This window comes from Oncorhynchus kisutch, linkage group LG3 (assembly GCF_002021735.2).
Source record: "Oncorhynchus kisutch isolate 150728-3 linkage group LG3, Okis_V2, whole genome shotgun sequence".
Lineage (NCBI taxonomy): Eukaryota > Metazoa > Chordata > Actinopteri > Salmoniformes > Salmonidae > Oncorhynchus > Oncorhynchus kisutch.
Genome location: NC_034176.2, coordinates 22,294,615 through 22,366,703, shown reverse-complemented (window position 1 = coordinate 22,366,703; position 72,089 = coordinate 22,294,615). Strand labels below are relative to the sequence as shown.

At 42.9% G+C, this 72,089-nt stretch overlaps 1 protein-coding gene across 1 annotated transcript; it reads left to right on the top strand.

Annotated features, from left to right (window-relative positions):
• The first annotated feature begins 19,633 nt into the window (after positions 1–19,633).
• Positions 19,634–66,907, top strand: nr6a1a (nuclear receptor subfamily 6, group A, member 1a). The gene is made up of 9 exons (XM_031819043.1): positions 19,634–19,653; positions 55,837–56,067; positions 56,494–56,549; positions 57,724–57,893; positions 58,354–58,587; positions 58,845–59,099; positions 60,387–60,508; positions 60,668–60,820; positions 60,954–66,907. The coding sequence occupies exons 1-9, from the start codon at positions 19,635–19,637 to the stop codon at positions 61,091–61,093; spliced, it is 1,380 nt and encodes a 459-aa protein (XP_031674903.1). The 5' UTR covers position 19,634; the 3' UTR covers positions 61,094–66,907.
• The last annotated feature ends 5,182 nt before the right edge of the window (positions 66,908–72,089 follow it).

Below are 72,089 nucleotides of genomic sequence, written 5' to 3'. Positions count from 1 at the left end.
GAATGTTTTCTATATTCAGAGCCATGCAGAAATCATGCAGAGGAGAGAGACTGGCACAGTTGGCCAGAGGTGAACTGTTACAAAACACAGATTGTAAATGAATAGACACTGGGGGGAGAGGAAGGGTTAGAGACATAAAGGATACTCACCTAAATAATAGTGGAAAGTTATTCAGTTCTCTTCTCATCTTGTCAATGTTATTGCAGAATGTTGAAGAGTGTTTAGGTGGGGGAAAAGAAAGAAAGAAAAGCTTCCATAACTTCCCTCAAGTGCACACATTGAAGTGTTAGTGTGGAACTAACCTCGTCCCCAGGCTATTGCTAGGAATGAGATTAGTGTGGAACTAAGGGGAACGGGTTCTCCTCCCTCCCTCTCTTCATCCCTCCCTCCCTCCCTCTCTCTCTCTCTCTCTCTCTCTCTCTCTCTCTCTCTCTCTCTCTCTCTCTCTCTCTGTCTCTGTCCCACACACACAAACACATATGCTAAAACACATTCACACAAGCTAACAAATGCTGTCTATCTGATCTTCTACCTGTTCCAGCCAGTAGTTAGCAAATATAAATGCCTTACAAATCCGCCAATCTCTCTCTCTCTCTCTCTCTCTCTCTCTCTCTCTCTCTCTCTCTTCCACACACACACTATAACTCTGTCTCTCCTCCCTCTTTCTCCCTCCATTCTCTCTCACTCTGTTTCTCTCCCTCTCACACACACACAGACGCACACAGACACATAAAAACACACACATACACACTGGAGCTTGACTACGCAAGTTATTGAACTGCTCCACATTTTCTTGCATGAACTATATATATGAACCAGTTGATGGACAGGAGCAAATTTGTCATGTGTGGAAGAGGAAGATCAGTTATTGGCTGAGCCTTTGAGAGCCAGAGGCTAGGGCTCAGTGATTGGTCAGTGTTCAGACCATTGAAAGTAGAGCCCCTCTCTATTGAATGGCTGCTGGTGTGGGCGGGGCCTGTGTTTGGGTAACAGACTGGCTGTGAAAATACCTCCTGAGACTTCTGCTCCTCTGCCAGCCAGTGCAGCCTATACAGTACAGCCTATACAGAGAAGGTGTAATGTTTAGTATTTGTGAATCGAAGGAATCTTCTCACCAGTATGGAGTTTTATCATTGGAAGTGTGTCTTATTTTTTGTTATGACACACTTAGAAGTATACAATGATGCCATAATGTCATAATGTCTTACCCAACTGTTAGAATTTAAAAAAAATTATACAATATCTTTTGCATCATTGATGGTACATACAAATGCCAAATTCTGATCTGATATGGATGGCGGTTTCTATCCCTGCCATCCACCACCCAGTCACACAGAGTAGAGGCTGGCTAAACCCCCAGTGTCCCACAGAGCCTGACATCTATATATCTCCCTGTGATGCATCCCCACACTCCACCCCCTCTCTCCTCTCTCTCTACCTCTCTCCTCTCTCTCCCTCTCTCCTCTCTTTCCCCATCTCTCCTCTCTTTCCCCATCTCTCCTCTCTCTCCCCCTCTTCCTTCCCAGTGATGACGACAGGCTGGGCCTGGGGGCGCTGCCAAGAGCTTTCATTCACACCTGATTAGATCAGAGTGACCTCGATAACATCACTCTGCTCCACGCACTGCGCCACACTGGGACACAAGCTTTTTGTTTTGGTTTGAGAAAATACTGTCTGCACGAATCCACGCCAAATTAGATGAAAGTGATATTAAAGTAGAGATGTCTAAATGAGAATGTGCGCATAAGAGAAGATTGGATAGAATACCTGACAGTAGGGATTGTACAGTATTTCATGTCATTTGAAGTGGAATATGTATACTGTGTAGGTAGCTAAGCTAAAGGATTTATGGATATGGTAATGGCAGAAAATGGCTTCTAATTTTTCACAGATAGACAGATCAGAGGAGAGTTTGGGAACCAATGGCTGTGTGTGTGTGTGTGTGTGTGTGTTTGTGGGCGCAAGTGTGTGTGTTTGTCTGTAAGGCACCTGCCTGACTTCTGAGACAGCGGTACATCCCAATGGAAATGAAAGCTAGTTCAGCACATTGGTGAGCGTCAGTGTTCTTTATGAGCATCAGTGTTCTTTGTGTTATCCACATCAACATGTTCTCTACATTGATATGACTACACCTCTGTTGTTTGCTTCCTACACTGTTCATCTGTTTTTATGTTCCTTTAATGAGATAGTGTATTTGTAACAGTATAACTTTAAACCGTCCCCTCGCCCCTACCCGGGCGCGAACCAGGGACCCTCTGGACACAGACAACAGTCACCCTGACATCACCGATTGAAATGCCACTAGTGCGCACCGCTAACTAACTAGCCATTTCACATCCGTTACATATGACCTCCACATGTTCAGATAACCCTTTTGACCACCTCCTCCTTTTCCGCAGCAACCAGTGATCCGGGTCACGGCACCAATGTAACAGTATAACTTTAAACCGTCCCCTCGCCCCTACCCGGGCGCGAACCAGGGACCCTCTGCACACAGACAACAGTCACCCTCAAAGCATCGTTACCCATCACTCCACAGAGCAAGGGGAACCAGTACTTCAAGGTCTCAGAGCAAGTGACGTCACCGATTGAAACGCCACTAGCGCGCACCGCTAACTAGCTAGCCATTTCACATCCGTTACATATGACCTCCACATGTTCAGATAACCTCTGGTACAGAGCTGAGGTGTGGGGGCCAATGGGGAGGAGGGGGAGCACATCCTGCAGCTCTGCCTCTGATGACAGGCCTGTCCTCAACCTGCCCTTTGTCAGACTAAACACAGACCTTAACCTGGAGGGGCTCTCTGTGCTGCTTGGCCCTAGCTGCTTACTGTCCCACGCCATCCTACAGCTCACATGGAACCTATAGTATGCACACGCATGCACACGTGCACGCAAGCACACACACACACACACACAGTCTCATGTTTTATGGCGATGCTCAGTTCTCTTTAACTTCTTGGCGCACCCATCCCGTTAGCAGGATCATGTTCGTCAACATCCGCTGAATTGCAGAGCGCCAAATTCAAATTATATTCCTAAAAATATTTTATTTTCATGAAATCACAAGTGCATTATAGCAAAACACAGCTTAGCTTGTTGTTAATCCACCTGGCATGTCAGATTTCAAAAAAGCTTTACAGCTAAAGCAAACCAAGCGTTTAGGTAAGGACATCTCTCTCAGCAGACAAAACATTACAAATAGCTAGCAGCAAAGTAGATTGCTCACGAAAGTCAGAAAAGCAATACAATTAATCGCTTACCTTTGATGATCTTCGGATGTTTGCACTCACGAGACTCCCAGTTACACAATAAATGTACCTTTTGTTCCATAAAGATTGTTTTTATATCCAAAATACCTCTATTTGGTTGGCGCATTATGTTAATATGTCAGTAATCCACAGGCTCGAGTGGTCACGACGGGGCAGACAAAAATTCCAAATAGTATCCGTAAAGTTCATAGAAACATGTGAAACGTTTTTAATAATCAATCATCAGGTTGTTTTTACAATAAATGATCAACAATATTTCAACCGGACGGTAGCCTTTTCAATAGGAGAGAGAGAGAAAATGTCTGCTCCAAGCTGTTTGCGCATGCAAAAACTCTGCTGGCACCCAGCCATCCACTGACGCGATGTTATCGTTCTCGCAAATTTATCCGAATAAAAGGCTGAAACTATGTTTAAAGACTGTTCACACCATGTGGAAGCCATAGGGAAAGGAATCTGGTTGATATCCCTTTAAATGGAGGGAAGGCATGCAATGGAACAGGGAGCTTTCAAAATAAGAGGCACTTCCTAGTTGGATTTTCCTCAGGTTTTCGCCTGCAATATCAGTTCTGTTATACTCACAGACAATATTTTGATATTTTGGAAACTTTAGAGTGTTTTCTATCCTAATCTGACAATTACATGCATATTCTAGCTTCTGGGCCTGAGAAATAGGCAGTTTAATTTGGGTACATTTTTCATCCAAACATCAAAATACTGCCCCCTACACTCATCAGGTTAATGCATCAAAGCCTTTGTGCGTGGGTGTGGCTATGAGGATATGGGTTAGTGTTGCGTCACATTGAGTTGTGTGTTTCATGGAAAGGTGCAGTACATCTCTGTTGATTCAGATATTGGACTGGGCCTCTGTGTATTCATTGGCCATCTGAATGGATGGTCCCAGCAGGATTTTGTGACCACAGCAGATCTCAGAGTGTCATCCTTGCTCTTTCTGGGCCACGGGGAAACTAGGTCACTGGGATGTCAGTAATAGGGCTTTTACATAAGAGTGGGATGGGTTCCACAGATATGCAGTAGGGCTGTTGCAGAGATTCTCTCACAATGCAGTACAACAACCTAATGAGAGAGAGAGAGAGAGAGAGAGAGAGAGAGATGAAATTCTCATCCTTGGTTGAGATCCCTAAGAATGTCAGAAAGGCAGAATCTTATTATCCTAGGGAATGTGCAGAGTCGCAAGAGAGTGGAGGAGATTAGATGCTTCTGGCCTTTGAAGTACATTTTCCATTCAAATTCCATCAAGTGTTTGAGGGGGCACTGATAAGGGGCATCTCTTATCATTGCAGTGGCATTAAAAACCTTCATGTGAGAAATAATATGAACCTCTCCACCTCTTTTAGATGAAAACTTTCCCTCATTTCCAGGAAGTGTCATTCATTTGTGTGTCATTGTACATCTGAAGAGACCAACATAACAATGAGCACAGAGTTATAGGAATCCATGTCCAAATATAACATAGAAAAGCCACAGTCCATAATCTGTACTTTTTCATAAATCCCTTTTACACTCTTCTCTCTCACACAGTAATCAGCAATGTACTATTTTGCCACAGTGGTGAAATAATTGTTGGTGTTTTCAGTGTTGGATTGAAACTGTTTCAGTCAATTTAGTAATAGTCACTAGCCCTCTCTTGGAATGAGAATTGAAGGAGAAGACTTGTCTCTGGGATGTTGATGTTAGGGCAGTGACGGACCTTCAGAGTGTTGAGTCCCACAATCACGTCAGTATAATTTAGTGCCCTCTTAAACATTGTGTGTTTGAGCCACAGACTCTAGTTCGTCTATTTCTTCTGCATTCGCTGATACCAACCATTAGCCTGTGTGATTAACAGGGTCTGAGCTAGAGCAGTGTTTGTGACAAGGACGCATCCCAAAAACGTTTATTCTCACAAAAACGTCTGTAATGTCCAAAGCTACTAACTATTATGACCCCACTATGAAATTCGGAGACTCACGTACACTCACATGTAATCTGTTTTGTTATATGACACTGACAAGCCACACAACAGTCGTTAGAAGGTAAGGGGATCTTCTACATAGAAGATCATAGGAAATCCCTGGACATAGTGTCTATAATACTGTAATAAGCTCAATAAGCTCAAACCATTTCTGTACTTGCAGCCTTCTTCTAAATGCATTTTGCTTGGCGGACCCTATTCTTGTATTGACATTTGTCAATAAAACTCATGAATGCCTCTGTTTATGTCAAATTGCTTTGTGTTTTAGTTTAGCTCTGGATGTCCTGGAAAGAAAATGGTAAAACATTTAATTGTGATGCAGATAAATGAAAGTAGTGAAAAAACACCGATTTTTGATGGGGTCCTTGGGACTGATGAGGTTAAAAACGACTCCGTGCTCAAATTGTGGGGCTGGATGTCGTGGTGGTGCGACCATTTGATCTGCTGTGTTGGGGTGTGTCCTCTTTGAACTTCACTTTGTGCTCTTGGCTTCTTATGAGTGGCTGGGGTTGGGTGTCAGGATAGGGTTGCTCCATGAGTCCTGGCCTGGTGGGTTCACTTAAAGTGGGGTGAACCGGGGCACAGGGAGAGGACCTCCCCCCACCCTCCAGGACACTTCGAGAGGGGTCAGGGTGACTTGACGTCCCCAGGGCCCGAGGGGAGCACCGTGACAGGATGTCCCCGAGGAGCTGGCCGAGGAGTGACAGGCCAGGCCTGGCATTTAGCCCTCAGATCCTGTTGCAGGGTGATTCGTATGTGCATCAGAGCAGCGCCAGACCAAACACTGCAGACCTCACAGAGGTGTCTGAACACGCTTGGCCTGCCCAAGAACATGTACTCACTCACTCCCTCACCCAGCCCCTGCCTTACTCTGGTACCAATAGCTACCTTACTCTGGCACCATACCTGCCTTAAAATCTAAAATGTACAGCTGCCTTACTCTGGCCCCATACCTGCCTTAAAATTGCCTTATACCTGCCTTAAAATCAAAAATCAAAATACTTTGGCCCTGTATCTGCCTTACTCTGGCCTAGGGCTATGGTGATTCAATTTTGTCAAGCAAATAACTGCTGGTCTCACAATAATTGACTGTTAATTCAAATCAAATCAAATCAAATTGTATTTGTCACATACACATGGTTAGCAGATGTTAGTGCGAGTGTAGCGAATATGCTTGTGCTTCTAGTTCCGACAATGCAGTAATAACCAACAAGTAATCTAGCTAACAATTCCAAAACTACTACCTTATAGACACAAGTGTAAGGGGATAAATAATATGTACATAAAGATATATGAATGAGTGATGGTACAGAGCGGCATAGGCAAGATGCAGTAGATGGTATTGAGTGCAGTATATACATATGAGATGAGTATGTAAACAAAGTGGCATAGTTAAAGTGGCTAGTGATACATGTATTACATAAGGATGCAGTAGATAATATAGAGTACAGTATATACATATACATATGAGATGAATAATGTAGGGAACATTATATTAGGTAGCATTGTTTAAAGTGGCTAGTGATATATTTTACATAATTTCCCATCAATTCCCATTATTAAAGTGGCTGGAGTTTAGTCAGTGTGTTGGCAGCAGCCACTCAATGTTAGTGGTGGCTGTTTAACAGTCTGATGGCCTTGAGATAGAAGCTGTTTTTCAGTCTCTCGGTCCCAGCTTTGATGCACCTGTACTGACCTCGCCTTCTGGATGATAGCGGGGTGAACAGGCAGTGGCTCGGGTGGTTGCTGTCCTTGATGATCTTTATGGCCTTTCTGTGACATCGGGTGGTGTAGTTGTCCTGGAGGGCAGGTAGTTTGCCCCCGGTGATGCGTTGTGCAGACCTCACTACCCTCTGGAGAGCCTTACGGTTGTGGGCGGAGCAGTTGCCGTACCAGGCGGTGATACAGCCCAACAGGATGCTCTCGATTGTGCATCTGTAGATGTTTGTGAGTGCTTTTGGTGATAAGCCGAATTTCTTCAGCCTCCTGAGGTTGAAGATGCGCTGCTGCGCCTTCTTCACGATGCTGTCTGTGTGGGTGGACCAATTCAGTTTGTCTGTGATGTGTACGCCGAGGAACTTAAAACTTACTACCCTCTCCACTACTGTTCCATCGATGTGGATAGGGGGGTGTTCCCTCTGCTGTTTCCTGAAGTCCACAATCATCTTCTTAGTTTTGTTGACGTTGAGTGTGAGGTTATTTTCCTGACACCACACTCCGAAGGCCCTCACCTCCTCCCTGTAGGCCGTCTCGTCGTTGTTGGTAATCAAGCCTACCACTGTTGTGTCATCCGCAAACTTGATGATTGAGTTGGAGGCGTGCGTGGCCACGCAGTCGTGGGTGAACAGGGAGTACAGGAGAGGGCTCAGAACGCAATTAACATCAACTGTCACACCCTGATCTGTGCTTGTCTCCACCTGATCTTTGCTTGCCTTGTGCTTGTCTCCACCCCCCACCAGGTTTCTCCTATTTGTCCCCATTATCCCCTGTGTATTTATACATTTATACATATATGTCGTCTTGTCTCGTCAAGTCTACCAGAGTGTTTTTCCATACTCCTGTTTTTGTAGTTCCTGTTTTCTAGTCCCCCCGGTTCTGACCATTGTCAGCAGCATACCACCCTGCATACAACTGCTTGCTTCTGAAGCTAAGCAGGGTTGGTCCTGGGCAGTTCCTGGGCAGTTCCTGGATGCTGCTGGAAGTGGTGTTGGAGGGCCAGTAGGAGGCACTCTTTCCTCTGGTCTAACAAAATGTCCCAGGGCAGTGATTGGGGACACTGCCCTGTGTAGGGTGCCGTCTTTCGGATGGGACGTTAAATCGGTCTCCTGACTCTCTGAGTTCATTAAAGATCCCATGACACTTATCGTAAGAGTAGGGGTGTTAACCCCAGTGTCCTGGCTAAATTCCCAATCTGGCCCTCAAACCATCACGGTCACCTAATAATCCCCAGTTTACAATTGGTTCATTCATCCCCCTCCTCTCCTCTGTAACTATTCCCCAGGGTGTTGCTGCAAATGAGAACGTGTTCTCAGTCAACTTACCTGGTAAAATAACGGATAAATAAAAATAAAATTGCTGCCTGCCCTGACCTCTTGCCTGCTTGCCGTGCTGTACCTATCTGACTGACCCTGTTTACGAACTTCTGCCTGTCCTTGTCTATTAATTAATATCAGAGACTCAAACCATCTGCCTCCTGTGACTGGAAGGACTCCATACTTTGGCAGAACGCCATGACCAGGGTTTCAAATTATTACTAGAGCAATACCGGGGACTATCTATCAGGCAAAATGTCAGAACGGAAACCTCCAGGGCTCTCAGTAATCACCCTACCAGTGGTGATCTTGTCCAGCCTACACCGGATTCCTGAGAACCCCGCTTACCACCTCCGGAGCTCTATGCTGGGGATCCTGGAACCTGCCGGGTGTTTCACTCCTAGTGCCCCCTCATTTTTGAGCTGCAGTCCTCTTCGTTTTGAAGATAGCGTATCTCATAATACTGATGTCTGGAAGGGTGCTCACCTGGGTTACGGCCGTAATCTGCCATTTGCCTTCGTCTGGAGGATTTCGTGTCGGAGGTGAGGAAAGTGTTTGATTCTCCGGGACAGAGGGGTCCTGAAAGATACTTTTACTACGTCAAGACTCCTGTAGTGTGGCAGACTACGCGATAGACTTTCACACGTTGGCCCATGAGAATGCCTGGAACCTGGAGTCCCTGTTCGACACCTTCCTTCATGGATTATCAGAGGAGATTAAAGACGAGCTCGCAGCTCGGGAGTTAGCCTTGGACCTTGACTCCCTCATAGCCTTAACCATAAGGATCGATGGGTACATACGGGAACGTAGGAGTGAAAGGAGTTCTGTTCTCGGCCACACTTGCTCGTCCACGACTGCTTTCTCGCCTCCAAATAACCCCGAGAGGTTCCGAAGTCATCCGAGCCCCCTCAGGAATCATCGGGGATGGGCGACTCATTGCCTCCAGAGCCTATGCAACTGGGCAGGGCTAGATTGTGGCCTAAGGAATGATTAGGCAGGCTGAGCTCCTATAGTTGCCTGTATTGTGGTGCTACAGGGCATTACATATCCACCTGTCCAGTAAAAGACCAGGCTCATCAGTAGGTACGAGTACGCTGGTGGGCCATACTGGGAGGGTTTCTACTCATATTACTCATACCCCTTTCCATGTTATCCTGCTGTGGGGTGACCGGTCTAAATCTCTCCGGGTAATCATTGACTCTTGGGCTGATGAGAGCTTCATGGATGCTACTCTAGTATCTGAGCTGTGTATCTCCACATAACTCCTCTCCGTTCCCATGGATGCCAGGGCACTGGACAGATACTCCATTGTCAGGGTCACTCACAGTACAGTTCCCATTAACCTGCGAGTGTCAGGTAATCAGTGAGTCCATACAGTTTCTACATTTTGTATCTCCCCATGTTCCTGTTGTTTTGGGATTTTCATGGCTTCAGAGGCACAACCCCCTGATCGACTGGGCCACTGGTTCTATCCTGGGTTTGAGCCCGTTAAGCCACACACATTGCCTTAATTAATTAAAACCTGTTGGTACTAGGGGGCAGTATTTTCATTTTTGTGAAAAAAACGTTCCCATTTTAAACAGGATATTTTGTCAGGACAAGATGCTAGAATATGTATATAATCCGGAAGTGCCCCATATTTTGAAAGCGCTGCGTTCCAATGAGTCCCTATTGAGCTGTGAATGTCCTATCAACGAGCTTACGCTTTCTACGTATTCCCCAAGGTGTCTACAGCATTGTGACGTAGTTTTACGCATTTATGTTGAAGAATAGCCGTAGGTGGCTACATTGCGTATGTGGTCACATGATGTCTCCCAGGGTGACTCTCGCGTAAAATACAGAGGTAGCCATTACTCCAATCGGTCCTACTGAAAAACGAATTGTCCCGACGGATATAGTATCGAATAGATATTATAAACACACCTTGAGGATTGATTATAAACAACGTTTGCCATGTTTCTGTCGATATTATGGAGCTAATTTGGATTTCTTTTTGCTGTTTTTGTGACTGCAATTTCCGGGCGATTTCTCATTCAAACGTGAAGAACAAACGGAGCTATTTCGCCTACAAAAATAATATTTTGGGAAAAAATGAACTTTGGCTATCTATCTGGGAGTCTCGTGAGTGAAAACATCTGAAGTTCATCAAAGGTAAACGATTTAATTTGATTGCTTTTCTGATTTTCGTGACAAGGTTGCCTGCTGCTAGCAAGGCATAATGCTATGCTAGTCTATGATAAACTTACACAAATGCTTGTCTAGCTTTGGCTGTAAAGTATATTTTGAAAATCTGAGATGACAGGGTGATTAACAAAAGGCTAGGCTATGTTCCAATATATTTCACTTGTGATTTACATGAATAGGAAGATTTTCTAGGAAGATTTATGTCCGTTGCGTTATGCTAATTAGTGTCAGGCGATGATTACGCTCCCGGACCCGGGTTTGAGAGTCACAATAAGTTTTAAGGTGGCGCAGCCTGCCCAAGGACGTCCTCCTGCGGTCTTTAGAAAAGCCTTGGATTTCTCAGCTGTTCCCACGGAGTACCAGGACCTCCTGGAGATTTTCAGCAGGGATTGCGCTACCTCGTCCCTACCACATCGTCCCTACGATTATGCTATTGACCTCCTTCCGGGCACCACACCGCCTCATGGGTAGCTATATTCCCTGACTGGCCCTGGGACCAAGGCCATGGAGGAGTACATTGAGGACTTTCTGGCTGCTGGGAGCATTCGTCCTTCTGCCTCCCCTGCCGGTGCAGGTTTCTTCTTTGTGGAAAAGGACAAGACCCTGCATCGATGTATTGACTACCGGGGCCTCAATGACATTAGTGAAAAGAACCGTCGACCCTCTACCACTCCTCTCTTCGGCTTTCAAGCCTCTCCAGAGGGCAACTATCTTTTCTAAGTTGGACCTTCAGAACGCCTACCACCTAGTTTTGATACGGGTAGGAGATGGGTTGACACGGTTAATGGACACTACGAGTACCTGGTTATGCTGATTGGACTCCCACAATATTCCAGGCCCTGGTCAACAATGGACTCCATGACATGTTGAATCGGTTTGTGTTTGTCTACCTCAACAACATCCTTATTTTCTCCCGTTCTGCTCAAGAGCATGTCCTACATGTCCAACAAGTCCTCCAGCGCCTCCTGGAGAATCAGTTGTTTGTGAAAACGGAGAAGTGTGAATTCTATTGCTCCACTCTTTCGTCTGGGATACGTCATCGCTGCAGGGAACGTTCAGATGGATCCTGACATGGTGAGATGCCTCCTGAGTGTTCAACCTCGGGGCAGGGGTTTCCAGTACCTGGTTGACTGGGAGGGTTATGACCTGGAGGAGAGGTGCAGGGTCCTCGCTAAGGACATCCTGGACCCGGCCCTCATCGCAGTTCATCTTGTCTCGTCAAGCCTACCAGCGCGTTTTTCCATACTCCTATTTTTCTAGTCCCTGTTTTCTAGTCCTCCCAGTTCTGAACATTGCTGCCTGCCCTGACCTCGAGCCTGCCTGCCGTTCTGTACCTATCTGACTCTGACCCTGTTTATGAACTTCTGCCTGTCCTCGATCTGCCTCTTGCCAGCCCCTTGTCTATTACTAAATGTCAGTGACTCGAACCATCTACCTCCTGTGTCTTCATCTGGGTCTCATTCTGTGTCGTTATATAAACATGTTTAGCATCTCCTAGCAGCAAGCCACTAATGCAGACCTTTGGAACATCTACATTTTAGTCTAATATATCCATGTAATGTAACCTACACTATCACAATAATTTAATTATTTATTTTAGGCAGGTCTAAAGAAACATGATACGAAGAAAATGTTGTCTATTTCAGAAGTACAGAATATAATTCTCTGAATTGTCCTTATGTCCTTATGTTAGGCTGTGGGCTACACTAGTTTATTTAACAGACAAGATTTCTTTAGAATTACGTGGCATTGTTTTTAAAATTATTTTATAGTATGAAGAATACAATTGAACATAGCTAAATAAAATAAAATATTTTCTGCAAATGATTTCTGAGGGAGTGGCTGGCACATGCGGCTATTCTGTGTTGAGTGGTTAACAAAGAAACAGGTCCTCCTATATGTTTAATTTAGAGTTATTTATGCCACTTTAGTTGTGATACAAACATTGGGCTGTATGCTTCGATTTTTTATAGATTCTAGGGATGCATGATGCGACTCCAATAATGATTTGAAAAAAGTTGCTTCAAAGGCATGAGCTCTGCTTTGTGTCTTATGCAAGCTGCACACACTTCATCAGTCTCTTATTCACAATTTGACAAGCACTTGATAATATTCTCATCAGGTTTAGAATTTCCTGGCGGTATCCCCCTTGTGTGACTGTAATGACCCCTAAAAAAATCCATGCCTTTTGTAGCCAAAGTGGCTGTTGTGCCCTTGGCCTGAATATAATAATTATAATTCTCTTCTCCCAGCAGCCGTGCCCGAAGCACCTCTCACTCACACGGCACTCTCAGATACAGTGCCTTGCGAAAGTATTCGGCCCCCTTGAACTTTGCTACCTTTTGCCACATTTCAGGCTTCAAACATAAAGATATAAAACAGTTTTTTTTTTTTTTTGTGAAGAATCAACAACAAGTGGGACACAATCATGAAGTGGAACGACATTTATTGGATATTTCAAACTTTTTTAACAAATCAAAAACTGAAAAATTGGGCGTGCAAAATGATTCAGCCCCCTTAAGTTAATACTTTGTAGCGCCACCTTTTGCTGCGAATACAGCTGTAAGTCACTTGGGGTATGTCTCTATCAGTTTTGCACATCGAGAGACTGAAATTTTTTCCCATTCCTCCTTGCAAAACAGCTCGAGCTCAGTGAGGTTGGATGGAGAGCATTTGTGAACAGCAGTTATCAGTTCTTTCCACAGATTCTCGATTGGATTCAGGTCTGGACTTTGACTTGGCCATTCTAACACCTGAATATGTTTATTTTTTAACCATTCCATTGTAGATTTTGCTTTATGTTTTGGATCATTGTCTTGTTGGAAGACAAATCTCCGTCCCAGTCTCAGGTCTTTTGCAGACTCCATCAGGTTTTCTTCCAGAATGGTCCTGTATTTGGCTCCATCCATCTTCCCATCAATTTTAACCATCTTCCCTGTCCCTGCTGAAGAAAAGCAGGCCCAAACCATGATGCTGCCACCACCATGTTTGACAGTGGGGATGGTGTGTTCAGGGTGATGAGCTGTGTTGCTTTTACGCCAAACATAACGTTTTGCATTGTTGCCAAAAAGTTCAATTTTGGTTTCATCTGACCAGAGCACCTTCTTCCACATGTTTGGTGTGTCTCCCAGGTGGCTTGTGGCAAACTTTAAACAACACTTTTTATGGATATCTTTAAGAAATTGCTTTCTTCTTGCCACTCTTCCATAAAGGCCAGATTTGTGCAATATACGACTGATTGTTGTCCTATGGACAGAGTCTCCCACCTCAGCTGTAGATCTCTGCAGTTCATCCAGAGTGATCATGGGCATCTTGGCTGCATCACTGATCAGTCTTCTCCTTGTATGAGCTGAAAGTTTAGAGGGACGGCCAGGTCTTGGTAGATTTGCAGTGGTCTGATACTCCTTCCATTTCAATATTATCGCTTGCACAGTGCTCCTTGGGATGTTTAAAGCTTGGGAAATCTTTTTGTATCCAAATCCGGCTTTAAACTTCTTCACAACAGTATCTCGGACCTGCCTGGTGTGTTCCTTGTTCTTCATGATTCTCTCTGCGCTTTTAATGGACCTCTGAGACTATCACAGTGCAGGTGCATTTATACGGAGACTTGATTACACACAGGTGGATTGTATTTATCATCATTAGTCATTTAGGTCAACATTGGATCATTCAGAGATCCTCACTGAACTTCTGGAGAGAGTTTGCTGCCGTGATAGTAAAGTGGCTGAATAATTTTGCACGCCCACGTTAAAAAAGTTTGAAATATCCAATAAATGTTGTTCCACTTCATGATTGTGTCCCACTTGTTGTTGATTCTTCACAAAAAATACAGTTTTATATCTTTATGTTTGAAGCCTGAAATGTGGCAAAAGGTCGCAAAGTTCAAGGGGGCCGAATACTTTCGCAAGGCACTGTATCTAAATTCTTATTAGCCAATTCCCGTCACATGATTGGATCCTTCTCACAGACATCACAGCTCCGATGTAGGCTACAAGTGAAGACAGACACATCAGGGACGCGACTGCGCGTGTCCCTCTTATCGAATTTCAAGGTGCATATTGAAGATGTTAGAAGAACTGTCCACATTTACTTTTCGTCAGCCAACAAGATGAGTAGGCCTAATGAACAGCAAAAGCACTAGCCTATGTCAGTCTACTATCCCCCACAGTACAAAAGCGGACCTATTCTATTGGTCAACTTCCTTCTGTGCGAAAAAGAAATATTCTAAACATATTCTGGGACAGTTGTGGGATGCTATAGATCCCAAATGAATAGAACCACATGCATCAAAAAAACGTTTGCTGTCACGCCCTGATCTGTTTCACCTGTCCTTGTGCTTGTCTCCACCCCCCTAGCCTTTTAAAATGGTCAACTTGGATTAGCTAACACAACGTGTCATTGGAACACAGGAGTGATGGTTGCTGATAATGGGCCTCTGTACGCCTATGTAGATATTCCATAAAAAATCTGCCATTTTCAGTGCTTAGCTGTGCCACCAGAGATTCTGGGTTCGAGCCCAGTCTCTGTCGCAGCTGGCGACTGGGGAGGCGCACAATTGGCCCAGTGTTTCCTCCGACACAGTGGTGTGGCTGGCTTCTGGGTTGGATGTGCATTGTGTTAAGAAGCAGTGTGGCTTGGTTGGGTTGTGTTTCGGAGGACGCATGGCTCTCGACCTTCGCCTCTCCCGTGTCCTTACGAGAGTTGCAGCGATTAGACAAGACTGTAACTACTACCAATTGGATACCACGAAATTGGGTTAAAAAAATAATATATATAATAATAAATAAAAAAATCTGCTGTTTCCAGCAACAATAGTAATTTACAACAACAATGTCTACAATGTATTTCTGATCAATTTGGTGTTATTTTAATGGACAAAAAATGTGCTTTTCTTTCAAAAACAAGGACATTTTTAAGTGACCCCAAACTTTTGAACGGTAGTGTACATGACAGTACAGACACACAACAAGTAGGTCCCATGGGGGAGAGGAGTTGTGTCGTGAGGTGTTGACATCAGAATGGGATGAGATATTCTGGCTGGGTTTGCTTTATGTGGTTGAGCTAAGTCTTCCATAGTGCAAATTCAGAGGCCCAAAAAAGGGAAGCCAACCCAACAAATGAAATACGCATTCCCTTCACTGTTAGTTCAGTAAGTTCAGTAGTTAGATGGTTGGTCATTGTGTAAAGTCTTGTTCCCAGGGTTATTGAACTGTATTGTGTTTTAGAGATCCTCCCCTCATGCAGCCTGTGAATTATTGAGCTGGTTTGGGAAAGCCAGGTGGCTCAACATGAGGAGTATATTTTTTGCCTGTAGTCTCTTAATGGAGGTCTGAGAAAGAGGTCTTTTGGGGGGACACTCCCAGTTCTCTCCATTCTCTCTTCCATACTCACCCCCACTCTCTTCTTTTCATCCAATCCCTCCCGTTCTCTTCCTATCCCCTACAGTCTTAGAAAAAAAGGTGCTATCTAGAACCTAAAATCGTTCTTCAGCTGTCCCCATAGGAGAACCCTTTGAATAACCCTTTTTGGTTGCAGGTAGAACCCTTTTTGGTTCCAGGTAGAACCCTTTTGGGTTCCACAGAGGGTTCTACCTGGAACCAAAAAGGGTTCTACCTGGAACCAAAAAGGGTTCTCCTATGGGGACAGCCGAAGAACCCTTTTGGAACCCTTTTTTCTAAGAGTGTACTCCTATCTCTGCCATTCTTTCTCCCGCTCCTCTTCTCTTTTCACACATTTTCGAACTATTATTTGTTTCAAATGAGAGGGTATAATGGAAGAAGTAGTGTTCTGATATCAGAATATATGCATCTTGTATGGAATGAATATAGTTATTCAAGGTATAAAAAAATGAAATATTTAAAATCTGAAAACCTTGAGTCATAAGGTGTTCCTCTACATTCCTCTATACTTGGGGTGGCAGGTAGCCTAGTGGTTAGAGTGTTGGGCCAGTAACTGAAAGTTGCTAGATTGAATCCCTGAGCTGACAAGGTAAAAATCTGTCTTTCTTCCCCTGAACAAGGCAGTTAACCCACCGTTCCTAGGCTGTCATTGTAAATAAGAATTTGTTCGTAACTGACTTGCCTTGTTAAATAAAAAAAAATACTAATTGACACAGAATGTTAGCATTATGGGAGTCTGCCTATTCTGCCTGTGCCTCTTTGTATGGAAGCTGTTAAACTTGCAATGGAAATGCCCACAAGAGGCCCTTGGAATAATTCATCGATGCTTTGATAAGGGATAATGGAAGTGCTTAGGTACAATTTTTATGTGACAGATCTTTTTAGTGTGAGTATTCACAATCCACAGAGTCCCCCTCACTACTTCATGCCCATCTTTCTCTCCTGTTGCTTTCTCTCTCTCTCTCTCTCTCTCTCTCTCTCTCTCTCTCTCTCTCTCTCTCTCTCTCCCTCTCGTGGCTGACCAGTGCCCATTCATAATTCAGCTCCTTCCATAATGTATCCTTTTCACTCAATTGTACAAACAATATTACGCAAGTATAAACACCATGGGACCACGGAGCCATCATACCACTCAGGAAGGAGACGCGTTCTGTCTCCTAGAGATGAACGTACTTTGGTGCAAAAAGTGCAAATCAAAAAGTGCAAATCAATCCCAGAACAACAGCAAAGGACCTTGTGAAGATGCTGGAGGAAACAGGTACGAAAGTATCTATATCCACAGTAAAACGAGTCCTATATCGACATAACCTGAAAGGCCGCTCAGCAAGGAAGAAGCCACTGCTCCAAAACCGCCATAAAAAGGTCAGACTACGGTTTACAACTGCACATGGCTACAAAGATCGTACTTTTTTGAGAAATGTCCTCTGGTCTGATGAAACAAAAATAGATATGTTTGGCCATAATGACCCTCATTATATTTGGAGGAAAAAGGGGGATGCTTGCAAGCTGAGGAACACCATCCCAACCGTGAAGCACAGGAGTGGCAGCATCATGTTGTGGGGGTGTTTTGCTGCATGAGGGACTGGTGCACTTCACAAAATAGATGGCATCATGAGAGAGGAAAATTCTGTGGATATATTGAAGCAACATCTCAAGACATCAGTCAGGAAGTTAATGCTTGGTCGCAAATGGGTCTTCCAAATGGACAATGACCCCAAGCATACTTCCATAGTTGAGGCAAAATGGCTTAAGGACAATAAAGTCAAGGTATTGGAGTGGCCATCACAAAGCCCTGACCTCAATCCTATCAAAATTTTGTGGGCAGAACTGAAAAAGCGTGTGCCAGCAAGGAGGCCTACAAACCTGACTCAGTTACACCAGCTCTGTCAGGAGGAATGGGCCAGAATTCACCCAACTTATTGTGGGAAGCTTGTGGAAGGATACCTGAAATGTTTGACCCAAGTTAAACAATTTAAAGGCAATGCTACAAAATACTAATTGAGTGTATGTACATTTCTGACAGGCTGGGAATGTATTGAAAGAAATTAAAGCTGAAATCAATCATTCTCTCTACTATTATTCTGACATTTCGCATTCTTAAAAGAAAGTGCTGATCCTAACTGACCAAAGACGGGGAATGTTTGCTAGGATTAAATGTCAGGAATTGTGAAAAACTTAGTTTAAATGTATTTGGCTAAGGTGAATGTAAACTTCCGACTTCAACTGTAGTTAGGGGTAAAAGTGACTAGGCAATCAGGATCGTTCATTAACAGAGTAGCAGGAGCGTATGTGAAAGAGTGTGAAAGAGTGTGAAAGTGTGTCTCTCCATGTGTGAGCCAGTGAGTGTGCATAGAGCCAGTTAGTGTGCATAGAGCCAGTGAGTGTGCATAGAGCTAGTTAGTGTGCATAGAGCCAGTGAGTGTGCATAGATCCAGTGAGTGTGCATAGAGCCAGTTAGTGTGCATATAGCCAGTTAGTGTGCATAGAGCCAGTGAGTGTGCATATAGCCAGTGAGTGTGCATAGAGCCAGTGCAGGAGAATCAGTGCAAAAAAAGGGGGTCATTGTAAATAGTCTGGGTAGCCATTTGATTAACTATTCAGCAGTATTATGGCTTGCGGGTAGAAGCTGTTCAGGAGCCTTTTGGCCCCAGACTTGGTGCTCCGTTACCGCTTGCCCTGCGGTAGTAGAGAGAAAAGTTTATGACGGGTGGCTAGAATCTTTGACAATTTTTAGGGTCTTCCTCTGACACCGTCTGGTATAGAGGTCCTGGATGACAGGGAGCTTGGCCCCAGTGATGTACTGGGCTGTACGCACTTCCCTCTGTAGCGCCTTACTGTCGGATGCCAAGCTGTTGTCGTACCAAGAGGTGATGCAGCCAGTCAAGATGCTCTCAATGGTGCAGCCGTAGAAATACTTCCATAATCCCTTATTTTTCATGCAAATTAGCAAAAAATCGTTGTCCCTCTGATGAAAACAGAACAAACCAAACAAGCATAAAGAAGAGGGGGGTCAGTGCAGTCCGATGGAGATCAGTCAGTGCTCATTTCCATAGGCCTCTCTGTCTGATTTGATGCTCTGTGACATATTGAGTTTAATTTGTAGCCTAAAGAACTAAACAGCTGTGGCCTATTTTATTGTGCTGTGTTCCGGTGGGTGATGTCACCATTTTTGCCTTGTAAGACTGACCTGTCTTCAGTGGTCAATGTGAAGATGTCAGTAGAATTTCTCTGGACTGCTGATGGAGGAGGAAGGGCAGGACAGCAGGCCTGTGTAAAGGGCTCTCCACAGTGATTTCACAGTCTACGCCAACGGAGCTGGCGTTCCAAAACTCCAGCCACACAAAAGTACGTAAAACTACCTCCGTCGGATCCGTTGCGTGGACTGTGTAGAGCCTAGGTTTTCAATACGTCTTCGTCGTAAAGTATAAAGAGTGAGAACACGTAGTACTCATTTGTGCTTTCGATTCCTGACTGCTCCAGGACATAGCATACCTATGTGTCGTGAATGCGTGCATACAGGCCCCAACCTGTCTGGCCAAGAGGGTGTACAGCACACCATATGTGACAGCTAGACACAACATGGCCAATCAGCTGGGACTGGGGGGGGGTCAGGAGATGCAGAGTTTGACTGAATATGAATGAAAATGTATGTGGGTCTTGGTAAGAAAGACTATTGATTTTAATGAAACTATGAAATAGGCCTAGTGATCCTTTACATTGGTACTAGTTACTGTATATTAATATGTTGTGTTTCTTTGTCTGTTTTACAGATGAAATGAATGGCAGTAATCTTGGTAAGTACCACAAACACTTTTTAATTGAATCTATTTGCACTTGATGTTTGAACAATCAATTATCCTGAACCTCCATTCTAACAATGTTCAGTCACTGAACACACTTGAAGTATATGAGAATGATAATACCATGTTAGAAACTGCCAGGATTCATCTTCGGCACCTCATCACATAAAGCTCCCATCTGGTAAAGTAAACCCCAGCACAGTTTGTCTCAGTGATTCAGAGCAAACAACAGGTAAGCTCAGCCCAGTCCAGATGTTGTTATCTCTCGGGTCATTGTGTAACAGTCAGTTCACTTAAACAGGTAGGTATGTGATTGTAAAGATGTGGCTGTGTGATTATCACAGTGATACAGACTCTTGGATAGCCTACCACCAACCAGGCATGGAGGCTTTTTACATTCCTCCCTTCCAGGTGCTGAACACAGCAATGTGACTGGGACATCATCCACGTCAGCCACTTAGCGTCCGCCTCCAGGCCCAGTCAGGGATGCACTATCGGGTGTTCCACCACCGAGGAGAGGGGTTTGGAGGGACTGACCAGCCTGTCTTGAATGAATCCTGAATCCCTGCCCACCTGATTAGAGGTCTCACCCAGCCAGCCAGGATGTAATGACAGAATTATGTTCTTGCCACTTCCCGTCTGCCCCGGCTGGGCTTATAGTCACGCTAGCCTGGCACAGTATGTCATTAGCTCCCCAACTGTAACCCAATGAGTGGCAGCAGCTCTGTCATTTTACATCTAAATCACAGGGCTCTCTGGAGATCACAGCAACGCTAAATCGCTCATGTAACCGCCTACCCCTCGCTCACTTAGTATGCAGAGCTTATATATACTGTATTAACACTGCAGAATTACTGTGACATTGATGGAACAGAGGCGAAGAGATGTCAACTAGGCAAAACTGTTATTCTGGATGATATTGACCTACTGTGATCATTCCATCTAACTGTGATTGTAAAAATATATTGCTAATAATATTAGAATCATTTTTAGATGATGTATGGTTATCATCACAGGGATGATTAACAGGCCAGCTCAGCATCCATCAGAGCTCCAACTAATCTGCTGTGATTAGTCTAAGCCCTCTACGCCAGGTTTGGGAAGGAAGGACTGAGTGATGAGAAACTATTCTCCACTCAGTTTTGCTTATTTGTTTGGAATTGCTTGTCAAACGTGTAATTACACTGCCATTGGTTTGGATCCTCCCTATGGTACGAAACTGTCGTCACACGAGACGCAGACATGCAGGATTCCTTCAATAATGTACATAGGCTCTCATGCAGCTTTTTTTTACGAGTCCTCACCTCCTGAGACCGAGTCAAGACCGAGTACAAATGTATATGACACCGAGACAAGACCGAGACACTCAATATGTTGTCGGAGACCGTGACAGGTCTCGAGTACTACAACACTGACTGCAACATAATCAGAATCCTGCTATACAGATGTAGGATTTTAATTTGAGCCAGTTTGCTACAGGAGGAAAATAATAATCCTACACCAATAAATAATCATAATCCTACACCAACAGGACATTTTTATTATTAGAATAATTAACTGGTATTTTGTAGGAGTTTGATACATTTTCTGTAAGGATAAATCAAGTCTAAAATGTCAAAGTGGTAAATACTTTGTAATTCATTTAAGCATCAGCTGTCAGAGCAGCTTACCGATCATTGCACCTGTACATAGCCCATCAGTAAATAGCCCACCCAACTACCTCATTCCCAGATTGTTATTTATTTCTTTGCTACTTTGCACCTCAGTATCTCTACTTGCACATTCACATTCACTTGCCTTCGGAAAGTATGCAGACTCTTTGAGTTTTTCCACACTTTGTTAGGTCACAGCCTTATTCTAAAATTGTTTCAATAGTTTGTTTCCCTCATCGATCCACATTCAATACCCAGTAATGACATAGCAAAAAAACTAAAGAACTGAAATATTACATTTACATAAGTGTTCAGACCCTTTACTCAGTACTTTGTTGAAGCACCTTTGGCAGCGATAACAGCCTTGAGTCTTCTTGGGGAGGTTTTGGGGAGTTTCTCCCATTCTTCTCTGCAGATCCTCTCAAGATCTGTCATGTTGGATTGGGAGCGTTGCTGCAAAGCTATTTTCAGGTCTCTTCAGAAATGTAAGATCGGGTTCATGTCCAGGCTCTGGTTGGGCCACTCATGGACATTCAGAGAGTTGTCCCGAAGCCACTCCTTCGCTGTCTTGACTGTGTGTGCTAAGGGCCATTGTTCTGTTGGAAGATGGAGTTCCTGAGCGCTCTGGAGCAGGTTTTCACCAAGGATCTTTTTGAACTTTGCTCCGTTCATCTTTGCCTCGATCCTGACTAGTATCCCAATCCCTGCCACTGAAAAACATCCCAACAACATGATGCTGCCACCACCATGCTTTACCGTAGGGATGGTGCCAGGTTTCCTCCAGATGTGACGCTTGGCATTCAGGCCAAAGAGTTCAATCTTGGTTTCATCTGACCAGAGAATCTTGTTTCTCATGGTTTGAGAGTCTTTAGGTGCCTTTTGGCAAACTCCAAGAGGGCTGTCATGTGCCTTTTACTGAGGAGTGGCTTCCATCTGGCCACTCTACCATAAAGGTCTGATTGGTGGAGTACTGCAGAGAGGGTTCTCCTTCTGGAAGATTCTCCCATCCCCACAGAGGGACTCTGGAGCTCGTTCAGAGTGACCATCAGGTTCTTGGTCACCTCTCTGACCAAGGCCCTTCTCCCCCGATTGCTCTGTTTGGCCGGGCGGCCAGTTCTAGGAAGAGACTTGGTGGTTCCAAACTTCTTCCATTTAACAATGACGGAGGCCACTCTGTTCTTGGGACCCTTCAATGTTTTTAATTTTTTAATTGACCTTTATTTAACCATGTAGGCAAGTTGAGAACAAGTTCTCATTTACAACTGCAACCTGGCAAAAAAATAAAGCAAAGCAGTGCAACAAAAACAACAACACAGAGTTACAAATAAACAAACGTACAGTCAATAACACAATTGAAAAGATAAATAGAAAAATCTATGTACATTGTGTGCAAATGTAGAAGAGTAGGGAGGAAGGCAATAATTAGGCCATATAGGCAAAATAATTACAATCTAGCATTAATATTGGCGTGATAGATGTGCAGATGATGGTGTGCAATTAGAGATACTGGGGTGCAAAAGCGCAAGAGTGTAAGTAATAATATGGGGATGAGGTAGTTGTGTGTGCTATTTACAGATTGGCTGTGTACAGGTACAGTGATCGGTAAGCTGCTCTGACAGTTGATGCTTAAAGTTAGAGAGGGAGATTTTTGAAATTTGTTGCAGTCATTGTCAGCAGAGAACTGGAAGTAAAGGCGGCCAAAGGAAGTGTTGGCTTTGGGGATGACCAGTGCAATATACCTGCTGGAGCGCGTACTATGGGTGCGTGTTGCTATGGTAACCAGTGAGCTGAGATATGGCGGGGCTTTACCTAGCAAAGACTTAAAAAAAAAAAAAAAAGATTTAACCTTTATTTAACCAGGTAGGCTAGTTGAGAACAAGTTCTCATTTGCAACTGCGACCTGGCCAAGATAAAGCATAGCAGTGTGAGCAGACAACAAAGAGTTACACATGGAGTAAACAATTAACAAGTCAATAACACAGTAGAAACCAAAGGGGGAGTCTATATACAATGTGTGCAAAAGGCATGAGAATTAGGCAAATAATTACAATTTTGCAGATTAACACTGGAGTGATGAATGATCAGATGGTCATGTACAGGTAGAGATATTGGTGTGCAAAAGAGCAGAAAAGTAAATAAATAAAAACAGTATGGGGATGAGGTAGGTGAAAAAGGGTGGGCTATTTACCAATAGACTATGTACAGCTGCAGCGATCGGTTAGCTGCTCAGATAGCTGATGTTTGAAGTTGGTGAGGGAGATAAAAGTCTCCAACTTCAGCGATTTTTGCAATTCGTTCCAGTCACAGGCAGCAGAGTACTGGAACGAAAGGCGGCCAAATGAGGTGTTGGCTTTAGGGATGATCAGTGAGATACACCTGCTGGAGCGCGTGCTACGGATGGGTGTTGCCATCGTGACCAGTGAGCTGAGATAAGGCGGAGCTTTACCTAGCATGGACTTGTAGATGACCTGGAGCCAGTGGGTCTGGCGACGAATATGTAGCGAGGGCCAGCCGACTAGAGCATACAAGTCGCAGTGGTGGGTGGTATAAGGTGCTTTAGTGACGAAACGGATGGCACTGTGATAGACTGCATCCAGTTTGCTGAGTAGAGTGTTGGAAGCCATTTTGTAGATGACATCGCCGAAGTCGAGGATCGGTAGGATAGTCAGTTTTACTAGGGTAAGCTTGGCGGCGTGAGTGAAGGAGGCTTTGTTGCGGAATAGAAAGCCGACTCTTGATTTGATTTTCGATTGGAGATGTTTGATATGAGTCTGGAAGGAGAGTTTGCAGTCTAGCCAGACACCTAGGTACTTATAGACGTCCACATATTCTAGGTCGGAACCATCCAGGGTGGTGATGCTAGTCGGGCATGCGGGTGCAGGCAGCGACCGGTTGAAAAGCATGCATTTGGTTTTACTAGCGTTTAAGAGCAGTTGGAGGCCACGGAAGGAGTATTGTATGGCATTGAAGCTCATTTGGAGGTTTGTTAGCACAGTGTCCAAAGAAGGGCCGATGTATACAGAATGGTGTCGTCTGCATAGAGGTGGATCAGAGAATCATCAGCAGCAAGAGCGACATCATTGATATATACAGAGAAAAGCGTCGGCCCGGTAATTGAACCCTGTGGCACCCCCATAGAGACTGCCAGAGGTCCGGACAACAGGCCCTCCGATTTGACTGAACTCTGTCTTAGAAGTAGTTGGTGAACCAGCCGATGAAGATACGTAGTTGCACAATATTGTCTTTTATCAATGGCGGTTATGATATCGTTTAGGACCTTGAGTGTGGCTAAGGCCCACCCATGACCAGCTCGGAAACCAGATTGCATAGCGGAGAAGGTACGGTGGGATTCTAAATGGTTGGTGATCTGTTTGTTAACTTGGCTTTCGAAAGATTTTTGAAAGGCAGGGCAGGATGATATAGGTCTATAACAGTTTGGGTCTAGATTGTCTCCCCCTTTGAAGAGGGGGATTGCTACAGGGGGGCTGAGATGCTGGCCGGGGTAGGGTTAGGCAGGTGGAAAGCATGGCCAGCCCTAGAAAAATGCTTATTTTCGCAGATTTCTCGGTGGTGACAGTGTTTCCTAGCCTCAGTGCAGTGGGCAGCTGGGAGGAGGTTCTCTTATTCTCCCTGGACTTTACAGTTTCCCAAAACAGTTTGGAATTAGTGCTACAGGAAGCAAATTTCTGTTTGAAAAAGCTAGCCTTAGCTTTCCTAACTGACTGAGTATATTGGTTCCTGACTTCCCTAAAAAGTTGCGTATCGCAGGGGCTATTCGATGCTAATGCAGAACGCCACAGGATGTTTTTGTGCTGGTCAAGGGTAGTCAAGTCTGGTGTAACCAAGGGCTAAATCTGTTCTTAGTTCTACATTTTTTGAATGGGGCATGCTTATTTTAGATGGAGAGGAAAGCACTTTTGAAGAGCAGCCAGGCAGAATCTACTGATGGAATGAGGTCAATATCCTTCCAGGATACCCGGGCCAGGTCGATTAGAAAGTTCTGCTCGCTGAAGTGTTTTAGGGAGCGTTTGACAGTGATGAGGGTGGTCGTTTGACCGCAGACCCATTACGCACACAGGCAATGAGGCAGTGATCGCTGAGAACCTGGTTGAAGACAGCAGAGGTGTATTTAGAGGGCAAGTTGGTCAGGATGACATCTAAGAGGGTGCCCATTGTTACGGATTTAGGGTTGTACCTGGTAGGTTTCTTGATAATTTTTGTGAGATTGAGTGCATCTATCTATCTTAGGTCACCTAACAGTACGAACTCTGAAGATTGATGAGGTGCGATCCATTCACATATGGTGTCCAGGGCACAGCTGTGTAGCAGTCATTTTTTGGTACCCTTCCCCAGATTTGTGCCTCAACACAATCCTGTCTCGGCGCTCTACGGACAATTCCTCCTACCTCATTGCTTGGTTTTTGCTCTGACATGCACTGTCAACTGTGGGACATTATATACTGTAGACAGGTGAATGTCTTTCCAAATCATGTCCAATCAATTGAATTTACCACAGGTGGACTCCAATCAAGTTGTAGAAACAGATCAAGGATGATCAATGGAAACAGGATGCACCTGAGCTCAATTTCGATTCTCATAGCAAATGGTCTGAATACTTATGTAAATAAGGTATTTCTGTTTTTTATATGTAATACATTTGGAATCATTTCTAATAACCTGTTTTTGCTTTGTCATTATGGGATTTTGTGTGTAGATTGCTGAGTTGTTTTGCATTTAAAAAAATCTATTTTAGAATAATGCTGTAACGTAACACGATTGGGAAAAGGTCAAGGGGTCTGAATACTTTCCGAATGCACTGTATAGTGTATCTTTTATAGCCTTTAATATGTTCACTTTGGCTTCATAGGACGAACATACATACAATGCTATGCTTGGAGCTTTCAAGAGCTACTTCAACATTTTGCTTCATATCTCTGTCATAATAGTAAATATACAGGTATATGTTGTTAATTTGATCACTGTTGTCGCTGAGAATTTTCCTGCGCTGCAGGAAATTTGAATGAGCCTCGTGATTTGGTCTCCACTATGACGTAGAAGTAAATCTTAACTATAGACTACTGTAGCCTATCAAAATGTATTTATTGTTAGAAAGTATGAACTATTTAAAAAAAATATATATTTATCTAATCTTCCTGCTGCAGAATTGTTTTACAAAACAACTGTCAAATTAAGATTTTACATCTGAAGGTCCATGCTACAGTTGGTGACATAAGCTAATAATGAAGGTGCAGGGCCTGATTATACAATATACATTTATTTCATTTTTTTTACATCAAGAACATGACCTCTTCCACTAAGATTCGCGTCAGCTTAACTTCGCCCTTTAGTGAGGCATGTTGTGTAAGTAAGGGCCACAACATGAATAATGTTGGTGTTTGCGAGGCAGGCAGGCTGGTCTGAGTGTAAAGCTAACTGGAGCAGGAGAATGGCGCTGTTCGGCGAGGTTCACGGCTGTTATTCTTACAGGCGATGAGCGTGAAAGGAATTAATGCCATCTGACAGTTCTGGAGCAAGAAGAGGAGGGCTGGACAGAAAAGGAGGAGAGCGAGAGGAGAACGAGAGAGAGGAGAGGGGGTGTGAGAATAGAGAAAGGAGGTATGGATGGATGGAGAAGGGAGGAAAGTACATTGGGGAAGTGTTGGATGAGGGAGACAAGGAAAGAGGGAATGATCTAGATATGGAGAAAGCACGGATGAGAAAGATGGGGGAAGAGAGAGCATAAGCTAGAGAGGGGGAGGGGGCAGGAACGAACTAGATACTGTAGGAACTACCACTGTTCACCACCACAAAGAATGTCATATGGGCTCTATAGATGTTATCATGAAGACAAATGAAAAGTAGACTGGAATGTAACTCCAATGCATGCTGTCTTAACAGGCACGTTTGAAATGCTCTGAGACACTTCAACTCTGACATTTTATCACAGTCAAGCAAATCCAGTGTGGCTAGTATGTGTGATTTAGCTGAGGCCAAATTGAATACTAGCCGGTCATTCTGGAATTGAGCCTCTAAGAGGATTCCTATGATAAGTCCCCAGGTGGGTTCAGTTTAGGAGATTTCTAACTGAGGTGAACGTGGTCATTCATAGAATGCTGGGAATACTTGTAGGGCTGAACACTGAAGATGGAGAAAAAGTGGAAAGAACTATGGGTGAGGGATAGGCAGACTGAGAATAAAGGGGCAAAACAGCTTCCTAATGCTAATGAGGATTATAGAGACAGAGAAAAGAGACATGGCACGTGAGGGAGAGACCGAGTGAGAGAAAAGAAACATGATGGAAGGTGAGTGAAGGATTGACAGAGAGAGAAGAGGGACAGGAAAGCGAGCAAAACAGATAGAAAGAGAGGAGAGGGACAGGGAAGCGAGGGAGGATCACACTGTAATTTGGCAGGCTCCAGGACCACAGTCCACAGCAGACTCCTTTTGGAGGAGGAGGAGCAGAGATCTGCACCCTTCTGTCTGTGAAACCTGTCATTATCATGTTGGCTGAGAGAAGAAAACAACGTCTTGATGTCTCATCCTTAAAAACACACAAACCCCTCTGCTCCTGAACTCCAGACAGCCCAAACGCTTGATGTCGAGACTATCTCTGTTTTTTAGTGGTTTGAGTGGGGGGCCTTGCTTTATTTATAGAACACGGTGTTGTAGGCCTAACCCTACTGAATGTGGTGTAGGTAAGGATCAAGACTAATCCAGCCTGGTTTAACATATAGAAATTGAACCATCAGAAAATGGTTTATCACATCATGGGGAAGACAATAGCTTTCCATGTATTTTTTACCAATCATAAACCTCCGAAGCCACACATTTAGTGAGGTGATATTATTTTATACTAGTGATACTATTCCCTATAATAGAGACAGCAATGCTCCTCTCTGAAATAAGCAGTGTGTGTTGTTTGATCCAAGGCTTATGGTAAAAGCCAGACTAAAACCCTCAAACACTGTGTCTGTGAGCTGGGCTCATTCCCTGTCATCATCTGTCTCTCTAGCACGGTATACCTGTCTGCTGTAGGTTATCATAGGTTCTGTCTCTAGCATGATATACCTGTCTGCTGTAGGTTATCATAGGTTCTGTCTCTAGCACGATATACCTGTCTGCTGTAGGTTATCGTAGGTTCTGTCTCTAGCACGGTATACCTGTCTGCTGTAAGTTATCATAGGTTCTGTCTCTAGCAAGGTATACCTGTCTGCTGTAGGTTATCATAGGTTCTGTCTCTAGCAAGGTATACCTGTCTGCTGTAGGTTATCATAGGTTCTGTCTCTAGCACGGTATACCTGTCAGCTGTAGGTTATCATAGGTTCTGTCTCTAGCACGGTATACCTGTCTGCTGTAGGTTATCGTAGGTTCTGTCTCTAGCACGGTATACCTGTCTGCTGTAGGTGATCATAGGTTCTGTCTCTAGCACGGTATACCTGTCTGCTGTAGGTTATCATAGGTTCTGTCTCTAGCAAGGTATACCTGTCTTCTGTAGGTTATCATAGGTTCTGTCTCTAGCACGGCATACCTGTCTGCTGTAGGTGATCATAGGTTCTGTCTCGAGCACGGTACACCTGTCTGCTGTAGGTCATCATAGGTTCTGTCTCTAGCAAGGTATACCTGTCTGCTGTAGGTGATCATAGGTGGAAGAGATTGTATAATGGTGGTGCCTATTCATGTCTTTGTTTGTGTAAGAGCGAGTTGGTTCACGTTGGAGTTATCTGTCTCTTGGTCGAGTGAGTGAGTGGACCTGAGATGGCTCACTAGTTTTTGTTGTCTCCCTCTGCTGGTGAATCCTCTGAAGTCTGGTCATGTTGAGGCTGTAAAGACCAACCCCCATGTTGGTTTCCCCGCAGCGCTAAAGGGCCCTACCCTCTCTTCCTCTGCTTACGTAATGTGTCTTCATGTGTTGGGTTTCCTGCAGAGCTAAATGGCCCTCCCTCTCTTCCTCTGCTTACGTAATATGTCTTCATGTGTTGGGTTTCCTGCAGCACTAAATGGCCCTCCCTCTCTTCCTCTGCTTACGTAATATGTCTTCATGTGTTGGGTTCCCTGCAGCACTAAATGGCCCTCCCTCTCTTCCTCTGCTTTCGTAATATGACATCATGCGATGGGTTCCCTACAGCGCTAAATGGCCCTTCCATCTTCTCCTCTGCTTACGTAATATGACATCATGTGTTGGGTTCCCTGAAGCGCTAAATGGCCCTTCCCTCTTCTCCTCTGCTTACGTAATATGACATCATGTGTTGGGTTCCCTGAAGCGCTAAATGGCCCTTCCCTCTTCTCCTCTGCTTACGTAATATGACATCATGTGTTGGGTTCCCTGCAGCGCTAAATGGCCCTTCCCTCTTCTCCTCTGCTTACGTAATATGACATTATGTGTTGGGTTCCGTGCAGCGCTAAATGGCCCTTCCCTCTTCTCCTCTGCTTACGTAATATGACATTATGTGTTGGGTTCCGTGCAGCGCTAAATGGCCCTTCCTTCTTCTCCTCTGCTTACGTAATATGACATCATGTTGTTGTTGTTTTTACTGTGTTTAGGGTTGCCACCCGAAAACTGATTTTGTATCCCAGGTTATTTAATAGGCACTCGCACTAACCATTTATTTTTTTAAAGAACTATCTCCATAGTTCTGTAACAGGATATGAATGTCTCTCACTCAATACTGTTTAGTATTGCAGTGTTCCTAAAGCCAGTGTGTTACCACTTAACTTGCGTTAGCTGGAATTACACTGATAAATAATGTGTACGTTTCACCACCCCTGAATTACTGCCCGCTGGACACTGTGGAATGTGTGTGTGTATGTGTGTGTGTGTGTGTGTATGTGTGTGTGTGTGTGTGTGTGTGTGTGTGTGTGTGTGTGTGTGTGTGTGTGTGTGTGTGTGTGTGTGTGTGTGTGTGTGTGTGTGTGTGTGTGTGTGTGTGTGTGTGTGTGTGTGTGTGTGTGTGTGCGTGTGTGTGTGCGTGTGTGTGTGCGTGCGTGTGCATGTGTGTGTGACAAGCCTTCTTCTACTGTATGTTCTGTAAGGGCCCAACTGGCTAGGAAGTTAGGGGTAGTGTATCTTCATCCATTACTTGTATGACACAAAATGGTTGTCTATGACTTTACTGGTCGAAACAGAGAGTTTTGTTGGCAGTAGTTTTTAAATTCACAAAGTTCTGTTCTGTAAAAGGTCATGTGTTCTATGATCTATTTTATATTTTGCTTGGGATGAAACAGAATATATTGAAGATATTTGTGTAATGTAAATGGATGATGAATGGATTCTAAAGATGCTCTGTTTTAGGTATCAGTGTTTTTAATGTTTATTAGTGTTGACACTGACCAGTTCAGTTCAGTTTGAAATTCCCTCAGGAAGTGCAGGGCAAAATCAGGCTCATTGATCTGTCATCAGTGTCCCAAAAAGCTATAGCATCTTGGGAACATATTGTGGTTCATTGTAAATCTAATCTTTGGGAGTCACACCCCTACCCTTACTGACCATCACAATTAATGTCTTAATTCTGCTGTATGACACTGCTTAGGGAGGAAAGGGGGGGGGGGGTGCAATAAACAAAATACATGTCTTTGTTAATCTAATGTTTAGGGAAATGCAAAAAAACTAACAATAAACTCTTTGGTTTACATGAACATTTCTGTAAACAACTTGACATGATCACTATTGTTAAGTCCTGATCTTTGTTTTGTGGTATCACCCCCAAATTGATACATGTATCTCCTATATTTCTTATGGTTATTTGTATTCATCTTCTTATATAAAGTTTCATTTTCCCAAAGAAATTCTCCTTGATTTTACTTTTGCCAATTTCTATTCCCCGAAACGTGTAATATTTTTGGAGAAATATGGTTATTTGTATTCATAATAATAACATATAGCAGACGCTTTTATCCAAAGCAATTTACAGTCATGCATGCATACATTTGACATATGGGTGGTTGTGGGAATTGAACCCACAACGCTGGTGTTATAAGCACCATGCTCTAACAAATGAGCTACAAAGGACCAAGAATAGACTATGTTTCTAAACACTTCTACATTAATGTGGATGCAGCCATGATTATGGATAATCCGTAATCCTGAATGAATCGTGAATAATGATAAGTGAGAAAGTTACAGACGCACCAACATCATACCCCCAAGACATGCTAACCTTCCCTGTTATTGTAATGGTGAGAGGTTAGCAGGTCTATGATATTGGTGCGTCTGTAACTTTCTCACTCATCATTACTCACAATTCATTCAGGATTATCCATAACCATGGTAACATCTACATGAATGTAGAATTGTTTAGAAACATAGTCTATTCTTATTTACAATAAAAGGGACTCCAAAATGACACAATACGTTATTTACCATTCAGTTCTATTGGGCACAAAGTAATCTGAAACACAACCAAAACAAACAATAATTGCATCCAACAGGTTTGTGGAGTTTGTAGATCTCACTGTTTATAATCTCCTTCAGTGTTTAACCAGATAGAGCAGGATTGTTTGGGATTTACATGACCAACTACACAAGGCCTGGGACATCCATGAGACATTTAGGGGTAGCCTCTACCTGACCTGGGCCTCAGGGCTTGTTGTAGAACATAATGCCTCTCCACATCACCCTGATAACTAACCAATGTCATTTTAGGCACCATTGTCTGCTGTGACTTCAAGGTTAAAGGCAAAATGGCTGATTTAGCTGTTTATCTTTGCCATGTGCATGGGAGGGATGAAGGTGCCGAGGTCAAGGGTGACATTTGGCCAGTTCCCATGGCCGAGCTCCCCAATCCTCATCATCAGGCTTAGGTTCCTATTAGCATCGACAAACTGAGGTTATGCCCTTCAAAACATGACATTTCCTTCAGACGTACAGACTTGCCAAAAACATATGTATGGCATCTGTCTGTCCCGTGCTTATCTTAAAGTGTAGAATGGTGCACAGTCTGTATTTCTATCATATGAAATAATAGTGCAATAACACAAACAACCACCATTTTACTGAATATGAGTTGTGTTGTGATTAGTGCATATAAACCAGGTGTTGGTCGGTGCTGTTCAATATTAGGGAGAAGGATTTTTATGAGCATTTCTATTACAGCATATTGGATGACTGTCATTCATATTACATTCACCCAGCTCAATGTAACATCAATAGGTTTAGGCTACTACATGATTCTTGAATTTGCCCTATACTCATTATGAGGTTGCTACAACCTAACCTACAAATGAATGTTTATAACGTAGGTGCACAGGTCGAGAGACAAATTGGAGTAGTCAAGGTGACAGACAGTGACACATTCAATACTGCCTTGCACACTCTTGCCTGCATCTAGCTGATCTGGGGTGTAATCATTAGTCCAAACATTTGCAAAACTTTCCATTTTGCCAGTAAACAAATTCCGGTTGGTCCCTCCCATTTCGTTCCATTTGCTTCTGTTCTGGAATGAATACATCCCTGAACACGCGCATAGACAGTTGAAGTTCATAGCAGTTCATAGCATAATTTCTTCTCGCATCTATGCACTCTCATCCTCTCATCTTTTCCCTTGACTTGTTGATTCACAACAGCTGTCTATGACCAGGCACAAAAACCTCTCCAAGCCAAACCTTCTTACCATAACTGCTAACCGCTACACAGCCTACACCATTGTCACCATATTAATGTTATAGTCCACACAATACAACTAACGTATTAGTAAACCCACAATCCATCCAGTCTGTAATACCAACATGTTTCAAGCAGACCCCCATGTCCCTGTGCCCAAGAACACTTAACCTGCCTAAATGACTACCAACCCGTAGCACTCACGTCTGTAACCATGAAACGCTTTGAAAGGTCATGGCTCACATCAACACCATTATCCCAGAAACCCTAGACCCACTCCAATTTGCATACTGCACCAACAGATCCACAGATGATGCAATCTCTATTGCACTCCACACTGCCCTTTCACACCTGGACAAAAGGAACACCTATGTGAGAATACTATTCATTGACTACCGCTCAGCGTTCAACACATAGTGCCCTCAAAGCTCATTATGAAGCCGAGGACGCTGGGACTTAACACTTCCCTCTGCAACTGGATCCTGAACTTCCTGATGGGCCGCTTCTAGGTGGTAAGGGTAGGTAACAACACATCCGCCACGCTGATCCTCAACATGGGGGCCCCTCAGGGTTGCGTGCTCATTCCCCTCATGTATTCCCTGTTCACTCATGACTGCATGGCCAGGCACGACTCTAACACCATCATCAAGTTTGTTGATGACACAACAGTGGTAGGTCTGATCACCGACAACGATGAGACAGCCTATAGGGAGGAGGTCAGAGACCTGACCATGTGGTGCAAGGACAACAACTTCTCCCTCAACGTGATCAAGACAAAGGAGATGATTGTGAATTACAGGAATAGGAGGACCGAGCACGCCCCTGTCAATGTAGTGGAGCAGATTGAGAGCTTCACGTTCCTTGGCGTCCACATCACCAACAAACTAACATGGTCCAAGCACACCAAAACAGTCGTGAAGAGGGCACGACAAAACCTATTCCCCCTCAGGAGACCGAAAAGATTTGGCATGGGTCCTTAGATCCTGAAAAGGTTTTACAGCTGCACCATCGAGAGCATCCTGACAGGTTGCATCACTGCCTGGTATGGCAACTGCTCGGCCTCCGACCGCAAGGCACCACAGAGGGTAGTGTGTACGGACCAGTACATCACCGGGGCCAAGCTTCCTGCCATCCAGGACCTCTATATCTGGCGGTGTCAGAGGAAGGCCCTAAAAATGGTCAAAGACTCCAACCACCCTAGTCATAGACTGTTCTCTCAGCAAGCAGTACCAGAGCACCAAGTCTAGGTCCAAGAGGCTTCTAAAACAGTTTCTACCCCCAAGCCATAAGACTCCTGAACAGCGAATCAAATGGAAACCCGGACTATTTGGATTGCCCCAACCCCTCACCTTCTTCTATGCTGCTGCTACTCTCTATTATTATATATGCTGTTGGAGCCGATTTGGACATATTTGTATAAAAGACTGAACATACCGAGCTCCATGTACATTTGTGTAAATATATGAAATATGAATGTATATGATGAAATATTAGGTACGTACCTTTATGATTTATATTTACCTGATTGAGATATATTTATTTGTTGTTAGTGTAACTTCGTTTTTGCCCCCCCCCTCTTGCCCATTCATTGTACTGTGGTAAGTGTGTTAGGATAAAGGCAGGAAGTTGGGTCCTTGCTAGACGCGGGAGCGGTATAGTTTTTTGATCAGACAGACAACAGACAGACAGACAGACCATATGATGTATTTTCCATATCAAGTAATCTATGCTTTAAGTTGATTGGAGAATCATTTCCTTTTCATTTCCTGGAAGTCATTGAATGTTTGGCCATTTGGAAACCTTGAGTGTGGACTGTATGCGTATATGAAACAACCCCGCTTCAGGCTTGGGCAGCGGCTATGGTAAAGAGGAAAGGAAGCATATGCATAGTCACTTTAATAACTCTACCTACATGTACATATTACCTCGAATACCTCGACATTACTGTAATCTGGGAGACGGCGAGACTTGTCTCTGGCTACTACAATACTAGAGCAGGTCTGTTGATGGATCATCAATCTGCTATTTTACTACTACTATTACTGATACTAGTACTACTACTACTGTGAACAATGGTCACTATCCACCCCACCAAAACATGCTAAAATTTGAATGTCTCTGTCCTTGTATTCTGCCTCTCTCTCTATCAGTCTCTCCCTATCCTCTATGGCATTTGAATAGGGGCGGCAGTGTAGCCTAGTGGTTAGAGCATTGGACTAGTAACCGAAAGGTTGCAAGTTCAAATCCCCGAGCTGACAAGGTACAAAATCTGTCGTTCTGCCCTTGAACAGGCAGTTAACCCACTGTTCCTAGGCCGTCATTGAAAATAAGAATTTGTTCTTAACTGACTTGCCTAGTAAAATAAAGGTAAAAAAAAAAAATAATGTGTTAAGCCTCTTATATGTGACTTACTGAGGTAGTTCATTAGCATCGACATTGGGGGTGGGCTGTGGGTCGTGAGCCTGTGGGGCTGTGGGAGAGTGAACAAGTGGCTGCGGTATTAGCAGGGTGGAGCTCAGGACGGTGGACTGAGACCTGACTGGACAGGACAAGGGTGACCGGTAGTGTGAGGTCCCCAGGAGAGGAGGGTACAGGGTAGAGAATCATTAGGGTAACAGGGTAACAGTAGAGTACGTGGTCCACTGGTTCAGAACTGGACACTTCATAACATGGCTTCCTGGAGAGGACACTGGAGGGATGAAGGGGGAAAATCCATTGGATGGTAAAGCAAAAAAACAAAGACAAAGACAAAATAATTCACTTAGAACTAGTTATGGCAGTACACTATACCAAGCAATTCATTGGTGAACTGTTTGATTGGCTGTATGTTGTAATGTTGCTTTGTGGGTTCATTTTGTGACAATAAATGGTGGATCATTATTGTGATCACCTGCAGGAACACATAATTATCATTAATATCTTACACTTGTTAAGCATTATCTAGTGGCTCTGTTTTTTTTCCAGTGCACTGTTCCTGGTTTGCTACCTAGAACTGACACCTTGGTTAACTCTACTTGCCTTCTTTTGACGAAATGACTTGATTAGTTAATGTCAGTGTGTGTTGTCAGCTTGAAACTGTCTGAGTTTATGCTTGGACGTGCACGTTGGTCCTCTGTGGAAAGTGCCAGAGGCAGAGGGAGGGGAGGCTAATTTGGCCACGGGGAGCATTGTTCAACAGCAGAGAAAATAGGACCATCAGTTCCACTCAGATAACCCCTAACCATCATTGGACCTCAAGCCAAGCTGTGACCCCAGGGCTTGAACTCTGTGGTCATGTGACCAGGCAGTAAAGTGACCAGTGGTGTTGGCTTAGGAGTCTATGCTCAGAGAGAGGACAGTCTGTAGACGGAAGAGGTTGTCTGTCAGAGAGAGAGAGAGACAGAGACAGAGAGAGAGAAGGACAAGAGTCATGAGGCTCCCATGCCCTGTGGCTTTTCTTTAACGGAATCTGTGCATGAATGGCGTCCCGGCAAACTGGGAGAAGCATGAAATGGATACATGGGAAGGTAAGAGAGGATGGGAGAGTGAAAGGGGTTGGGTCTATAGCCTTTATGGCCCATACTTTAAGCAACCTTACATCAGCATGTATAAATGAGAGAACAGACTAGGATTTAGTTGAAGGGCTAATCAATGGTTTTGTCAAATCATTTTCTTAGTTTCGTATTTTCTTCTTCGGAAACCCATTATGTAATGATATTGTGACCAGTTTGTCACTTTTGCTGCTCCTGTACTTTCCAAGATATACATATATGTAATACAATAAATGACTTGATAGTTGTAGGGGATTGTGTGCTTATATCTGTTATTCCAAATATGTTTGTGTATTTTGTTGAATAATCAAATAATTTTCATGAATTTGTGAATACATATTTGAGGACTGTTCACATCTTTTCAGAGTATTTCGCCATATTTCAATGTGTGTTAATTTGAACGTAGTAGAGTGGGTATTGGTATGTGTAGTTGAGTGCTGTTGTGTACTGCTGAGTGGGGTTAGATATGTATTGATCTGTGTCTGTGGCCCATCTGGAAAAGGTTTTGTCCCCAGTCAGCATTGTTTATGTGTTGGAGGAGAGGTTAAGATTACTCTACTGGGCAGTGTTAAACCCCTGGGTTAGCCAATTTTTGACTACCTTTCCAAACCTAACACAGTTTCAATTTATTTCACCTCATTTGAATTCCTATCAGCGTGTACTACCTTTCAATTAATATTTTAGATTATATGTGCCATGCAAGAGTCATCAGTCTTTCATTTTGATACAAATCCCTTTTCAAGTGTAAGTTAATGGTGAAGGAAATTGTAGTTATTCATTTACAGACCCAAACCAATCCATTCAGTCAGTCCTACTAACTATCATGTCCTTGGACTTTGTAGATGACTCAAACCTTACAAATCAATGTAGTTACAAATCAATGTAGTGTTTTTTTGGGACACAGTGGGGAGTTTATTTTCAATGTGGAATCAGTTGTTCTTCTTTCAATGGTAAAAACCTCCATACATTGATTGTGGTCCTCTATTAGTTTCCTTTGAAACCCCAAACCTCTTGAAACATGAGTAGTATACAGATGTAGGATCTTAATTTGACATATATTGTCACAGCAAAATAGTGCAGCAACAGGATTTGAACATTTTGTTGGTTAGGCTATTAGTTGGCCAAAAGTAGGCTACATGGAAAGTGCAAAACTGTTAATATAACCCTGTGTTAGTGTGGGTTTTCATTGAATTTATGTCAAACACTAAGCTCATCTGCGTTTCCAATTCTCAGCAACAAAAGAGTGATTAAGATACTACACCTGTATGACCCATCACTCAGTGCTACCATGGTTACCACCAGCCAGTGTTCTATCTAGCCTTTTGAGGGCCCTGAGCGAGTTTTGTAAGTTTACAAATTTTGCCATGGTCGTAGAGAATATTTGGCAGTTTTAATGCAAGTCTTCTGCAGTTGTACAGATTTGACCATATCTGACTGAGTGACTAACAAAACCATTGGGGGCCACCTGGCGGCCAGGGCCCCTGGGCACAATTTTAGATAACTGGCTAGACTAACTTACCAATCTAAAAATTGTTAGCTGACATGGCTAATTGAGTGAACTGCTAATGCACAACCAAATTTCGAACTTGCACCTTGTGTAAGTGACTGTTTATGTCGCTTATGCCTGGAGCCGGCCCTGATATTCTAGAGACAACCAGATCAAGAGCTCTTTGCTGAGCCCTATGTGTTTGATAATGGTTATCTTGGCATGTGATAGTCATTGTGATCGATTGTCTAGTGGTTTAACAAAAACATAACATAGCCATCAGCTGAGTTGTTCCGTTTACGAATTCTCTGGGAACATTTCTCTCATGTTTCCAATTGTCTCTTATGTGTTGTCTTTTCAGGGAAGGGAGGGGCTACTGTATCCGCTCCCTTTCCGCATGCTAGTCCTATCCTGTCAGCTCTGGAAGTTGTGTTTCTTCTCCAGCTGAAGGAGAGTTAAATCCACTCAGTCTTTCATCATGTAAAGGAGCCCGCTGATGCCTCTCTCTGTCTCTCAACACACCAATTCACTCCTGCCATGGCTCATCCAAGCAGGAAGTCCCCTTTCTTACAGATTCTGGGTGGAGGGAGTCTGCGTGTGCTTATGTGTGTCTGTGGATGCGGGGGTAGTGGGATAGAGGCTGTGTGTGTGAAGATCAATAACAGTGGGGGAGGTCAGGAACTGTGGCATCTGTACAGGCTAAAAATAGCCAATGCCAACGCCTGCTTATTATGGCGTTCTAGGGTCTTTCCCCTCATTTCATTTGAACCTTTATGTGAGTTCTGATCCAGCCAAACCAAATCAAGTCCTGCCAGTACCCACACCTGATGCATACACACTTTAAATCTAACACACACAAAACACCATCTGATACTCCCTATGAAAAAAAGCCATACCTGATCACTTTATTGATTGTTCTTAATCCCTTTCTGATTAATAATTTGTTCCTATGGATATTATTCTAGGTGCTGTTTTTAGTTAGATCAAATCTATTTATTCTAGGTGCTGTTTTTAGTTAGATCAAGTCTATTTAGATAGTTAAGCAGCCCCCCCCCCCCCTCTAGACACAGGCACACACACACACACACACGGAAATAATAGCAAGTGCTTGATTGCATTATAGTTTGTATTTCCCGAGACAGGAAGGGTCTGGTAATGGAAAAGATGGTGGGAGTTAGCCCGTTAGCCTGCTGAACCTGTTAGCCTGTTAGACTGCTGAGGCTGTTAGCCTACTGAGCCTGTTAGCCTCCTGAGTCTGTTAGCCTACTGAGTCTGTTAGCCTTTTAGCCTGCTGAGCCTGTTAGCCTGCCTAGCCTGTTAGCCTGCTGAGTCCGTTAGTCTGCTGAGCCCGTTAATCTGCTGAGCCCGTTAGTCAGCTGAGTCTGATAGCCTGCTGAGCCTGCTGAGCCTGTTAGCCTGCTGAGCCTGTTAGCCTCTGGGGGAAACAGACTTTTACTGCACCTGTACATAGCCCACCTATAATTTAGCCCAAACAACTACCTCTTTCCCAACTGTATTTAATTTTTATTTATTTATTTATTTTGCTCCTTTGCACCCCATTATTTTTTATTTCTACTTTGCACATTCTTCCATTGCAAAACTACCATTCCAGTATTTTACTTGCTATATTGTATTTACTTTGCCATCATGGCCTTTTTTGCCTTTACCTCCCTTCTCACCTCATTTGCTCACATTGTATATAGACTTGTTTATACTGCATTATTGACTGTATGTTTGTTTTTACTTCATGTGTAACTCTGTGTCGTTTTATCTGTCGAACTGCTTTGCTTTATCTTGGCCAGGTCGCAATTGTAAATGAGAACTTGTTCTCAACTTGCCTACCTGGTTAAATAAAGGTAAATAAATAAATTAAAGGGGGGGGGGGGTTAAATGGCCCAATGTTATAAGCGCCTGTGTTGTTAAATACCACCATTTGGTTCATATTAGGTTGTGCTGACTGTTAAGGCTCCACATTAACAAGCACAATTTCAAACTGCTGAGTCCGTTAGCCTGCTGAGTCCGTTAGCCTGCTGAGCCTGTTATAAGCGCCTGTGTTGTTAAATACCACCATTTGCTTCATATTAGGTTGTGCTGACTGTTAAGGCTCCACATTAACAAGCACAATATCAAACTGCTGAGTCCGTTAGTCTGCTGAGTCCGTTAGCCTGCTGAGCCTGTCATATGCGCCTGTGTTGTTAAATACCACCATTTGGTTCATATTAGGTTGTGCTGACTGTTAAGGCTCCACATTAACAAGCACAATATCAAACTGCTGAGTCCGTTAGTCTGCTGAGTCCGTTAGTCTGCTGAGCCTGTTATAAGCGCCTGTGTTGTTAAATACCACCATTTGGTTCATATTAGGTTGTGCTGACTGTTAAGGCTCCACATTAACAAGCACAATATCAAACTGCTGAGTCCGTTAGTCTGCTGAGTCCGTTAGTCTGCTGAGCCTGTTATAAGCGCCTGTGTTGTTAAATACCACCATTTGGTTCATATTAGGTTGTGCTGACTGTTAAGGCTCCACATTAACAAGCACAATATCAAACTGCTGCACTGGACTTTTGCCAGCAAGCTCATGTTTGGCAACAAAGCAATGATATTCAAAAATGCTAAATGTCCTATGTTTGCTACCTGTTGGTTGAAACTTAACATTTAGACTCTTATTGAACGCTATAGCAATTAAATAATCGCTCAGTCATAGTGTGCCCCAGTCTGTGAAGAGAATCAATTAGATTTGTGTCACAGGTTATGTTGAATTTTGAAATGAGATGAGTGGCTTTTTCGTGGTGGATTTTAGGGATCTGTAACTGTAGCCACTTCTAAGAACCCAAGAAGCTATACAGAGAAATAACCAAAGACGTCAACGAATATTGATTACATTCCAATATTGAGATCAAAGACGTGTTCAAAAGGGCAGCAGCTAGCCTAGCAGTTACAGCATTGGGCCAGTAACCCGAAAGGTTGCTGCTACGAATAACTGAGCTGACAAGGTCAAAAAATCTGTCCTTGTGCCCTTTAGCAAGACACTTAACCCTAATTTGCTCAAATGGCGCTGTACTACTATGACTGACCCCTGTAAAACCATACATTTCACTGCACCTATCTGGTGTATGTCACAATAAAACATGCTATTTATTTTATTATTAAATGTACCTTTAGATGTATTCATCAAGGAACTCAAATGAATGTGTTTGTGGTACGGCAGTATGCCTAAGTTGCCAGGTTAAAACATAGAAATGAGAACAGCAGAGCTCAGTATCTATTGTCTCAAGACTTGTCGCTGTTTAGGGCAAAGAGAATGCAAGACAACATTACCATTTAAGCTGTTACAGAAACTCAACATTTTTGGTTTATTTGTATACTTAATCAATATTTTGGGAATGAGCTGGATTCACTTTAATAATGTTTAATAATGTTATCTCTAAAAAAATCTTACAAACTGGTGACTAATATAGTATTAAATAGCATAGAATTAACATGGTATCTGGCTAGAATGTAATTACCCAATGCTAATGACCCAGGCTGTAATCCCTGGTAAGATCTCAGCCTGCTTCCCAGAGACAGTACTCTGTGAGGGGGGGTTAAATGTTATCCAGTATAGTATGCGATGTCAACATGCCACCATTGTCATGACTATGAGCCAAATCTGCAACTGCATAAATGAACATAACACTATGGAGACAGGAAAGACCAAACAGCATGGTGGCTGACTGTTGGAAAGGTGCTGATTGGTTCTATCTTCTTACTGTCTCATAGAGATAGAGAGATAGAGCGGGAGAGAGAATGAGTCGGCATGCACTGTACTTAGTTAGGAGAAAGTATGCACCCTTTCCTCTATACTAGGCAGAGGAAGGCCCTAAAAATGGTCAAAGACTCCAGCCACCCTAGTCAGACTGTTCTCTCTGCTACTCCATGGCAAGCGGTACCCAGAGCGCCAAGTCTAGGTCGAAGAGGCTTCTAAATAGCTTCTACCCCCAAACCATAAGACTCCTCCTGAACCTCTAGTCAAATTGCTACCTTGACTATTTGCATTGCATTTGATTTGATTTAAAGGAGTGAGTATGGTAGAGAGAGAGAGATGTAAAGAGGGAGGGAGGGAACAGGGGAAAGTACAGGAGCTCTATTCAACCCCTGCTCCCTTTCAGCTGGACATGATTGTAATGGAAACACAAGACCAAACTGCTGAGTGTAATACCCTTCAGCAGGCCTTGTCCCAGTGTCACCCATTCAAAGGCTCCTCCATTGACCTTTGTCTGACTGGGAATCTGACAAAGGGAAGATTTTGCCACTATATGTCTCTTTTCTCAGCATGTCACAGGTAATAGGACATGGGGAGAGAAACCATGGAGCAAAATCAAAAGAGATGCTCAGTTCATTAACACATTTACCAAAAGGGGGTGGTTACATTTTTTAAATTTCAATTGTATTCCCCCAGTATAAACAAACCTGTTGATAAGGAGCATTGTTTTAATTGCTGAAATAAGATTACTGAAAGGGTTAACTCCAAACGTTACCTTGTGCATCTAGTTCACTAATGTAGTTGTAAGTAGGCCAATATCATTATTGGATCAGTGTGAAACAGGAGTGTTGTTTGGGAATGTCTCTTGTCCATTGACTCTGGTTTAAAATGCTTGCGTTGCATTTCCTGGTTTGCGTTAAAGTTTGAAATGAAACCCAGCCTGACCCCTGGGAAACAATGCAGGCTTTAATGGACCCAGTGGGAGGGCTGGGTAAGGGAGGGGTGAGGTGGGGTCCCAGGAACCAGGCTGCAGAGAGAGAGGGTGGAGTTCAAGATGAAGCAAAGGCCTGACTTTATAACTCTTCGACTGGTCCCGTTACTGTGGATTTATCACCTTGGTCACATGATCCAGGAGGAGCCGGGGGAAGGGAGGGTGACCAGAACCAGGATGGAACCAATTTGACAGACTGGACCACTCGCTGCCATAGGGGGATGTGAGGCGGAGCCAGAGTTTGACGTGACACATTGAGATCAAGTGTGTGAAGGTGTGAAGCAGGTTGTTTATATGGTGGCCATGCACTTGAAAGGGAGGGTGACATATTTGGCAAATAAGACTCTGCTGGCGTGAATTAAGGAAACTAACGGTCATTGTGTTTTTTTCATTGAAGGATGTCAGGCATTTCACATGGGATGCTCAATTAAATATATGGTTTTGATGCATTCATGTGCTAAAGTAAGACAGACAAATGGCTTATTGAGGAGGAGAGGATCCATAGTGTAAAACTATGTGATCTTAGACTTGCTTTAAGGCAATGAAATATTTTACGTGCTCTCACAGCTTGGGTTGAAGTAAAATAGCTAAACAGAACATGGTGTTGGTGATCTATAACTTATAAGCAAGACAATGCAGAGGAAGATCTGTATACAGTATGCCCCAAAAAAGAGCACCTTTTGGTGGCAGCCAATTTGAGAAACAGAATATAGCTCTCAGTTGAAACAAAGGGCGTATGTGGGTCCTGTCTTCTTTTCTGGTAGGCTTAGTGGAGGTGTTGTTCTATTTAGCACACAGCACAGGGGCTTAATGACTGAAGGGCTCTTGATTTAGACCTCAAGCTGAACCTTCTCTGATACCTCCACCCTTCCTTGGGCCACAGGCTTCTGTCCTCATTGTGCTCCAAGAGCCCATTTTAATCAGGCTAAAGTCACTTCACATGGAATCATTATATAGGACATCAACATTTTCTGGATATAAAGTTCTTACATGCTGCAATATGTAGTAGTGTGTGAAAGCAAATTGATGCTCCTCGTATATGGCTGCAGGTTGTCTAGTGGTTAAGAGCGTTGGGCCAGTAACCAAATGGTCACAGGTTTGAAACCCCGAGCTGACTAGGTAAAAAAAGCTGTTGATGTGCCTTTGAGCAAGGCACTTAATCCCAATTCCTCTCAATACGAGTGTAAATAGATATGTTGCTAGACTTACTTCTGACAGGCCTTGTTTTTTAATTCAACGGAGTCTCTCTGTACTACATTGTTATCTGTATGGCAGTGTGATAGACAGTCATTACATGAGTGTTCCATATAGAAGACCAAAAATTGGAGTCGTGTCACTGAAAAATTTATTGCACACTTCAACAACGCTGTGTTGAGTCAAAGCTCCTCACTGTTTTCAGGGTGGCGGTGTGTTCACGTTATTAACTAATGATTCAATTATAATCTACTGGCGGGAACCGAGTGACCCTATTGTGTGTGTGTGTGTGTGTGTGTGTGTGTGTGTGTGTGTGTGTGTGTGTGTGTGTGTGTGTGTGTGTGTGTGTGTGTGTGTGTGTGTGTGTGTGTGTGTGTGTGTGTGTGTGTGTGTGTGTGTGTGTGTGTGTGTGTGTGTGTACAGTATGACAACCTCTGAGGAGCTTCCTAAGGAGACAGAATTTAAACCTCGTACCATTTAAATGGTAATCCCACTGGGATTTAGAGGTCTTCAATTCACCATTCAGTAGATCTGGGAGAGGCTTTATCCTCCTATACAGTCCTCCTGCTCTGGCTAATTAGCTCTAGTACATGAACCTTACTCTGGACTCTGAAAGCCCACTCTACTTCTTATAGTAGGCTTAGAGCAATACTGGACAGATAGCACCTCTTACAAATGTAGGATCTTAATTTGATGCAATGCAGGACATTTAAAATGTGTAGTTTATTTGAAGTTTAAAAGGCATCTGAAGTTTGTAATTTAAAAACTATATATATTTTTATTTCAACTTTATTTAACCAGGTAGGCCAGTTGAGAACAAGTTCTCATATACAACTGCGACCTGGCCAAGATAGAGCAAAGCAGTGCGATAAAAACAACAACACAGTTACACATGAGATAAACAAACATACAGTCAATAACACAATAGAAAAGTTTATATACAGTGTGTGCAAATGTAGTAAGATTAGGGATAAGATAAGGCCATAGTGGCGAAATAATTACAATTTAGCAATTGAACACTGGAGTGATAGATGTGCAGAAGATGAATGTGCAAGTAGAGATACTGACGTGCAAAAAACGATCTGGGAATGAGGTAGTTGGGTGGGCTATTTACTGATGGGCTATGTACAGGTGCAATGATCGGTAAGCTGCTCTGGAAAATCAAATCAAATCAAATCAAATTTATTTATATAGCCCTTCGTACATCAGCTGATATCTCAAAGTGCTGTACAGAAACCCAGCTTAAAACCCCAAACAGCAAGCATTGCAGGTGTAGAAGCACGGTGGCTAGGAAAAACTCCCTAGAAAGGCCAAAACCTAGGAAGAAACCTAGAGAGGAACCAGGCTATGTGGGGTGGCCAGTCCTCTTCTGGCTGTGCCGGGTGGAGATTATAACAGAACATGGCCAAGATGTTCAAATGTTCATAAATGACCAGCATGGTCGTATAATAATAAGGCAGAACAGTTGAAACTGGAGCAGCAGCACAGTCAGATGGACTGGGGACAGCAAGGAGTCATCATGTCAGGTAGTCCTGGGGCATGGTCCTAGGGCTCAGGTCCTCCGAGAGAGAGAAAAAAAAGAGAGAATTAGAGAGAGCATATGTGGGGTGGCCAGTCCTCTTCTGGCTGTGCCGGGTGGAGATTAAAACAGAACATGGCCAAGATGTTCAAATGTTCATAAATGATCAGCATGTTCGAATAATAAGAAGGCAGAACAGTTGAAACTGGAGCAGCAGCACGGCCAGGTGGACTGGGGACAGCAAGGAGTCATCATGTCAGGTAATCCTGGGGCATGGTCCTAGGGCTCAGGTCCTCCGAGAGAGAGAAGGAGAGAATTAGAGAACGCACACTTAGATTCACATAGGACACCGAATAGGACAGGAGAAGTACTCCAGATATAACAAACTGACCCCAGCCCCCCGACACATAAACTACTGCAGCATAAATACTGGAGGCTGAGACAGGAGGGTAAGCTGCTCTTTACCACTTTGACATTTTAGACTTGATTTATCCTTACAGAAAATGTATCAAACTCCTACAAAATACCAGTTAATTATTATAATAATAAAAATGTCCTGTTGGTGTAGGATTATTTCCTTGCTGTAGCAAACTGGCTCAAATTAAGTTCCTACATCTGTATAGCAGGATTCTGATTACGTTGCAGTCAGTGTTGTAGTACTCGAGACCTGTCACGGTCTCGGACAACATATTGAGTGTCTCGGTCTTGTCTCGGTGTCAGATACATTTGTACTCGATCTTGACTCGGTAATTTCTTCCCGAGACCAGTGGAGTTAAAAACAAATAATTAGCAGCTTCCATTCAGACCCCTTCCCTTTTTTGTTACGTTACATCCTTATTCTAAAATAGATTTTAATCAATCTACACACAATACCCCATAATGACATAAGGAAAACAGTTTTTTTTGCTATTTTTGCAATACCTTATTAGATAGGTATTCAGACCCTATGCTATGCTATGAGACTCGAAATTGAGCTCAGGTGCATCCTGTATCCATTGACCGTCCTTGAGATGTGTCTACAACTTGATTGGAGTCCACCTGTGGTATAATCAATTGATTGGACATGATTTGGAAAGGCACACACCTGTCTATATAAGGTCTCACAGTTGTCAGTGCATGTCAGAAATTAAATTGTAGACCAGTCAGCCAAAAAAGCTTTGAAACAAGAGAGAATTTATATTAGTGTTCCACTGGGTAGAGGTGAGGCCAAATGTAAGATGAGAGCCATTTTGATAGATGTGTGGCAGAAGAGATGGGACGCTAAGCCTAAGGGCCAGCGTTTATATGCCCTCCAAAGAAAGGTCGGTGGACCAAGATTCAAAGGTCAGATTAGGAAGAAATAGGTGGTGCTTGCTTGATTGCGCTTTGGACATTATACATTGAACTTGTTATTACATCTGGTTGGCAAGCAAGGGAATGTTTTGTGTCTGGAGTGTATGGTCGATGAAACGGTGGAGCATGTGTTGTTGTGTTGTTATATTGTTGTAAGTATGTTGAAGAGAGGGAAAGATTGAAGTGTAGGGTCATTGAGGTTGGACGGGGTTGGGGGAGTTTGGAAGCGATTTTGGGAGTGGGGGAGGGTCTATTAGAAGTTAGTAGGGCTCTTTTTTTCAGAAGAACTGATTTAGGTAGGAGGATATAGAAATGTTGTAAACCGTGATTGACCACACACTCCAGCACAGTAGATGGCGGCATGCACCTTTAATGTTGGTTTGTGGACCGCCATAATATCATAGAAGAGGAAGAAGTGCATGTCAGAGCAAAAACCAAGCCATGAGATTGAAGGAATTGTCCGTAGAGCTCCGTGACAGGATTATGTTGATGCACAGATCTAGGGAAGGGGGTCAAAACAATTCTGCAGCATTGAAGGTCCCCAAGACACAGTGGGCACCATATTTCTTAAATGGAAGAAGTTTGGAACCACCAAGGCTTTTCCTAGAGCTAGCCGCCAAACTGAGCAATCGGGAGAGAAGGGCCTTAGTCAGGGAGGTGACCAAGAACTCGCTGTGGAAATGGGAGAACCTTCCAGAGGGACAACCATCTTTGCAGTACTCCACCAATCAGGCCTTTATGGTAGATTGGCCAGACGGAAGCCACTCTTCAGTAAAAGACACATGACAGCCCGCTTGGAGTTTACCAAAAGGCACCTAAGGGACTGTTAGACCATGATAAACAAGATTCTCTGGTCTAATGAAAGCAAGATTGAACTCTTTGGCCTGAAAGCCACGCGTCATGTCTGGAGGAAACCAAGCACCATCCTTTCGTTGAAGCATGGTGGTGGCAGCATCATGCTGTGGGAATGTTTTTCAGCATCAGGGACTGGGAGACTAGTCAGGATTGAGGTAGAGATGAACGGAGCAAGGTCCAGAGAGATGTAAGATGAAAACCTCCTCCAGAGTGCTCAGGACCTCAGACTGTGGCAAAGGTTCACCTTGAAACAGGACAACAACCCTAAGCACACAGCCAAGACAACTCAGGAGTTGCTTCGGGGCAAGTCACTGAATGTCCATGTGTGGCCCAGCCAGAGCCCGGACTTGAACCCTATAGAACATCTCTGGAGAGACCTGAAAATAGTTGTGCAGCAATGCTCCCCATCCAACCTGACAGAGTTTGAGAGGATCTGCAGAGAAGAATGGGAGAAACTCCTCAAAAACAGGTTTGCCAAGCTTGAAGGTTCATACCCAAGAAGACTCGAAGCTTTAATCACTGCCAAAGGTGCTTCAACAAAGTACTGAGTAAATGGTCTGAATACTTATGTAAATGTGATATCTCAGTTTTTTTTTATCAATTATGTAATATAATAGAGAAATCATGCAGAAAGTAGCCTACACAATCGCAAAGCAAGTGAATATATTCACATGCGTGCCTCACACATGGCCTAATTTCAGCAGAATATCATAGGAAAACAGGATTTTTTGCACTGTTGCCATTTGGGAACTTTTTGGCAAAATTAGAGTATACATACTTCTCCAGGCACCACTACACCAGTGTATAGGGCCGATGGAAGACAGCAGTCACACACAGCATGATGTTAAAGCATAAACAGTCCATAAACTCTGACATAATAAGCCAGTAGGTCCTAATCATAAGAATACAAAACACAACCATTAAGCGTTTCCCAATCGAAATTTACAACTATTACTTCCCATTGCAAAAAGCATTTCACGTTTAGCACACAAAATTTGACCTAAAGTTTAAAGTGGAACTCACAGCATTTGAACTACTTTGCAGGTATGAAACAAACAGACAATCATAATATCAGTAAAAAAATATAAATTTCCTAGTGTATGCTACAAAACCAACTTAATAAGACGTTTTAAAAATAGGTTCCATTTGACTCAGTGTTCCTTAACTTACACTAAGGCATTGTAGGCAGAATAGATGGATCCAGTTCAATGCATGATTAATATAATTCACCAATACATTTCTTGGTAATCCAAAAAATATTGCTATCAGGTTGCAAATCACAACTGGCTTGGTACATTGTTTGCTGCCTCTATTCGGGATGCACTGTTTCAGTTTTAATGACTCAATATTATGGACAACAACGGATGAATGTGACTAGCACTGGGAATGTCAATACAATCAAACTAGCAAGGGAAAGGATCACAAGTCAGTCATAATGTGGCTAATAGGCTAGCGAATCTATTTATGTAGCAAGCTAAAAACACAGAGCCTAACATTAGCTCGATAGCTAGCTAGCTGCTAGGAGGATGTCATGTCATGCCATTGGACGAGTGGGGGAGTGACTGACTTTTTCTCCTCATATCTTTTTCGGTGGCTAGAGATGCAGGTGCCATTTGGTTAACTAGCAAGACCTTCAACGACTGTTATCCAGCTAGCATATCATGCGTTCGCAAATTCACTACTCTACTCCGATTTCTGAGCACTCTCGTCTGAGTGTACCAGAGTGCAGAACCAGTGATGAATTTCTGAACGCGCAACACCCGCTGAATATGACCAGTGTCAGTAAACGTAGGGGAAAATAAGTTATAGTTAGTCAAGAACGCTCTAGAAAATATGCTACGGCGAGTAAAATGGTCAGAGTGAGGTGTTCTCTCATTTATGTGTGGAAGTAGCTAACTAGCAAACTAGCCAACTTTAGCCAGTTAGCTTTGGTGCTTGGTTGGGGCAAGCATGCATTGGCAGGCAAGCTGCAGAAGGACGAGGAGACCACAGTTCGCCATTGTTTATCAGTGCAATTTTGACGTCCAACTAACTGAAAAACTTTGAGAGGGTTTATTTAATGTTCCTTCGTTAGATTTGAGCTCATCTTGCTCTGGCTAGCATTAGTTGTCCCACCCATTAAGTCAAAATGTGACTGGTTGATTCCACTGTCACTCCAAAATGTTACCCTAATACAGTTGAATGGCAGATCCCTTCATCTAGCTTCTGATGGCTGACCATCGAAATATTTAGTAGCCACCCTTTGCCTTGATGACAGCATTGCACACTCTTGGCATTCTCTCAACCAGATTATTGAGGTAATCACACTGTCTGTAATTTATTTGGAATTCAATGCACACTTAACCAGCATGGCTACCACAGCATTCTGCAGTGATACGCCATCCCATCTGGTTTGACCTTAGTGGGACTATCATTTGTTTTTCAACAGGACAATGACCCAACACACCTCCAGGCTGTGTAAGGGCTATTTGACCAAGAAGGAGAGTGATGGAGTGCTGCATCAGATGACCTGGCCTCCACAATCACCCGACCTCAACCCAATTGAGATGGTTTGGGATGAGTTGGACCGCAGAGTGAAGGAGAAGTGCTCAGCATAAGTGGGAACTTCTTCAAGACTGTTGGAAAAGCATTCCAGGTGAAGCTGTTTGAGAGAATGCTAAGAGTGTGCAGAGTTATCATCAAGGCTACTTTGTTAAACACTTTTTTGGTTACTACATGACTCCATATGTGTTATTTCATAGTGTTGATGCCTTCACTATTATTGTACGATGTAGAAAATAGTAAAAAATAAAATAAAATAAAAAAACATGAATGAGTAGGTGTGTCCAAACTTTTGACTGGTACTGTATATGATGACTTAGTCCAGGGACAGAGTCTTGACCACCTTTCACAAAGGCTTCCCATAACTGGACGAGCCTGTATGAGGGGAAAGTTCACGGCTATCTGATGTGCAGGTTGACCAAAGGCCGTCAGTGAAAGACTTAGCTCAGAGCAGCTAGGGTTAATCTATGGGTTCAGGAGGAGGTAGCATTAATCAGGCCCACTATAGCTGAGGTCTCACCAGGCTCCTTCAGGACTGGGTTATGGGACCAACAACCAACCACCCAGCACTCATTATAGGTTGCTAGTCATGCTAGTCATAGTGTAATAGCTGAGAATGGCGTTAAAGACCAGAGTTGTGGTTGTTTCTCTCTGTATCTTTATGAAACGTCATAATGCAGTCTCCCATGTTGATCTCTAAACTTTTCTCACATTTATAGGTTTACTGTTCAGTAGTGGTCATCTATTTTTCAGGAGGGAACCAGTTCATGTTCCTTTATTTTGGGAATTCTGTTTGAAGCACACTCCCTATTTAGTAATGGATGATGAGAAAGGGGATAACAAACTTTGATTTATATGTATTTATTTCACCTTTATTTAACCAGGTAGGACAGTTGAGAACAAGTTCTCATTTATAACTGCGACCTGGCCAAGATAAAGCAAAGCAGTGCGACAAAAACAACAACACAGAGTTACACATGGGATAAACAACCGTACAGTCAATAACAAAATAGAAAAAAGGAAAATCTATATACAGTGTGTGCAAATGTAGTAAGATTAGGGAGGTAAGGCAATAAATAGGCCATAGTGGCAAAATAATTCAAATTTAGCATTAACACTGGAGTGATAGATGTGCAGATAATGATGTGCAAGTAGAGATACTGGGGTGCAAAGGAGCGAAAATAAATAACAATATGGGGATGAGGTAGTTGGGTGGGCTCTTTACAGATGGGCTGTGTACAGGTGCAGTGATCGGTAAGCTGCTCTGACAGCTGATGCTTAAAGTTAGTGAGGGAGATATAAGTCTCCAGCTTCAGTGATTTTAGCATTTTTTTTCAGTCATTGGCAGCAGAGAACTGGAAGGAAAGGCGGCCAAAGAGGAGTTAGCTTTGGGGATGACCAGTGAAATATACCTGCTGGAGGGTGTGCTACGGGTGGGTGTTGCTATGGTGACCAGTGAGCTGAGATAAGGCGGGGCTTTACCTAGCATAGACATATAGATGACCTTGAGCCAGTGGGTTTGGCGACGACTATGAAGCAAGGGCCAGCCAACGAGAGCATGCAGGTCGCAGTGCTGGGTAGTATATGGGGCTTTGGTGACAAAATGGATGGCACTGTAATAGACTACATCTAATTTGCTGAGTAGAGTGTTGGAGGCTATTTTGTAAATGACATCGCCGAAGTCAAGGATCGGCAGGATAGTCAGTTTTACGAGGGTATGTTTAGCAGCATGAGTGAATGAGGCTTTGTTGCGAAATAGCAAGCCGATTCTAGATTTCATTTTGGATTGGAGATGCTTAATGTGAGTCTGGAAGGAGAGTTTACAATCTAACCAGACACCTAGGTATTTGTAGTTGTCCACATATTCTAGGTCAGAACCGTCCAGAGTAGTAATGCTAGTCGGGCGGGCGGTTGCAGGCAGCGATCGGTTGAAAAGCATGCATTTAGTTTTACTAGCATCACTACTCTGTACGGTTCTGACCAAGAATATGTGGACAACTACAAATTCCTAGGGACTGGGTTATTGGCTCTGGCAGCCAAAACAACCAAATACTCCATCTAAACTTGAATCGATTCTCAGTTGCAGTAGGGTTCTAGAAAAATAAAATCTCTTAACTTCAAAATAATCTAAATAAATAAATAAATCAAAATAATTTCACAAATGCAAAATATACACTGTACACTGTTTTAACAGTATTTTCAGGTAGTTAACTCTGTTTTCCGTAAACAAGCACTGAAACATGGAAATGTGGCCGTATGGGAACTCTAACCATATAAAGATGTGTAGTAATTTAACATTTGGTTTTTAGAAAATGATTCCTCACTGATTTGAAAGATATGGTCCTTTTGTTTCCAAAACCGTATCACAAGCGATGCGTGTTAACGTTTCGAGCAAGCATTGGGGCTCTTAACAAATCTCCCCCGGCCAGAAGATACTATCAATAGGCGCTGAAGGTAGTTAGCGTCTATGAATGGGCTAGTGCTACCCTATCCACTATCCACCAACACCCATCCACCAACACACAACACACCCCTCAACCCCCACACCATCCCCCCTCATAAAAGCTCTGAACAGATGGGTTGATACCATGGTTACAGTGAATAGCCCAGCGGAGCAAAGGCTGCTTCCAGTTGGAATGTGTCCATGTGCTGATCTGTAGCATGGCTGGCTGAGCTCACAAGATAACACACAACAACTCCACCCTCACTGGCATAGCTTCCTAACTATGATATCAGTTACCAAGACAGCCCATCCCAAGTTCTGTTAATTATCAATTACATGGGGGTTTGTCAAATGACTGCCTCGCCTGGTTCACCAACTACTTCTCAGATAGAGTTAAGTGTGTCAAACCTGGCAGTCTCTATGGGGCAGCCACAGGGTTCAATTCTCGGGCCGATTCTATTCTCTGTATATGTCAATGATGTCGCTCTTGCTGCTGGTGATTCTCTGATCCACCTCTACGCAGACGACACCATTCTGTATATTTCTGGCCCTTCTTTGGACACTGTGTTCACAAACCTCCAGACAAGCTTCAATGCCATACAACACTCCTTGCGTAGTCCAAGGACCGTGTAAGGTCCTTGGACTATACGGAGTAACATTAGGCTCCTTTAGTCCATTATTGGGCTAGGGTAGCACTAACACTGTGGACAGCAGAGAGTGGGGAATTTGGGTTCATTTATTCTCTGCCAGCATGGTGAGTTTTATCATCTAGCCTAGAGGTACATGTGGATTTTTCCAGTTAAGATTTTAAACTGTGTTTTTGGTGTCCTCGAAGTGTGCTGGTCTGGAGATTGTGCAGTTTCTATGGTGATTAGCAAAGTAACTAAGAATGTCAGGAGTTCAGGAGTCATACATTTCAAGCTAGAATCCTTAGTTGCGACATCCATTTTTGGACAGGTGTTGGTGGATAAGGTTAACACAAATTAATAACATGTACCCATTGATTCTTGAAGAATATAACTTCTAAATGCCTCATGAGCTTATTAGCTCAACTGTCGTTCCCCGCCAGAACCCAGAATATAAGCCGTGAACAACGTAAATGTAATCAAACACTGTCTATAGTCTCAAAACTATAGTTTTGATATCTTCAGCTCGGTCTATGAATTTGAGAGTGGTTATATTTCTCCATCCCGTAGCTATTTAGAGAAACAGGAGTGGGGATGCCTCTGTTTTTATACAAAGCTGAGGGAGGGCCTGGGGAAATGTAACCACTCAAATTCATAGACAGGGCTATGGAGGCAAGGACTGGCCAGACATGATATCAAAGTTATAGTTCTAAACATGTTTTGAGACTATAACGTGTTTGTTTACATTTACATTGTTTACAAACATTGGAGTATTAAAACAAGCCAATATTCTGGGTTCTGATGGGGTACGGAAGTTAAACTAAGCTCATTAGGCATTTATAAGTTATATTACTCGAGAATCAATGGATATATATCATAAGTGTATAGGTCCACAAATAGATGTAGCAACTAAGGATTCTAGATTTTAAGTATATCTCTCTACGATCCAAACTCCAACACACACACCCACTGGAACATATGCAAACACAGACACGTACAAGCAAGAATGCATGCATGCACATACACACCTATTGTCACTATATAGAGATGAATGTGAAGCTAAAGCTATTTAGCATCAGTGGTATTGGTATAAGGGCTAAGGGCTACTGTAGTAAGCTACACTATATATACAGAAGTATGTGGACACCCCTTTAAATGAGTGGATTTGACTATTTCAGCCACACCCGTTGCTGACTGACGATTCTGTGCTTCCAACTTTGTGGCAATAGTTTGGCGAAGGCCCTTTCTTGTTTCAGCATAACCATGCCTCCGTGCACAAAGCGAGGTCCATACAGAAATGGTTTGTCGAGATCGGTGTGGAAGAACTTGGTTGGCCCTGACCTCATCCCCATTGAACACCTTTGGGATGAATTGGAACACCGACTGAGAGCCAGGCCGAATCGCCCAACATCAGTGCCTGACCTCACTAATGCTCTTGTGGCTGAATGGAAGCAAGTCCCTGCAGCAATGTTCCAACATCTAGTGGAAAGCTTTCCCAGAAGAGTGGAGACTGTTATATCAGCAAAGGGGGGACCAACTCCATATTAGTGCCCATGGTTTTGGAATGAGATGTTTGACGAGCAGGTGTCCACATACATTTGGACATGTAGTGTAGGTATATTGTCTTTATTCTGTTTTCACATCTGTGTCTCTCATGGCCACCACATGTTGTTAAGTTGCTAACACTGTGTAATTGAACCTATTATTTTTGAATGTGCTTCATTTGGGACATCCTGTTCCACTACTTCCTCGAAGGCAGCCCCTCCTTCTAGCCTCTACCCAAGCCCCCAAATATCCCCCAACATGTGTTCCAAATTACTGCCCACACTTGGCCCGGTCTTTACAACATTTCCCATTTTGAAATGCTCAGCAAAAAAGCTGCTCCATGTATCCTTCGAGGAAACAAGTTGAAGGCTGGAATATGAAGTCTCTGTTAATGGTATGCACTGTATTTGTCTTCTAAGACAGCTGTGATATGAAACTACCAGTTGGAGAATCAATAAACAGTTGGTCTGATATATTTAATAAACTCAAATGAATTCCATTCTCACAAATTCCAGCATGTTCACTGATATGTAGACCTTATGTGGGCTTGCGTTTCAATGTAATCTATATTTATTGAAATCAGAATGAATCTAGTCAGGTTTCACTGAGTGGTGTTATAGACACTGAAGAGTTTACGTGATGCTGTCACTGTGTCCATCTCAGAGAAAGGAGAGCCTGTAAACTAATCACCAGACAGGCCAGTATGTGTCACTTTAGCCTGGTCCTTTCTCTTCTCAGACATAGTAAATAAAACATTCAAGATGTCTACACTCTCTGTGCTCATTCTTCCTCACATTCAACTGGTTACACACTGGTTGGCGACCCTACGTTACAGTATGATGGTTAGAGCTGGATTACACATCTTACATTTACATTTTAGTCATTTAGCAGACGCCCAACCTCACTAATGTTCTTGTGGCTGAATGGAAGCAAGTCCCTGCAGCAATGTTCCAACATCAAGTGGAAAGCCTTCCTAGAAGAGTGGAGGCTGTTATTTCAGCAAAAGGGGGACCAACTCCATGTTAATGCCCATGATTTTGTAATGAGATGTTCGACGGTCATGTAGTGAATGTGTCAGATGTCTGTTCTGTCTTCTGCTCTAACCAGTCATTCTGTCTCTTCTGTCAGATGATGCAGCTGACCCACGTGTTTGCCTCATCTGTGGAGACCGCGCCACAGGCCTGCACTATGGCATCATCTCCTGCGAGGGCTGCAAGGGCTTCTTCAAGCGCAGCATCTGCAACAAGCGCGTGTACCGCTGCAGCCGTGACAAGAACTGCGAAATGTCGCGCAAGCAACGCAACCGCTGCCAATACTGCCGCCTGCTCAAGTGTCTACAGATGGGAATGAACCGCAAAGGTAAGGGGAGACCAAAGAGGCAGATTGACATGCGGATGAGAGCCACACATGAGAATTTACTGTACTGTAACCATAGATTGTTCTAGAACCACAGATTCAATTAGAAGAGCTCCAAGAACTTTCAGCTCTCAATCAGACCCCCAGCTCTGTAGTTATGTAGCTAGTGCCCTCTGCTGGATTGACTGGGTATGTGAATGTTGTCGTTTCACTGTACAATTTCTTGATTTTCTCCTGTGGCACAATCATAGCAGCCACCACCAGGTAGAGCCATAGTACAAACATTGCCATCACAACCCCCTAGGAATTTGACTTTGTGTTATGAAACCCAAACATACTATTTTAATTGTACTTTGTGTTGTTTATGCCATGCACCTCTTCCCCATATATCTTGTTGGGGTGCTTATGGCTGTTCTTTGTGTTTTCCAGCAATCAGGGAAGATGGGATGCCAGGAGGGAGAAACAAAAGTATTGGGCCTGTCCAGGTAAATATTCACTGTGCACTGTACTACAGCTAACTATTAGATTCCAACAGTGCCTTTGATATTTCAGAATTTGAATCCTTTCCATTTCAGTTGAATTATCTTAGAACCCATTGTTGACAGTGATTATTTTAATGTTCATATTCAATTAATCAATCCACACAATAGTGATGACATACCTTTTTAATACGCTATACCTAGGGTCCGGAGTTGGTTAGGTTAGCCTACTACCAGATCAGGAAAAACTCTGGGCCCCGGGAAAACATGTTCTCCCTACTACTCTGGGACCTGTGGTTCCACCTCTGAAATCACCACACAATGTTACAAATGAAAAAGACAAAAACAGATCCTATTTGTATGATCTACATTTGACATGTTTTTGGTGGTGGGGATGGGCTTCCATAGTTTTATGTGGCTCAGTGCAGACAGAAGCTACTGTGACAATTTCAGCATGTAGCAGGCTGTTACTGCAATTTCAGGTAAAAACTCAAGGAAACAAGTCTGAAACATTAAGAAAATGTCTATACATTTCAGCTGTTTCAAAAACATTCCTCTGCTATTACCATTTATGCTGTAGGAGTGTTGGCTCAATGAGAAAATTCTGTTTACACTGCCCTGCTCTAAGGAGGGCAACTGTTGGGTGAGTGTTGTGAGCTACCTCAGATGTAGCGGTTGAGACTTTGCAAGTACACAAGTTTACATTTGAGTAATAGGAACCGATGGTATTTTTAAATAATGTGTAGTAAGTGTGAAGAGGCTCTTAGTCTTGATATGCTAATGCTCTGCAAATGGCATTGTAGATTATGTTCTCTGTATAGTGTTTATGAAGTGGTAAGGACAGCCATGGACAGCCATATTGTTGGTACTTTATCCTTGTGTGTGTGTGTGTGTGTGTGTGTGTGTGTGTGTGTGTGTGTGTGTGTGTGTGTGTGTGTGTGGTGTGTGTGTGTGTGTGTGTGTGTGTGTGTGTGTGTGTGTGTGTATGTTTCCTTGTGCCTCTGTGGAAAAAGTTAGGATAATTATACCCTGGATAACAGTGTTATGTTAATCAATTCAGATGTCTCTTACTCTCACCCTCAATCTACCCCTCTCTGCTCTTGCTCTCTCCTTCTCTCTCTCTCTCTCTGTTCTCCCTCTCTCTCTGCTCTCTCTCTCTCTCTCATTCTCTCTCTCTCAGATCACAGATGAAGAGATTGAGCGGATCATGTCGGGACAGGAGTTCAAGGAGGAAGCCAGTCTGCCGGAGCACACCTGGAGCAACAATGGTGACAGTAGTGACCACAGTTCTCCTAGCAACGGCGCCTCCGAGGGCAACCAGCCATCACCTGCTTCCACTCTATCATCCAAGTGAGTTAGCAACTCGTCTACATGAGGGAGCATCGTAAACATTGTCAGCAGTTAGTCCATGTATGAGATAATTAACTGCCCCTGACATTGTAACACCTCATTACCTAGTTTTTGCCAAGTTTGCTACTGAAAGAATGCCTGAATGCAATCTATTGAGATTTAGCAGCGATATCTGTAGATTGAATTCAGCCCATTATCTGCTGTTTTTGGAGACATGCATAGTGTCTATCTGCAAGCAGCAAGGCCAAACATAGTGATATTTACATCTCTCTGTGTAACTAGCAATTTATCTAAATCAACCATGTACTCTGATTATGTTAGATGTGCATAGAAACAGTTATTCATAAAATCTCAGCAACAGAGGCACACTTATGAGATACCAAAACATAATTGATGGCATTTAGTGTAAGTACAGTATTTATTTGAATGAATATCTGACCATTGTGTTTTCTCTGTACAGTCGTTCTTTAGAGATTGGTGGTGGCTACACGGCTGCTGTCAGGGACCAGTACATCAACGCCCCCATGAACACCCCCTACCAGCTGCTACCTCACCTCTTTAGCTACGCAGCCCAGTCAGGCCTGCTGGCCCCCCAGCCCCGCAGCCTCTACCCCCAGTCACACCCCCTGGTGATGCAGCTTGTGGCTGCAGAGGACCTGGCCCCACTGGCCACCCCCATGCTGATAGAGGACGGGTGAGTAAGCCTGCTTAACCTGAAATTTCTGCTGAGCAATGGAAGTGTGGCATGTATTTCACATAACAATTTCAGCAGACATCTATTCGGAAATGTGTTTTAGAAATGTGTGTTCCATTTTACAATATTCATTTTCTGACCATGTGACCAGGTCAGCCAAAGCTCCTGGCCCAATACAATAATATGAACAGCATGCTGTTATGAATCCTGTTGATATTCACATCTGCGTCTCTCTGTCTCCCTGTTATGTGTGTCAGGTACAAGGTGACTCAGGTGGAGTTGTTTGCGCTGCTGTGTCGTCTGGCCGACGAGCTGCTGTTTCGTCAGATCTCGTGGATCAAGAAGCTGCCGTTCTTCTGTGAGCTGTCTATTGAGGACTACACCTGTTTACTCAGCTCCACCTGGCAGGAGCTGATCCTGCTGTCCTGCCTCACCATCTACAGTGCACAGATCTTTGGAGACCTGGCCGACGTCACCGCCAAGTACACTCCCTCTGATGAGGAGCTGCAGGGGCAAGTACTGCCAGGCAGTAGGATCACTGTCAGTGTTAAACAATGATACTGGGGGTGACCATACCCGCCGGCCATGCGTTCATAGGTTTATTTTGCTATCAATATATGGAAAGAGACCATTTATCTGAGAGCCCCTACTCTTATTTGGTGTTGGTGTTCATGCATCAGAGGTTACAATGCAATATTGTTCGCTCACCTCTAAAGAGATGGGATCATGTCAAAAGTTGAGTTGTGTTTCCTTCTGCAACAACAACCTCCTATAGTGACCATCATTCCACACTGTCAGTTCACTATCTTTAAAGGCTATGATGTCTCTACCATTACACATATTGGCATTGGACGTGTGCCAAATGAACTGGCCCGTGAAGCAGACAACTCCTCAGGACTGTGGCTAGCACAGTCTGGGCCATTATGAAATACAGGTCCATCCTAGATTGGCCATAATACTGTGGGGGCTTAGTCGTGTGTAAATCAGACCAGAGTTATCTGACCTTATGGCACACTTGCTCCTAATTTTCTATTGAATTTACGGCTGGGTTGTGTTGCAATAGCCCATTTTTCTGCAGTTTTCCCATTCAAGGAGAAGGTGTCTGACTAACTATGGAAGTGCTAAATGCTGTGTAGGCATATGTACTAAAGATATTAGTTAAAGAGACCCAGATCTAAGGGAAGCTGTAGTGTAGAGACAGGCATGGAGATTGATGAGATCAGTTATTCAGTTTGACATGTTTTAGTATCTGCTCCTTAAAGCCATGGCCTCAATTTTCACTGGGGTTGGGGGGGACATGCCCCCCTGAAATAGCATTTTTGTCCCCCTCTGTTTTATCATTGGAATGTGATACAAAACGAGGCAACAGTTGGCTTTAGGACCATGCGGATGTCTCTAAGCGGTCAGGTAGGCTGTTTGGAGTGTTTATCTGACTGAAGAAAAATAAAAGAACATTATGTCCCCCCGCATCTAAAACCAAAGTTGCGCCCCTGCTTGAAGCTAAAGGAAATGTTTAGTTAGTGAGATGAATGTCCTTAATCACTTGTTGGGGATCAGACATAATCCACTTCTCCCCATTTAATTTCCCCTCATCTTCTTATTATGAATCAACTTTCACATTATCATGATTCTACTCTCTTTTAACTTTTTCTTCCTTGAAGTCTTGCACTTCTGTAGCGTGTGCGAGTGTGTATGAGAGCTGGAAGTCTTGTTGATTTTGTGTTCTTTGTGTACGTTTTGTTTTTGTGTGTGTCACATTTCACAATCTCACCATGTTTTTGTATGCGTCCCCCCCCAAGGTTCAGTGAGGATAGCATGGAGTTGATGGAGAGGCTGATCTATCTGTTCCGCAAGTTCCACCAGTTGAAGGTCAGCAACGAGGAGTACGCCTGCATGAAAGCCATCAACTTCTTGAACCAAGGTAACACACACACATGCACAGCCAGCCAGACACAGCACTGTTCCAACAGGACTTCAACAACTGTTCTGCCGCTCAGATGCTTTATTAAGTAAAAAGAATGAAAACGTCACACACACTATACATATAGCTAAGGTCCTCAATGTGTTCCTGTCTGTGCAGATATCCGCGGTCTGACTAACGTCTCCCAGTTGGAGCAACTGAACAAGCGCTACTGGTACGTGTGTCAGGACTACACCGAGTACAAGTACCCTCACCAGCCCAAACGCTTCCCTGAGATCATGATGTGTCTGCCAGAGATCCGTTTCATGGCAGGTAAGTTGGTGCATGGGGATTGGCATGGAGGGCGTTGTATTTTATGACATTTTAATATAAAGGCCCATAGCAAGGTAGGCGATAGGATAATTGTTCTGTACTCACACACTGTAAAAAACATGTTTCTTTCCAGGGAAACTGGTGAACGTTCCCCTGGAACAGCTCCCCCTCTTGTTTAAAGCAGTTTTGCACTCCTGCAAATCCAGCTTCATCAGCAACAGGACAGGAAGTTCTCCCTGTATGCCTACTACTGCTACCTCCCCCGGGAACTGAGCCCCGCACCCTGGCCCCAGGACCGCCCTTTGACAAGAATCTTACCTTGGGGGTGGGGCCAGGGACTGGTCCCCCTTCCTGTGAATGTGACAAGCAATTTTTGTTCTCTATATATTTATTACACGACAGAGCTGAATGTATGCTGATTTACGCTGTGCACATGCTTCTGTACAAACTAAATGCACATAGATGCATTGGTCTTTGGAGTTTACAAATATGTATCCGATTGCTCAACGAGTCGGTGTTGCCATTGTTAGAACTAGATTTTTAAGATTGATTTGATTCGGAATGGGGACGGGTATATATGAGTTGACAAGTGTTTTGAGACTACCTCAGGAAGATGATTTAGCTATTTTCAGGTACCTTTTTCTTGCTGTTTTGAAATGAAGAGGTTGCCCGGTCTAAATCAAATCCCTGTAAATGCTGTAAACTCCTGAATCATAGATGATAAGTCGGCCTTTACCATGACATTGACCAAAGGCATTGCTGCATATTCATTTGAACCAAAGATAGAAAAGCATTCAACCCTGCAATCAACAAATGAATGTCTTGAATTTCCCACTGGTTCTGGTGTATTTTCTCACTTCTTGTAGTATTTTTGTACACTATTTCATACAATCCACAAACAGACATCCTGAAGGGATGGCCTGGTCAATGTAACATTCCTTGTCTTTCACTGAGGTGAAATTTTGTTGGATTGTGGGATCTTCATAGAACAAAAGCATACGGGTATTTTCTACAATCATAGACTGCAGAGCAAATTTAGTTGCATAGTTGCAGGGGTAGGGGAAATTTGTTATTAGCTTGAATGAGAATTTTTCTTGACCAAAGTGATATGCAAAGTTTTTTAAGCAGCAGCCATAGATTAGTGATTAGTCGATAGCTCAGTGTAATGATTTCTTATCAATGAAGGACCAGGATAAGAAATGAATCAATCTGTTTAAGAGCCAGAGGGGAGACCCTCAGACAGACAGTGTAGCTCGTTCTTATCCTAACCCCTAGGCTGAGACACCACAAACAATGGCTCCACTCTCTTCTCTCCTAGTCCCTGTTGCACCCATCTATTCCTTTCGACATACAACCCATCTTGGCTTTCAGCCCTCCACTGGTACTTCCTTGCCCAAACCTGAGCCTCTGCACATGCTCACTGGGTTGATGGTCCGATCTGCACAGTTAGGCTACAAGGAAATGCTGGCTTGTTCATTTGTACTACTACATTTGTAGACAGTGTTGGGTTTAGAATGCTCAGGTCAAAAGACTGCAACAGAGGAGAGATGGAGGAGACATTAGGGGCATGTCTATTAATCTGGTCTGGGTTGACAGACTAGAGGTTACTTCTGGCTTGCACACATTGTTTAAAAAAGCTATATAAAGAAATAGGTTCTTTATTTATGAAGTATGAGATGATCATTTCAACCAGCCGTTAGCCGTTTCATAACAACCATTGTTTAAAATGTGGAGCAATGCAGTCCTTGCAACGACTCTTTTATGCATGCTGTGGTGAGGCAGGAGACATTCTTTGACTATTACCATGTCAAAGTGCCCACCCTGCATTCTCCTCTCTCTCAGGTCCTGGTGGACCGGTATTTAAACAGGGTAAAGTGAGTGTTATGTATTGCATTCATGAGTTACTCAGTGATCACTATGCTGATGTACTTGTAGGATTTTAATTGTAGAATTCTGGACATTGTAGGTCCTTTTAGAAACTGTTTCATTTTTCATTTTTTCCTGTTTTATGAAAGTGGCTGTTGTTTAAGGGCATGTTTTAAGACTTTAACTGTTGCTCCCAGTTCAGTGTTTAGCTTATTTGTCTGAAGATGGTCGGAGACAGGACTTAACATCAGTAAGGTCACAGAGGTCCCTTTTCCACTCTGAGCATAACCAAGCTAACCTCAATCAACAGGTGGGCTTACGATTGCTGCCTCCATCACTGGGTCTAGACTAGTCTGTCTATATCTTCTTAGCCTTAACACGGTACTACACTGTACCATCTAATGTCCTGAACCACGCTTTGAATACTTTCACCAATGCAGTGTTCTTTGTTTCAGTAGTTTCAATTAGCCACCTTTCCATGTTTTGTTGTGATACATTTCATGTATTTTGTTTTTTGGAGTGAAAAAGACCCCTATCATTTGTTTTATTTTTAATGATTTCTGATGGATGTTGGATGTGATTCTATCAACTTGATGCCACAGTTCCAAAGGAAATAATGTTTATGGTATTGATGTTACAAGTGTTTACGAATTGTTAACTTTTACTATTACCAAAAACACTGATTTTATGAATAGTATGATATACTGTATGCAGAGAGTGAATTAACCAATGGCAGGCCCCTGTGAAACAGTGCATTCGGAAAGTATTCAGACATCTTGACTTTTTCAAAATGTTGTTACTTTACAACCTTATTCTAAAATGGATTCAATAGTTTTTTTACTCATCAATCTACACACAATACCCCATAATGACAAAGCAAATGTATTAAAAAGACAAAACAGATATCACTTAAGTAATTATTCAGACCCTTTACTCAGTCCTTTACTCAGTCCTTTACTCAGTCCTTTACTCAGTCCTTTACTCAGTCCTTTACTCAGTACTTTACTCAGTCCTTTACTCAGTCCTTTACTCAGTCCTTTACTCAGTACTTTACTCAGTCCTTTACTCAGGCCTTTACTCAGTCCTTTACTCAGTCCTTTACTCAGTCCTTTACTCAGACCCTTTACTCAGTCCTTTACTCAGTCCTTTACTCAGTCCTTTACTCAGTCCTTTACTCAGTACTTTACTCAGTCCTTTACTCAGTCCCTTACTCAGTCCTTTACTCAGTCCTTTACTCAGTCCTTTACTCAGTACTTTCCTTTTGGCAAACTCCAAGTGGGCTGTCATGTGCCTTTTCCTGAGGAGTTACTTCCGTCTGGCTACTCTACCATAAAGGCCTGATTGGTGGAGTGCTGCAGAGATGGATGTACTTCTGGAAGTTTCTCCCATTTCCATAGAGGAACTCTGGAGCTCTGTCAGAGTGACCATCAGGTTCTTGGGCACCTCCATGACCAAGACCTTTCTCCCCCGATTGCTCAGTTTGTGGACAGCTCTAGGAAGAGTCTTGGTGGTTCCAAACTTGTTCCATTTAATAATGATGGAGGCCACTGTTTTCTTGAGGACCTTCAATGCTGCAGAAATGTTTTGGTACCCTTCCCCAGATCTGTGCCTCAACACAATCCTGTCTTGGAGCTCTACGGACAGTTCCTTCGACCTCATTGCTTGGTTTTTGCTCTGACATGCACTGTCAACAGTGGGACCTTATATAGACAGGTGTTTACCTTTCCAAATCAATTGAATTTACCGCAGGTGGACACCAATCAAGTTGTAGAAACATCTCAAGGATGATCAATGGAAACAGGATGCATCTGAGCTCAATTTCAGGTCTCATAGCAAAGGGTCTGAATTCTTATGTAATTTGTTTTTGCTTTGTTATTATGGGGTATTGTGTGTAGAATGATGAGTATTTATTTTTTTAAATCCTATTTAGAATAAGGCCGTAATATAACAAAATGTGAAAATAGTCAAGGTGTCTGAATACTTTCTGAATGCACTGTATATGCATATTTATGCATGATTTCTGAGAGTTTACCATCAGTAAACAAAGCCCGGAAACATTGAAGTGTTCCAGTAATGGTGGGGAGCAGCCAGCCACTGGTCTGGGGGGCTTAGTACACATGGCATGCCTAAACTCAGGGATCAGAACTTCTTAGGGGACATGTGTGTGAGACCCTAGCCCAGTGCTGCTGTCCCCATACAGTTTCACTATCGCCAACATACGTAAATATAGAGACTCTTAGTGGCAGATCATTCCTATTAGTCGTTTTTTAAATCTAACGTCACATTGCTACCTACCTTACAGCCACCTCCACGACTGTTTGCCACTTTCATGTTTTGAAATACATGTATTACATTCTCATTAGTATTCTATTATTTTCTAGAATGTGTTTTCACCGATAATGGATATGTCATTTGCAATTGCTATACTGAAACTACCTCTTTTTTTGTGTCATCACGTATTTCACTTTCACACAGGTAATGCTTTAAAAAAATCATATTCATTGGTTTCAATAGCTGGTTCCCATCCAATTGGTACTGATTTTCTTGCAAATATTCTAAAATCCGCATAAAGAAAATATGCGCATTTCCAACCGGTGGTGTTTCCACCAAACGGATTTGCGGTAGTGCACAGAAAATGTACTTATTTGCTTCAATTTTCATTACCAAATAAAAATCTAAATTTCAAAGTGTTTCTATCGCATTTTCAGCTCTACGGATAGTTTTGTCACAAAAACTGTTGTGCTAAATGGCACACGTGACTATTCTGGTCGTGGAACCTGTGCTCTAGCCAACAGCTCGCACATACAGTGCAGTTAGGCTGTGCGGATTATGAGATTATTATGGATTATTAAGAGCGAGAATATTTTTATTTGTCAAATGACAGTCAAGCATCGATCATCATGTCAGACCCTCAATATTTATTGGAAAGGAGCGTAAAGCTCATCACCTTTAACACTCCATCACACATGATTTAATCTGTAGCCTAATAAACTGCATGATTTCCCGAGTCGTAGCGGGAGGACCACACACCATATCATTGTGTGACTCCAAGTAAATTTTTGGTATGATGGTCATTATATCAATATTTGTGCATAAATGCGTTTCCACCACCATTTCTTGCATAATGAATTTTACTGACACGAAAAGATCCCACCATGTCGAACTAACAAATTATCTGTCGGCATTTATAAAATCACAGCTGTCAGGATTTTTTTTAATACCGTATGACTTTACTCGCCTAAAACATTTGAATGGAAATGTGGTTATTGCACCAATGTTCTGTTATTTTGTGTCTCTTATTTTATCCAGTTACCTCTCACTGTTACTTATTGTGCATGTGAATGTTGCCTCATATGCTACTCCGTGCTACCTCAGGAAAAACTGTCGCCTAGGCCTTAGTGGGTGGGAGATAGTTTGACCACCTTGCCACTTTACATTTACTCTAACCACTTTTTTATCTGTGATCATCATATATTTTCCAACATCGATTATGTAATTAATGACATCATACCTCACTGATCAATGAAAACTGATCTTATTTACCACCTTGTCATGATTACCATACCAAAGAATTTCGACAGGAATCTAAACTTGAATCAGTTTACTTTGTAGTGTCATATTAAGTATTGTATTCCAATCAATGTATTGTGTTCCTTCACTATATTGATATAGTTGTTTTGATGTACCAAACAATCTACTTGTGAAGTGTAAAGAGTAAAATGATCAGTATCATGTTTGATATTTATAACGCTGCTTGTGAGTGATTATCAATTAGAATGTAACTTTGGCCAAACTGCCATTTACTGTTGTTTACATGTTTTTCCTCACTCCTCTCAATAATAACTGGTGAATGAGTTTTGTGTTTTAAAAGTGTTTTAACAAGCTCATTCAGTGTTATAACAATTCATTCACGGAGGCTCATCAGCGAGCCCACAATGGGGAATGTCTAAGGCAACTAGAAGAGCAGATAAAATCATAATGTATCTCTGGGAACATCATCTTAATGTTTTTCCATTGAATGTGAAGATACCACTAGATATGCAGGTGAAACACATGACATTTGTATCTGCCATGTTTTGTTGTTGTTCTTTTTTTTATCTTTTGAAAACCCTTTCTCCTCCTCGTGTTACTACCTGTGATGAATGTGATCCATACGTGTTCAATGCATGTTTAGAATGTGTTAGGATTTGAAACCAAATAAATGTGAACGTTATGCAACTGTGAGATTGTTGTCATTTCAAGCATTATTTGAGTGCCATGTATAACCCTTTACACAGAGTGTTCACCATGGAACCCAAACGAGTTCTACCTGGAACCAAAAGGGTTCTCCTATAGTGACTGCCGAATAACCCTTTTGGAACCCTTTTTTATAAGACTGTAGTGTTTTTGGAACGCACAAGCTAGTCAGCAGATTTTGGATGGGCCTAATCTGTGTGTCCCTGATCCATCCCCCAACATCCAGTCTAATTTGTTTTGCGACTATTATTCACACACACAAAAACAAACTGTTCCTGCATGTCAAATCAGATAGAGAATGATCTGTACCTAGACAACGTGAATTATGATCATCTACATTTAGGTGTAACTAAAGTGCAGGAACAGCCACAGTATACTGTACCTTTGGTAGAATCTAAATGCTAAAGCTATAGGGATTAATGCAATGCATATTTAAATGTTAAGCAATTCATATCTACTATAATAGGTACAAGTTGTCCTTACTATAGTCAGAGAAGAGGAGGAGAGAGGAGAAACACATGATCGGCAGATTCATGGTCCTGTTTAGGAGGTTGATCGATAGTTTGTATTTGTATTTGTATTTGTAGTTATTATGGATCCCCATTAGCTGCTGCCTTGGCATGGCTCTCATGGCTCTATGTAGTACTGTGCGCCTCACATAGTCTGTTCTGAACTTGGGGACTGTGAAGAGACCTCTGGTGGCATGTATTGTGGGGTTTGCATGGATGTCCGTGCTGTTTGCAAGTAATTCAAACAGACAGGTCGGTGGATTCAACATGTCAATACCTCTCACAAATACAAGTAGTGATGAAGTCAATCTCTCCTCCACGTTGCGCCAAGAGAGATGGACATGCATATTTATGATGTTAGCTCTCTGTCTACAGCCGTTCTGCCCTGTTCTCAACCAATTGCAATTTTCCTAAGTCACTCTTTGTGGCACCTGACCACACGACTGAACAGTAGTCCAGGTGCGACAAAACTAGGGCCTGTAGGACCTGCCTTGTTGATAGTGCTGTTAATTTTAAGAAGGCAGAGCAGTGCTTTATTATGGACAGACTTCTCCCCATCTTAGCTACTGTTGTATCAATATGTCTTGACTATGACAGTTTACTACAATCCAGGGTTACTCCAAGCAGTTTAGTCACCTCAACTTGCTCAATTTCCACATTATTCATTACAAGATTTAGTTGAGGTTTAGAGTTTAGTGAATAATTTGTTCTAAACATAATGCTTTTAGTTTTTTTTATATTTAGGACTAACTTATTCATGCCACCCTTTCTGAAACTAACTGCAGCTCTTTGTTAAGTGTTGCAGTCATTTCAGTTGCTGTAGTAGCTGACATGTATAGTGTTGAGTCATCCGCATACAGACTCAAAGCCAAGTGGCATGTCGTTAGTAAAGATTGAAAAAAGTAAGGGGCATAGACAGCTGCCCTGGGGAATTCCTGATTCTACCTGGATCATGTTGGAGAAGCTTCCATTAAAGAACACCCTCTGTGTTCTGTTGGACAGGTAACTCTTTATCCACAATATAGCAGGAGGTGTACAGTCATAATGCATACATTTGTTCCAGCAGCAAACTATGATCGATAATGTCAAAAGCCACACTGAAGTCTAACAAAACAGTCCCCACAATCTTTTTACATCAATTTCTCTCAGCCAATCATCAGTCATTTGTGTAAGTGATGTGCTTGTTGAATGTCCTTCCCGATAAGCGTGCTGGCTATTTCAATCAATAAAGTTTTTTTTACTATTCTTGGGTAGCCTGAATGACTTTTGCTTCCCTCCAGGCCTGAGGGCACAAACTTTCTAGTAGGCTTAAATTGAATATATGGCAAATAGGAGTGGAAAAATGGTCTGCTATTATGAGTAATTTTCCATCCAAGTTGTCAGACCTCGGTGCCTTGTCATTGTTGGGTAGCCTAGTGGTTAGAGCGTTGGATTAGTAACCGGAAGGTTGCAAGTTCAAATCCCCGAGTGTGACAAGGTACAAATCTGTCGTTCTGTCCCTGAACAGGCAGTTAACCCACTGTTCCTATGCTGTCATTGAAAATAAGATTTTGTTCTTAACTGACTTGCCTAGTTAAATAAAGGTAAAATTAAATTGTTGATAGACAACAATCATTTTTTCACCTCTTTCACACTCATTTTACAGAATTAAACATTATAATGCATATGTTTCATAATTTGGTCAGATATACTTAGATGTGTAGTGCCGGCGTTTGTTGCTGGCATGTCATGCCTAAGTTTACTAATCTTGCCAAAATATCAATAAAGTAGTTGGCAATATCAGTGAGTTTTGTGATGAATGGGCCGTCTAATTCAATGAATGAATGGAGCTGAGTTTGACTTTTTGCCCCAAATTTAATTTAAGGTGCTCCAAATCTTTTATCATGTATCTTTTGTTTCATAGTATATCCTCTTCTTCTTTTTATTCCATTTAGCCACGAGTTCTCAATTTGCAGTACGTTTGCCAATCGGTTGTGCTGACAGACTTATTTGCCAGTGGAGCTGCTGCTTGCATCATGTGTGTGATTATCAGTGGACCTGCTGCGTGCATCATGTGTGTGATTTGTCCAAGGAGTGGGCTATAGGAGAGGACCCACTTATCTACTTAAGGTTGCGTGAGGTGAGGCAAGGTGAGGTGAGGTGAGGGGCATTTGACAGGCTTTTCTAACAGCAGCCCCTCTTCTCTCCCCTGACAGGATCCCCCCCCCCCCCAGCCTTCACTGACTGACCTCCACTCTCAGGTCCATTCAAGTCTGAGCGTGTGGAGTCCCTTTCAATGGAGACGTATCATGCAGGGATAACAAAGGATTTACATTAGTTAAAATATGTGTAGTAAGATCTATCTCTCTTCAACATCAGATTTGCAACTTTTCAATTTACACTATCCTTACTTTAGCCTCAGATGTGGTGTGGCCAAAGCCACATTCCTGCTTCTTGTGTGAGTGCGCCTTTTAGCATACCGTAAATAGTCAAACAAAATAAGGATAGCAATTCAAACTATACAGGAGGTTCTCATCTAAACTATATTTCACTTAATATTGCACACTTGATTAGTGCAATGATTCACAAATGTGTGGATATTTTAAATGCCTTTCAAGGGTAGGTAGCATAGACATAACCACATGTAACATATGGATTAGCAATAGTATACACACCAAAGGTCCCAATGCAAAGTTACACCCTTACTTTTGTAATGTTCAAAAAACAGAAAACATCTACCAACAAAACACAGGTGGGAAAAGGCTACCTAAGTATGGTTCTCAATCAGAGACAACGATCGACAGCTGCCTCTGATTGAGAACCACACCAAACACACAGAAATAGAAAACATAGAACACAAAACATAGAATGCCCACCCCAACTCACGCCCTGACCAATCCAAAATAGAGACGTAAAAAGGATCTCTGAGGTCAGGGCGTGACAACTTCAAATTAAAGAAAATACTTTTGCACTCATGACTACTGGTTTCAATGACATTTTCAGCCAACTTACAAGCAAATACTATATGAATTTACTGCTACAAATCGTCACGCAAGTTTGCTAGCCAACTAACATGCTAATGTTAGCCCATCAGCCTACTTAAGTTACATTAGCACTGCATGAGTCAGTCAGTTGCAATGAACACCTAGCTTACAGCTACATTAACCAGTTATCAAATAATGTTACCGGTATATCTTAGCCAGCAAGCCAGTCAGCTAAAATTAGCTATTTTAGACTACTAGCTAGTCTAGCCAGCTAACTAGACTAGCTAGCCAAACACCACAGTCAACATAGTGAACTAGTAAGCCAGAGAACAACACCAACTAGTCTAACACAGGCAGGAACCCACAAACACAAAAAAATCCAGTAGATATAAATTAGAGAGAGCGGAGACTTACTGATTGACGGCTGAGTTAGCTCAACAACAAAAAAAGCCACGGAGAGAGGCGCTTCTGAGAGAAGCTCCAGACAGATGGACATGATCACAACAGCACAGTCAGATATTGTGGTGTGCTAGTACTAAGCCAAGATTGATAAACGCTGTTAGCCTATTCACGGAGCCCTGATGTGTGGAGAATCTGATTGGTTGTTTACAACACACCTCCTCATGATCGGTTGATTGTAGCGCACCACTGCCAACACTCAGTCTGCATGACTAGTGGCTAACATTAGCCAGCTCGAGCTAGTTAACACATAGTAGATTCTCCATATGACTTTGACAAATAGAACATTGTCGGTAGTTTAGAAGATATCCAGAAATTAGTTAATAAATATGTAAAACCCCCTAAACATAAGTATGTTTGTAGTTATAGGTGACCAGATCATGACAACAACGAAGTTACTAAGTCATTCACCACACTGTTGTTACTAGGGTGAGTAAAAACACATGCTTCCTACCCTTTAATTTTAAATTTGGCTAACAGAGAAAAAATATGGTCTACTGGTATAAAGGTAATTAAGTAATTATTGCAGGCACATGTGGGAGAAGTATATAGTATAGTATAGTATAGTTATAGTATAGTAACATTCAGTAGAGAGGAGAGATATGTTAATTGGAGAAATCATCAACATTGTCAAGACCAAAATATTCAGAACCAAGTTATAGTAACATTCAGTAGAGAGGAGAGAGGAGAGATATGTTAATTGGAGAGTGGGGGGTTCATTTCAGGCCCTGGCAGCATTAGGTTTTGGTCGGCCCACCGTAGCAGAAGCTGCCCTTTAGAAACGCCACCCTCTGAGCCATGTTTTCTTATTAGAACTAAAAGTCCAATATCCTCGCTCTTTGATAACACCCAGAGGTTTGATAAACACAGAGTTGGAGCTGATATGGAAGAGCACAGTACCACAGATTCAGGGGGAGGGTTACTGCTTTGATTGAGATGTAAAGACAATCTCAGGGAAATGACATGCCTTTACTTGTTTTGCCACACACATATTGCAACTGCATTATCATTTGTTAATTTTGTTCGCTCAATGCCTTGACAATGTAATATGAATCATTTTACCACAATAGGAATTGTATGGTATCAACCCCATTACACCTGTCTGTGCTTTAGGTTAGGATCATTTACGTCACACTTGGAGACATGTCAAGGCTGGGGCCGACCCACAACCAAAACATGAGAGATACAAGTGAAGGGAGGGAAAGGTGGGTGGAGACAGTGAGGTAGAATGTTTTT

Bases quoted from the DNA above. Each gene is read 5' to 3' on its own strand.
- nr6a1a (XM_031819043.1), top strand. The intron at 58,588-58,844 runs GTGAGTAAGCCT...TATGTGTGTCAG, and splicing joins CCCATGCTGATAGAGGACGG to GTACAAGGTGACTCAGGTGG. The intron at 59,100-60,386 runs GCAAGTACTGCC...TCCCCCCCCAAG, and splicing joins TCTGATGAGGAGCTGCAGGG to GTTCAGTGAGGATAGCATGG.